Source organism: Oncorhynchus keta, chromosome 2 (genome assembly GCF_023373465.1).
Source record: "Oncorhynchus keta strain PuntledgeMale-10-30-2019 chromosome 2, Oket_V2, whole genome shotgun sequence".
Taxonomy (NCBI): domain Eukaryota; kingdom Metazoa; phylum Chordata; class Actinopteri; order Salmoniformes; family Salmonidae; genus Oncorhynchus; species Oncorhynchus keta.
In genome coordinates this window covers 77573752-77645840 of record NC_068422.1, presented here as the reverse complement: position 1 = coordinate 77645840, position 72089 = coordinate 77573752, and the positions used below count along the sequence as shown (strand labels likewise).

At 43.9% G+C, this 72089-nt stretch overlaps 2 protein-coding genes across 2 annotated transcripts; one reads left to right on the top strand and one right to left on the bottom strand.

Moving 5' to 3' along the window:
• Window positions 1-6744: 6744 nt before the first annotated feature.
• On the top strand, window positions 6745-20430 carry pepd (peptidase D). Its single transcript, XM_035739988.2, has 15 exons — window positions 6745-6909; window positions 9088-9271; window positions 10487-10614; window positions 10767-10830; window positions 10995-11042; window positions 11164-11225; window positions 11321-11365; window positions 12182-12257; window positions 13204-13250; window positions 14700-14768; window positions 14949-15026; window positions 18718-18866; window positions 19124-19308; window positions 19422-19613; window positions 19848-20430. Exons 1-15 carry the CDS (start codon window positions 6869-6871, stop codon window positions 19962-19964), a joined length of 1485 nt encoding a protein of 494 aa, XP_035595881.1. The 5' UTR covers window positions 6745-6868; the 3' UTR covers window positions 19965-20430.
• Window positions 20431-23885: 3455 nt separating this feature from the next.
• Window positions 23886-66996, bottom strand: LOC118360671 (thrombospondin type-1 domain-containing protein 4-like). The gene is made up of 15 exons (XM_035739965.2): window positions 66432-66996; window positions 65106-65856; window positions 64764-64866; window positions 62980-63116; window positions 30420-30627; window positions 28226-28401; window positions 28008-28098; window positions 27658-27855; window positions 27358-27487; window positions 26877-27081; window positions 26275-26448; window positions 25710-25883; window positions 25123-25302; window positions 24823-24967; window positions 23886-24563 (listed from the first exon to the last, which is right to left on the bottom strand). The coding sequence occupies exons 1-15, from the start codon at window positions 66803-66805 to the stop codon at window positions 24421-24423; spliced, it is 3189 nt and encodes a 1062-aa protein (XP_035595858.2). The 5' UTR covers window positions 66806-66996; the 3' UTR covers window positions 23886-24420.
• Between the last annotated feature and the right edge of the window lie 5093 nt (window positions 66997-72089).

Below are 72089 nucleotides of genomic sequence, written 5' to 3'. Positions count from 1 at the left end.
TGTAAGTGTTGGTCCAATATTTCATGAGCTGAAATAAAAGATCCCAGAAATGGCAGGTTTGGCATATGAAGAAGCTGATTAAACAGCATGATCATTACACAGACGCATTGGGAGAATAAAAGGCCACTCTACAATTTATAGTTCTGTCACACAACACGCAGGAATGCCCACCAGAGCTATTGCCAGATAATGTAATGTTAATTTCTTTGTCATAAGCTACCTCCAACATAGTTTTAGAGAATTTGGTAATACGTCCAACCGGCCTCAAAACCACAGACCACGTATAACCACACCAGCCCAGGACCTTCACATCTGGCTTCTTCACCTGCGGGATCATCTGTGACCAATCACCCGGACAGCTGATGAAACTGTGGGTTTGCACATCTGAAGGATTTCTGCACAAATTGTCAGAAACCGTCTCAGGGAAGCTCATCTGCATGCTCGCCGTCCTCACCAGGGTCTTGACCTGACTCCAGTTCGGCATCATAACCTACTGCAGTGGTTAAATGCTCACCTTCGATGGCCACTGGCACGATGGAGAAGTGTGCTCTTCATGGATGAATCTCAGTTTCAACTGTACCGGGCAGATGGCAGACAGCATGTATGGCATTGTGAGGGTGAGCGGTTTGCCGATGTCAGCATTGTGAACAGTATCCCATCGTGGCGGTGGGGTTATGGCATGGGTAGGCGTAAGCTACGGACATCGAACACAATTGCATTTTATCAATGGCAATTTGAGTGCACAGAAATACCGTGACGAGATCCCGAGGCCAATTGTCACGCCATCACCTCATGTTTCAGCATGATAATGTACAGCCCCATGTCGCAAGGATCTGTACACAATTCCTGGAAGATGAAAATGTCCCAGTTCTACCATGGCCTGCATACTCACCAGACATGTCACCCATTGAGCATGTTTGGGATGCTCTGGATCAATGTGTACGACAGCGGGTTTCAGTTCCTGCCCATATCCAGCAACTTCGCACAGCCACTGAAGAGTGGGACAACATTCCACAGGCCACAATCAACAGCCTGATCAACTCTATGCGAAGGAGATGTGCCTCGCAGCATGAGGGAAATGTTAGTCCCACCAGATACTGACTGGTTTCTGATCCACACTCCTACCTTTTTTAAGGTATCTGTGACCAACATATACATATCTGTATTTCCAGTCATGTGAAATCCATATATTAGAGCCTGATTAATTAATTTAAATGGACTTATTTCCTTATATGAACAGTAGCTCTGTAAAATCTTTGAAATTGTTGGATGTTGGATGTTGTGTTTATAACAATCAAAATATTTATTGGGTGAATACTAGATCCAGTCCAGGCTTTTTGCCATTATTTGTCAGTCGGAACTGGTCCAGAACCACTGAAAGACTAAACATCTAAGAGGGTATTAAAAAGACAATGGCGCTTGAAAGGGGAACTCTTGGAAAGCCTCTTTAACATACCCACTGGATTCTTCTTGGATTCTTCTTCGTTTGTCTTAGAGGTTGAAAGTTGAGCAGGTTTAAAATTTTGATACACAGAAGATGGATCCTTTAGAGTCTTATATCACTGAGTGGCTCTCCCATGAGTTTATTCATAAACATAGCACAGCTTGACTGTATTTGAACCTGAGGCAGGCTGCTGTGTGCATAGGGATACTGATGGAGATTTAAAGTGGCTGTTTGGAGCGCCCATGGTGACACAACATGAGCACCTTTGAAAGGCAAACTGCCTCCACTCAAAACTTTTATCCATTCTGATGTGCATGCTGGGAACAATTTATTGTCTGTTTGACATGGGTGGAGAAAGCACTCTATGAGGCTTTGCTGAAGTCATCATGGACCATCATGGCTCTCATTAAACCAGGTCATTAAATCAAATCAAATGTATTTATATAGCCCTTCGTACATCAGCTGATATCTCAAAGTGCTGTACAGAAACCCAGCCTAAAACCCCAAACAGCAAGCAATGCAGATGTTGAAGCACGTTGGCTAGGAAAAACTCCCTAGAAAAGGCCAAAACCTAGAAAGAAACCTAGAGAGGAACCAGGATATGAGGAGTGGCCAGTTCTCTTCTGGCTGTGCCGGGTGGAGATTATAACAGAACATGGCCAAGATGTTCAAATGTTCATAAATTACCAGCATGGTCAAATAATAGGTCTGAGACAGGTAGCACGTCCGGTGAACAGGTCAGGATTCCATAGCCGCAGGCAGAACAGTTGAAACTGGAGCAGCAGCATGGCCAGGTGGACTGGGGACAGCAAGGAGTCATCATGCCAGGTATTCCTGAGGCATGGTCCTAGGGCTTAGGTCCTCCGAGATAGAGAGAATTAGAGAGAGCACTTAAATTCACACAGGACACCGGATAAGACAGGATAAGTACTCCAGATATAACAAACTGACCCTAGCCCCCCGACACCTAAACCACTACAGCATAAATACTGGAGGCTGAGACAGGAGGGGTCAGGAGACACTGTGTCCCCATCCGATGATACCCCCGGACAGGGCCAAACAGGAAGGATATAACCCCACCCACTTTGCCAAAGCACAGCCCCCACACCACGAGAGGGATATCTTCAACCACCAACTTACCATCCTGAGACAAGGCCGAGTATAGCCCACAAAGATCTCCACCACGGCACAACCCAAGGCAGGGCGCCAGCCCAGACAGGAAGATCACATCAGTGACTCAACCCACTCAAAACACATGCATACTTACAAATATGTCTAAGTCAAGTGTCAACTCTCTTCATTCATATGTGCTAGTGAGAAAATCAAACGGGCTATGCCTTTAATAGTGAATACTATATCCAGTCCACAAAACGTGCCTGGATGAGTCTTGTGTTTCAGAGGTCAAGTAGACAGAGATGCACCTTCTGGCTGACCAGGTTTGTCAGGAGCTGGTGAAGATTGGGATCCTGCGTGGGAGTGTGGAGTTCATGCTGAAGGTCCACATGGGCTCTGTCTTCATGTCCCATGGCCTGGGACACCTGCTGGGCATTGATGTGCATGAAGTGGGCAGCTATCCAGATGTCAGTACTTCCCGAACCATCCAGGGTGAGACACTGACTGTGGTCCAAACACTTAAAAGACACACCCTTGTCCACTTACCCTCGCCTTATGCCCTTGGGGGAATCCCCGTTGCCATCTTGGAGGGCGGTCCAAATGATTAGCCAAGCAAGGGAAGTTTGCAACGTAAACCCCTCTGCCCTTGTTTTAAGTTGGCTTTGCGAGTGTACAATTATGTTCACTCTGGGGCCTGAAACTCCGCATACAGTGGCTTGCGAAAGTATTCATCCCCCTTGGCATTTTTCTTATTTTGTTGCCTTACAACCTGGAATTAAAATGGATTTTTGGGGGATTTGTATCATTTGATTTACACAACATATCACTTTGAAGGTGCAAAATATTTTTTATTATGCTAAATGGCATATATATATATTATGAAACAAACAAGAAATAAGACAAAAAAAACAGAAAACTTGAGCATGCATAACTATTCACCCTCCCAAAGTCAATACTTTGTAGAGACACATTTTGCAGCAATTACAGCTGCAAGTCTCTTGGTGTATGTCTCTATAAGCTTGGCACATCTAGCCACTGGGACTTTTGCCCATTCTTCAAGGCAAAACTGCTCCAGATCCTTCAAGTTGGATAGGTTCTGCTGGTGTACAGCAATATTTAAGTCTTACCACAGATTCTCAATTGGATTGAGGTCTGGGCTTTGACTAGGCCATTCCAAGAAATTTAAATGTTTCCCCTTAAACCACTGGAGTGTTGCTTTAGCAGTATGCTTAGGGTCATTGTCCTGCTGGAAGGTGAACCTCCGTCCCAGTCTCAAATCTCTGGAAGACTGAAACAGGTTTTCCTCAAGGATTTCCCTGTATTTAGCGGTATCCATCATTTCTTCAATTCTGACCAGTATCTCAGTCCCTGCCGATGAAAAACATCCCCAGAGAATGATGCTGCCACCAGCATGCTTCCCTGTGTGGATGGTGTTCTCGAGGTGATGAGAGGTTTTGGGTTTGCGCCAGACATAGCGTTTTCCTTGATGGCCAAAAAGCTACATCTGAGTCTCATCTGACCAGAGTACATTCTTCCATATGTTTGTGGAGTCTCCCACATGCCATTTGGCGAACACCAAACGTGTTAGCTTATTTTATTCTTTAAACAATGGCTTTTTTTCTGGCTACTCGTCCGTAAAGCCCAGCTCTGTGGAGTGTATGGCTTAGTGGTCCTATGGACTGATACTCCAATCTCCGCTGTGTAGCTTTGCAGCTCCTTCAGGGTTATCTTTGGTCTCTTTGTTGCCTCTCTAATTAATGCCCTCCTTGCCTGGTCCGTGTGTTTTGGTGGGCGGCCCTCTCTTGGCAGGTTTGTTGTGGTGCCATGTTCTTTCCATTTTTTTATAACAGATTTAATGGTGCTCCGTGGGATGTTCAAAGTTTCTGATATTTTTTTGTAACCCAACCCTGATCTGTACTTCTCCACAACTTTGTCCCTGACCTGTTTGGAGAGCTCCTTGGTCTTCATAGTGCCGCTTGCTTGGTGGTGCTGCTTGCTTGCTTAGTGGTGTTGTCACGCCCTGGTCGAAGTATTTTGTGTTTATCTTTATGTATTGGGTCAGGCCAGGGTGTGGCATGGGGTTTTGTATTGTGGTGTGTTTTGTCTTGGGGTTTTGGTGTGTATATATTGGGATTGTAGCTAGTGGGGTGATCTAGCAAAGTCTATGGCTGTCTGGAGTGGTTCTCAATCAGAGGCAGGTGTTTATCGTTGTCTCTGATTGGGAACCATATTTAGGCAGCCATGTTCCTTGAGTTTGTCGTGGGTGATTGTTCTTAGTGTCCTTGTAACTGTCTAGTGTTAGTTTGCACCAGTTTAGGCTGTTTCGGTTTTTGTTACGTGTTTTTTTTCCATTAAACATGAATGTAATCTACACGCTGCGTTTTGGTCCGACTCTCCTTCACCACACCTAGAAAACCGTTACAGGTGTTGCAGACTCTGGGACCTTTCAGAACAGGTGTATAGTATATATACTGAGATCCTATGACACCTACATTGCACACTGGTGGACTCTATTTAACTAATTATGTGACTTCTGAAGGTAATTGGTTGCAGCAGATCTTATATATGGGCTTTATAGCAAAGAGGGTGAATACATATGCACACCACTTTTCTGTTTATTTTTGTTCATTTTTAAAATATTACTTCACCAAGTTGGACTATTTTGTGTATGTCCATTACATGACATTCCAATAAAAATCCATTTAAATTACAGGTTGTAATGCAACAAAATAGGAAAAACGCCAAGAGGGATGAATACTTTTGCAAGGCACTGTAATTCAATTCGCAACTATTGTACATCTGCTAAGAAAAGTTAGAAATTGTGCTACTAATGTCCTTGATGGCACAACCACATCTCGTAAAAAGTAAATATGTTTTTGTTTGGTTATCTTTTGGAAATTGTAGAAATAAAACATTTTCCTTCTTCAGAAGTTAGTAAGCAAATTAATTTGTTAGCTATCATACAGTAGGTGTTTATTAATAATTATATATTTAATATAAGTAGACATGCACTCATATAAAGCTACCGGTGGCTGAAAACACAATCATCAGGGGATGAATGAGTGACAAATTTCCAGCCAAGGGTGGTTCATTTAAAAATCATTCCTTCCTCCCTCACCCCTTGCCCTGCAAGTGTATACTCGTCAGACGTCATGCTACGTTCACTTAATTTGAGGGCTGAGGGGATAGGGTGTGTCTTTTAAGTGTTTGGACTGCAGGCACAGGTTAATTAGAGTCTCAATTAAAGGCGCAGTCTGTCATTTATCTGTACTCTGTAGCATCCAGGCAGAGTACAAGCACCAGCAACTCATTGATATGTTAATTATATTTCTAAGTTATAGCAGTAGTTCTAATGGTGTATGTCTGGTGTTGGTCAGGATGTGGAGCGGGATCCTTGTCAGGAGAATAATCTATGCATTTACACTGGCTAGGAAGTACATGCTGTACGGAGTACAGTACTGAATTTAGCGGTTCAAAGTACAACTACTGCATGTACTTATCTACCTAGTACACATTAACATGGGTTATTGCATTATAATTACACTGTAATAAAGTCTCTGAAATGGGTTACATGAATCTGTGCAGTTGAAACAAATTCACCCCACTGCCCTCCTAATCCAAGTGGAGCATGTCCATAATAGTCAATACTGTTAGGGCTGGGATGCATTTTAAATGTATGACAGTCAGGCAGCCAAATTCAGATATTTTTGCCACTAATGGGTATTTTGACCAATCAGATCAGATCTTTTGGCAAAGATCAGAATTGGGCTGCCTGTGTAAATGCACACAGAGTCACACAGTATCTGCAAATGCTTTATTGAACCTTGAACTAAGTGTTTAAATAATTGCTGCTTCTGATAAAAAGAAAGGCCATAATAAGTTACATAACTTGTGTGCGATAACAGACTTCTGTAGAAGTTATCAGTGAGAAAATATGTCAAGGATATTCACTGAAGAGTGACAATGAAATTGAGAATGAAATAACACCTCAAAAGTTGGTTCATAATTAAAACTCAAATCTGAACACTAGGTATATATCCAACACAAACATTTAAATATTGTGTGACGTTTACTGATTTAAAAAAAAGTGGATTTGTAACTGAAACAACTCCCTGGGGGTTTTCTGAAAGACAGTTATAAAGACCTTGTCATGCAATACAACCCTAACATATATTTCAAGTTAGTGGATCAAATAAATGCCCATACTATTTCAAGCATCATTCGGTTCGCCGCTTGATATTTCATACTGCCGACATACATTTTGTTCAGCCATAATCAGCTGATCGGCTTCACAAGCGAAGCCACTGTCACATGACACCTCCAGTCTTGAGCAACATGGCTGCACGACAGGAGTGAGTATATTCTGTTTTGTATTATTTCTGTGATTTCTCTTTCTGTTAAGCGTACTTGGCCACTGATTCTGAATTAAACAAATTATAATGCACGAATTGTTAGCTTGCTAGCTATCTGCATAAACTTGATCAATTAAGGCAACTCTCGTTACCGGAGCTAGCTGTCAAGCACAAGAAAATAGCGGCGTAGTTTTTGCAGGCTGGCAGTCAGACATCAATGAGCAATGTTGCCATTAACTGACTATGCCTGTCTGACTTTACATTTATTCGCATAATAGGGAAAAACAGGTGTTTACAGCTCCAGTTTGTGGATAATATTAGCTAGTATCTCTACAGACGGGTTGTTTCCGGAATAATTGCCAGGGACCTCACGATACGATGTTATCACGATTGGTAGTAGCACTTTTGATCACTTTCGCAGTCAAAAAACAAGCTGAGATCTACCACTCAGATTATTAAAAAAAAAACATGTAAGCCTATTCAACATTAATAAAAACAGTTCTGTAGGAATGAAGTTTGCGCAGTAGGCCAGAAACGTTATCGCATCATATTGGCTACAGTATATGTGCTTGGCCTGGCAATATTGTTCTTATAAGACCATATTAAAATTAAAAACTCGAGCTTTGATAACAAAATAGATCAGTTGTACCACTTGCGAGGCATAGCTGAGCATAAATTGAAGAACTTTGCTTTTTTATTTTACTGGACTGATGTGGACCCTCTGCTGGTACCCTCTCCCTGTCCCTGTTCTCTCCTTTCCTCCGTTGAGACAGGCCAGAGAGAGGACACCATCCTACCACTGATGGCAAAACTTGAGTCGCACCGCATTGTTTTTGCCTCATGCACAAATTCATGTTCCTACTGTATGACTAGAGGAAGTGAAATATTCCTCAACATTAAAATAGACATGACGAGCTGCTAATAATAAAAACGCAGGCCTATCGATACACTTAGCTACTAATTAATTGCAGCTGTGGCACGAGAGGAAGTAGGGAGAAGCGCGTTGACAGTGCTGTGTTGACAGTGCTGCAATTTTTTTTTTAAACAAACTCACTCATAAAAACAGCAGTGCGTTTCTGTATTCTGACAGTTTATTCCTGGTCATGGTTTTAAAAGTTGTGAAATCTCACGTAGGTTAGTATCAAACTTTGCTGTGGGGTTGTGGAAGCGTTACTCGGCATGGTGATAACATTTTGAGCTATCTAATTGGCCAGCGCACTTGATTTAACGAAAGCTCTTCTGGTCTGCTGGGTAGGTTTGAAATGGTTCAGAACAGTTTGCCTGCCTGGCATGCAGGGCTTCTGAATCAAGTGCACCTTCCGCCAAAAGCGCAAAGTCAAATAAATAAAGGAGCGCAAGCCTTTATCTTTGGCTTTTCTACAGATATGTTATGTTTGGTGATCAACTAGGAATGCCTAGAAGATCGACTGGTTGGTGACCACTGCTCTACTTGATCGATTTCCCCCATCCCTACAATATGTCAATGCTCCAATTGTTATTAATTAATATAGAGGTGATATGATGCATTATACTCTATCCTCCTATCATAGCTCGTGTTTCTTGTTTAAATATACTACATCTCTAAAACAGGAAGTGCACATTGAAACCCACTCACATGATCACAGAAGTGTTTAGACATCTTATTGTTGAGTTGACAAAATCTGAGGCAGGTTGGTGATCAACAACTCTAAGTTTAGTGACCTTTGTCACTAAACTTCATGTAAATCATGTAAATCTGTCTTTGTTGTTAATAAATCACACAAGGAAGGGAGCACTCTCCAGAGATCAAGTGTTATCTTTACCACACACTGGGGATCATTGAAACCAGATCCATTTAGGGCAGTACTGTTCTACAGTTTGTGCAAAATCATATTTTTTGTTGAGTGTAAAACTCTGAGTCCTAAAAATGGTCAACGTCTATGTCCTCACCACTTCTGCTAAAGTTTCACTAAAAATGTAACTTTCATAACTGTGCAATATAATGATAAACAATGATTTGTTTTTTTACATAGTATATTTACTAAGGGGTTTATAAGTATTTTTATTGATTTATTGTTTTAGATTGTTTCAGTTCGGCTGATTCTAAGGCAGGCAATGGGTTAGCTAACTGAAAATAGAAAAGTACTAGACAGTAATGTACAACATATTAACCCATTTCCCAATGCTGTCTTTCTGTAGACCTGTGTATTGGCTGGGTAAAGACACGCTGAGAGTGTCAGCAGCCCTGTTTGCTGAGAACCGGCGGCGGCTGTGCCAAGGCATGAAGGCCAAGGATGGGGTGGCCCCCAAGTCTGTAGTCATGCTGCAGGGAGGGGAGCAGAAGCAGAGATACTGCACCGATACAGACATGCTCTTCAGACAGGTACATGTAAGGATCGGTGTCCCGCTAACGGGACAACTTCCGGTGAAAATGGAGGGCGTGCAAAATTCAAATAATCATAAATATTATGGATTTTAAACATTTATGTACATATAAGTGTCTTATATTGGCTGAAAGCTTAAATTCTTGTTAATCTAACTGCGTTGTCCGATTTACAGTAGCTATTAGAGCGAAAACATGCCGTGCGATTGTTTGAGGAAGGCGCCACACAAAATATTTTTCCACCGGCACAGGTTTCATAAATTCACATATAATGATTAAATATTAACTTACTTCTTGAAAATCTTCCTCTGATTTGCAATCCAAAGGGTCCCAGCTATAACATGTAGTGTTGTTTTGTTAGATAAAGTCCTTCTTTATATGCCAAAAAGTCTGTTGAGTTGGCGCCATCGATTTGAGTAATCCACTCGTTCAATTTGCAGAGAAATTAATCCGAACATCTACCACTAAACTTTGTTTCAACAAGTCAAAATACGTTTCTATTTACTCCTCAGATACCCTAAAATGTAATCAAACTATAATATTTATTTTGGAAAGAAGTATGTTCAATAGGAAAGCGATTTTAGCAGGTGCGTAATGGATTCATGACGCACGCAAACATGAATTTCCAAGACTGTGTCCCTGTACTAAAACTGATATTTCTTATTTGTTTTTAAAGTTACACCCCTGAAACCTTGAACATAGACTGCTGTCACTCTGTGGAAGCCATTGGAATTGCATCCAGGGAGCTAATTTTCAATATGACCTTTCTCTTGCATTTCTAATAGGATGGTCTCTCCAAAAAAACAACATTCTGTTTGGTTTTTCTTTGGATTTTCTCCTACCATATCTGTTATATTCTCCTACATTATTTTAACATTTTTACACAAACGTCAAAGTGTTTTCATTCCAATGGTACCAATTATATGCATATCCTGGCTTCAGGGCCTTAGCTACAGGCAGTTTTTCTTTGGGCACGTCATTCAGGCAGGAAGTCGAGAAAAAAGGGGGCCTAGCCTTAACAGTCAGTTACAGATATGCAATTGTTTTATCCTAAAGCGGCATACCTTTTCATATTGATGACCCCAGCGAGAATTGAATCCACAATCCTAGCGTTTCTCTACCAGCTGAGCCACATAGGATCACACATTGATGAGATGGATGGAGGTGTGACTGAGCAGACCCTGGCTGACTCTTTTGACTCGTGTGGTTCTGTAGGAGTCCTTCTTCCATTGGGCTTTTGGAGTGACTGAAGCCGACTGCTACGGAGCCATCGATGTGGACACAGGAAAATCCATCCTCTTTGTCCCCAAGCTGCCTGAGAGCTATGCAACCTGGATGGGAGAGTGAGTCAGTGACTGTAACTCAAACTATATGTGAATGTGATCGGCCTCAGGAGACAGCCTACCACTTTCAGCATCATGGACTCACAAAGACACTCTAAGAATACTCCTTAGGCCTTCTCATTAAAACCGATTGTGTCATTGTCTATTGACAGGATCCATCCGCGGGAATACTTCAAGGAGAAATACGCAGTCGATGAGGTGCAATACACCTGTGATGTAAGTTAGTGTGTCACGTTTGCATGCACATACTGTACACCTTATCATCTTTGTAGTGTTGTAGCTTAGCTTGTGATCTTGTAGCTTCACTCGTTTCCCTCTATTTGATAGTGTCAGTTCTCTGATCCCTCAACAATTCTGCCTTTCTGTCTGAACTCTTACAGATTGCTGATGTCTTCTCCAAGATGAAGCTTGGAGCTCTTCTCACTTTGGTATGTCCTTAATATATCATGTTGATGCTATGATAGTGGTTTACAGTAGCAATTCATTAGATAAAGTATTATTTTAAGAGACGTGAAAGTGGGCCTGGTAATTGTATTATGTTTCTTCCAGCGTGGACAGAACACAGATAGTGGGAGTACCTGCCGCGAAGCCTCCTTTGAAGGAATCAGCCAGTACGTTTAATTGGCATCAATTGATGTCCATTTGAAACTTTGTATTTCTAATTTATTTGCTTGAATGTTTTACCTTGATAAATATAATATTTCAGATTCCAAGTGAACAACACTCTTCTGCATCCAGTCATTGTGGAATGGTAAGTACTGTATGATACTATATCCAGCTCGTAACCATTGGTTCCTGCTGCTTTTCTGTTGTGTGGAACTCTTTTTGTTAAACCTTATTATTCTGTGCCTGTTTCACACTGAGTCATCTGAGGTGGTGACTGCATGTCTAATGGGAAGATAATCATTAAGACATAAATGGTGGTAGAAACCATAGCCAAGAATAGAATCAGAAAAACACCTCACTAACAATATGGTAAGAAGCTGATTTTCCTGAAAGATAAAGAGGAGAGTGTAAGGCTCCTCCAGCAGTGAGGAATGGATGAGTAATACAGGTATTATTTCTGCATTCATTATGAGCTACCAAATATAAAGCACACACATAAACACAGAGCTTTAGCTTTGATCATCAATCTTTTGTTTCTGGCTGGGTGCTATAACCCAAGCCTAGTACGTGTTTGTGCATGATGGAATTAAGCAAAAATGCCTGAGGGAGTGCGGTATATGACCAATATACCACGGCTAAGGGCTGTTCTTATGCACGCCACAATGTGGAGTGCCTGAATACACCCTTCAGCTATGGTATATTGGCGTGGACAGAACACAGATAGTGTATATTATATTACCACAAACCCTGAGGTGCCTTATTACTATTATAAGCTGGTTACCAACGTTATTGAACAGTAAAAAGTAATGTTTTGTCATACCCGTGGTATATGGTCTGACATACCACGGCTTTCAGCCAATCAGCATTCAGGGCTCAAACCACCCAATTTATAAAATAGAGATATACACCTGGCCTATTGATCTAAGAGGCCCTTGACTCCTTGTTCCTTCTCTTCCTGCAGCCGGCTGACTAAGACTGACATGGAGCTGGAGGTTCTGCGATACACTAACCGGATTTCCAGTGAAGCCCATAAAGAGGTAAAATCCTGCAGGACAGACAGACATACCTGCCACAGGGGGAGAAGGAGCTCCAGATTCTGGCTCATCTCATTTGATCTGTGCATTTTTGGATTTTAGGGGACCGACAGTATTGGGACAAATTCACTTATGTGTATTAAAGTAGTCCAAAGTTTAGTATTTGGTCCCATATTCCTAGCACGCAATAACTACATCAAGCATGTGACTCTTCAAACTTGTTGGATGCATTTGCTGTTTGTTTTGGTTGAGTTTCAGATGATTTTGTGCCCAATATAAAGTAATGGTAAATAATGTATTGTGTTATTTTTGGAGTCACTTTTATTGTAAATAAGAAAATGTTTCTACACACTTCTACATTCATGTGGATGCGACCATGATTATGAGTAGTCCTTCATCAATTGTGAATAAGTTGAGTGAGAGAGTTGGACGCACATCTATCATACCTCCCAAAAAAGGCTAACCTCTCCTGTTATTTTAATTTTGGGAGGTTAGCATGTCTTTGGGGTAGGATATTTGTGTGTAACTTTCTTTCACATCATTATTCACAATTCATTCAGGACTATCCGTAGTCATGGTAGCATCCACATGAATGTAGAAGTGTTTAATAACATATTCTCTTCTTATTTCCAATAAAAGTGACTCCAAAATGACACTACTTTATTTACCATTCATTTATATTGGGCACCACATAATTTGAAACGCAACCAAAACAAACAGCAAATGCATCCAACGAGTTTCTAGAGCCACAAGCTTCATGTAATCATTGCGTACTAGGAATATGAGACCAAATACTGCATTATTTGACTTCTTTAGAACACATGTACAGTATATATGAGTTCATTTGTCCCAATAAAATGGGGGGGGGAGACTATGTACAAAAAGTGCTGTAATTTCTTTGTATATCACAGGCACAGCCAACCTGAAGTGCTGTTGTCTTTCTCCTCAGATCATGAAGCATGTGAGACCTGGACAGAAAGAATATGAAATGGAGAGGTGAGTGGAGCTTTTTATCATGAAGGGTATGCCAGCTGTATTGAACTGTTTGTACCGTATAAAGGCATATTGTATGACGAGGTGGTGTACTATGTCCCGTCTGACCATAAAGGTGGCGGTAAAACAGTACGTTCCTTATCTATCAAGGTGTGTTCCTCTGGATAAACTACATTCACAGCACTTCTGATCTGATCACTACTGAAGTCATAAGTATATTTGGACAAATTCACATAGTGTTTTCAAGTAGTCAAAAGTGTAGTATTTGGTCCCATATTCCTTGCATGCAATGACGACATCAATCTTCTGACTAAAAACGTGTTGGATGCATTTATTATAAGTAAGAATAGGAGATGCTTCTGAACACTTCTATATTCATGTGAATGCTACCAGGATAATCGACCATCGTGAATGAATCGTGAAAAAGGAAAAGGTTAGAGGCAAAAATATCATCACCCCCCATTTTTATCCTCGTTACTGGTAATGGTGAGGGGTTAGCATGTTGTTTTGTAGCCTCTGAACAGCATCTCACTGATCATTAATCATGGCGTTATGAGGATTTTAGAAGTGTTATTTATAAGAAATATCTTTATCTACTCACTATGAATGATGAATGATGACTAATCATTTTCTTTCTGTTACTATTGGGCAAAACATAATCCAAAACAAATTACAAATGCATCCAATGAATTTGTAGAGTCACCAGTTTGATGTAGTCATTGCGTGCAAGGAATATGGGACCAAATACTCAACTTTTGACTACTTTGATACACTAAGCACATTTGTCCAAATACTTATGACTTCTTCACATGGGGGGGACAACACATGAACTGCTTTCATTTCTAAATGGTTAAACAGATACAGTATGCATGAAAATACCCTCAAATAAAAGGTGACATTCTGTCACCTCGTGTGAAACATTTGATCTCAAACCTAAAATGCTTGAGTATAGAGCCAAATGGAAAAAATGGCTTCACTGTCCAATTACATATGGAGGCGAGTGTATTTTACGATGAAGTAACAGCCACCCACTGAGCTGAATCAATTTCCTGTTTCTAGTTGGCAGCTTTTTGTGTTTTTAATTAAACCTTCATCTGGGTGGCTGAAGAATGTAAATAATCTGAGCTACTATAGCAGTGCCCCTCGCCAGCCCACTATCTGACTAATTGACTGCAGCAAGAACGTGCAGCAGAGAATATGTAATCACTGACTCAAGTCTCCAGTGAATAAACCAATAACCAAGTGAAGATGAGTCCAAATGCTTTTATTATACTATCCACCAGTTAAGTATCAGGCGATGGAGATCTTCAAGGTGGGAGGTTTAGATGACTGCCTTCTTGTATTCTAGGCTAATCAATATCAAAAAGGAGGTTAACCCTTGATTACACTTCATTGTTAGAACTGTGGAGCTTCTTGTGTACGGTCGCTCATGTCAGTGCTTTTTTGTTGCAGCCTGTTCCAGCACTACTGCTACTCTCATGGGGGAATGCGTCACACCTCCTACACCTGTATCTGTGGAACGTAAGGCACTTACTTCCCTTTGCTACACACAAATGGGTTAATTTTAATGGAGAACATATCTGAAATGCGTGACATCATCTGTGTTACATTTTGACGTACAGAAATGAGGTGCTATTGTTCTGTCTGACGTGTGTTCAGTGCCTCTATAATGACCTACTCGTATGCTTAAATCTTCATCAGTGGAAACAACGGCTCAGTCCTGCACTACGGCCATGCAGGAGCTCCCAATGACAAGACCATCGATGACGGAGACATGTGGTAAGTCGGCGATCATTTCACATGATGTGAAGTTATTCCACTCCTCAATTGTCCTTTTGGGGTTGTTTGCTTGGTTTTATTAGATTCTGTGTTAATTTTGTCTTGAATTTGTATATCAAAAACACTTGCAGTGATCTTTTTTTTTTTAATGGAATACTGTACATCTCAGAGAGCTACACCTCCCCTGCTGTCATTAGTATAGTAGGGTGTTGTTTTGTTTAATGGAATACTGTACATCTCAGAGAGCTACACCTCCCCTGCAGTCATTAGTATAGTAGGGTGTTGTTTTGTTTAATGGAATACTGTACATCTCAGAGAGCTACACCTCCCTGCTGTCATTAGTATAGTAGGGTGTTGTTTTGTTTAATGGAATACTGTACATCTCAGAGAGCTACACCTCCCTGCAGTCATTAGTATAGTAGGGTGTTGTTTTGTTTAATGGAATACTGTACATCTCAGAGAGCTACACCTCCCCTGCAGTCATTAGTATAGTAGGGTGTTGTTTTGTTTAATGGAAAACTGTACATCTCAGAGAGCTACACCTCCCTGCTGTCATTAGTATAGTAGGGTGTTGTTTTGTTTAATGGAAAACTGTACATCTCAGAGAGCTACACCTCCCCTGTAGTCATTAGTATAGTAGGGTGTTGTTTTGTTTAATGGAAAACTGTACATCTCAGAGAGCTACACCTCCCTGTAGTCATTAGTATAGTAGGGTGTTGTTTTGTTTAATGGAATACTGTACATCTCAGAGAGCTACACCTCCCCTGCAGTCATTAGTATAGTAGGGTGTTGTTTTGTTTAATGGAATACTGTACATCTCAGAGAGCTACACCTCCCCTGCTGTCATTAGTATAGTAGGGTGTTGTTTTGTTTAATGGAATACTGTACATCTCAGAGAGCTACACCTCCCCTGCAGTCATTAGTATAGTAGGGTGTTGTTTTGTTTAATGGAATACTGTACATCTCAGAGAGCTACACCTCCCCTGCTGTCATTAGTATAGTAGGGTGTTGTTTTGTTTAATGGAATACTGTACATCTCAGAGAGCTACACCTCCCCTGCAGTCATTAGTATAGTAGGGTGTTGTTTTGTTTAATGGAATACTGTACATCTCAGAGAGCTACACCTCCCCTGCTGTCATTAGTATAGTAGGGTGTTGTTTTGTTTAATGGAATACTGTACATCTCAGAGAGCTACACCTCCCCTGCTGTCATTAGTATAGTAGGGTGTTGTTTTGTTTAATGGAATACTGTACATCTCAGAGAGCTACACCTCCCCTGCTGTCATTAGTATAGTAGGGTGTTGTTTTGTTTAATGGAATACTGTACATCTCAGAGAGCTACACCTCCCCTGCTGTCATTAGTATAGTAGGGTGTTGTTTTGTTTAATGGAATACTGTACATCTCAGAGAGCTACACCTCCCCTGCAGTCATTAGTATAGTAGGGTGTTGTTTTGTTTAATGGAATACTGTACATCTCAGAGAGCTACACCTCCCTGCTGTCATTAGTATAGTAGGGTGTTGTTTTGTTTAATGGAATACTGTACATCTCAGAGAGCTACACCTCCCCTGCTGTCATTAGTATAGTAGGGTGTTGTTTTGTTTAATGGAATACTGTACATCTCAGAGAGCTACACCTCCCCTGCTGTCATTAGTATAGTAGGGTGTTGTTTTGTTTAATGGAAGTATAGTAGGGTGTTGTTTTGTTTAATGGTATACTGTACATCTCAGAGAGCTACACCTCCCTGCTGTCATTAGTATAGTAGGGTGTTGTTTTGTTTAATGGAATACTGTACATCTCAGAGAGCTACACCTCCCTGCTGTCATTAGTATAGTAGGGTGTTGTTTTGTTTAATGGAATACTGTACATCTCAGAGAGCTACACCTCCCCTGCTGTCATTAGTATAGTAGGGTGTTGTTTTGTTTAATGGAATACTGTACATCTCAGAGAGCTACACCTCCCCTGCTGTCATTAGTATAGTAGGGTGTTGTTTTGTTTAATGGAATACTGTACATCTCAGAGAGCTACACCTCCCCTGCTGTCATTAGTATAGTAGGGTGTTGTTTTGTTTAATGGAAAACTGTACATCTCAGAGAGCTACACCTCCCCTGCTGTCATTAGTATAGTAGGGTGTTGTTTTGTTTAATGGAATACTGTACATCTCAGAGAGCTACACCTCCCCTGCTGTCATTAGTATAGTAGGGTGTTGTTTTGTTTAATGGAATACTGTACATCTCAGAGAGCTACACCTCCCCTGCTGTCATTAGTATAGTAGGGTGTTGTTTTGTTTAATGGAATACTGTACATCTCAGAGAGCTACACCTCCCTGCTGTCATTAGTATAGTAGGGTGTTGTTTTGTTTAATGGAAAACTGTACATCTCAGAGAGCTACACCTCCCTGCTGTCATTAGTATAGTAGGGTGTTGTTTTGTTTAATGGAATACTGTACATCTCAGAGAGCTACACCTCCCTGCTGTCATTAGTATAGTAGGGTGTTGTTTTGTTTAATGGAATATTGTACATCTCAGAGAGCTACACCTCCCCTGCTGTCATTAGTATAGTAGGGTGTTGTTTTGTTTAATGGAATATTGTACATCTCAGAGAGCTACACCTCCCCTGCTGTCATTAGTATAGTAGGGTGTTGTTTTGTTTAATGGAATATTGTACATCTCAGAGAGCTACACCTCCCCTGCTGTCATTAGTATAGTAGGGTGTTGTTTTGTTTAATGGAATACTGTACATCTCAGAGAGCTACACCTCCCTGCAGTCATTAGTATAGTAGGGTGTTGTTTTGTTTAATGGAATACTGTACATCTCAGAGAGCTACACCTCCCCTGCTGTCATTAGTATAGTAGGGTGTTGTTTTGTTTAATGGAAAACTGTACATCTCAGAGAGCTACACCTCCCTGCTGTCATTAGTATAGTAGGGTGTTGTTTTGTTTAATGGAATACTGTACATCTCAGAGAGCTACACCTCCCCTGCTGTCATTAGTATAGTAGGGTGTTGTTTTGTTTAATGGAATACTGTACATCTCAGAGAGCTACACCTCCCCTGCTGTCATTAGTATAGTAGGGTGTTGTTTTGTTTAATGGAAAACTGTACATCTCAGAGAGCTACACCTCCCCTGCTGTCATTAGTATAGTAGGGTGTTGTTTTGTTTAATGGAAAACTGTACATCTCAGAGAGCTACACCTCCCCTGCTGTCATTAGTATAGTAGGGTGTTGTTTTGTTTAATGGAAAACTGTACATCTCAGAGAACTACACCTCCCCTGCTGTCATTAGTATAGTAGGGTGTTGTTTTGTTTAATGGAATACTGTACATCTCAGAGAGCTACACCTCCCCTGCAGTCATTAGTATAGTAGGGTGTTGTTTTGTTCTCGCTGTCAGCTGGATCCACTGAGTGGCTCTCCCATGGGTTTACTCATAGATGGAGCACAGCTTGGACTGGCTTTGAATATAAGTCAGGCTGCTGTGTGCATAGGGCTATTGATGGAGATGTGGCTGTGTGGAGCGCCCATGGTGACATAACATGAGCACCTTTGAAAGGCAAAAGTTGTATTCATTCTGATGTACATGCTGTGAACAATTTCTCTGATTTATGTTTGGAAATAATGTTGCCAGAATGGCTATAGAGCCCTTTGGGTGAGCAGTAACACTGATCTAACTGTGACGTGTGGTTTTTCCTTGCAGTCTGTTTGACATGGGTGGAGAATACTACTGCTACTCCTCTGACATCACCTGCTCCTTCCCAGCCAATGGAAAGTTCACTCCAGACCAGAAGGCCATCTATGAGGCTGTGCTCAAGTCATCACGGGCTGTCATGGCTGCCATTAAACCAGGTATGATCCTACTGTACACAGGCAGGAGAGCGGAAGCATTCACTAAACATACAGTACATACTTAGCTTGGGCACAAGGAAGGATTATACCTTTAATATATTAATTTGTTCCATGGTTTGACTAATAGGGAGTTGTTGAAGACTACCACAGAACATGCCATATCCTCACCACCGGTCATTATCACCTGCATACTAGGCTGCTTTGAAACTTTTAACCTCCGATTTAAAAACCTGACTGAAGGTGGTCTTGTGTTTCAGAGGTCAAGTGGACAGAGATGCACCGTCTGGCTGACCGGGTTCACCTAGAGGAGCTGGTGAAGATTGGGATCCTGCATGGGAGTGTGGAGGACATGCTGAAGGTCCACATGGGCTCTGTCTTCATGCCCCACGGCCTGGGACACCTGCTGGGCATCGACGTGCACGACGTGGGCGGATACCCAGAGGTCAGAACCAAAGAGATGGATACAGTATTCTATTCATCAATGATCAGTGCTACAGAAAGTTCTAACAACAAAGCTAACGTCCGTTGTCATGCCGCTTTTTCTTGGTTATACAGGGTATTGAGCGGGTCAACGAGCCCGGTCTGAAGAGCTTGAGGATGGGCCGTCTGGTGCAGGAACGCATGGTCCTGACTGTGGAGCCTGGTATCTACTTCATCAACCACCTGCTGGACCAGGCCTTGGCCAACCCAGCCCAGAGCTGCTTCATCAACAATGAAGTGCTGACCCGCTTCCGCAGCTTTGGAGGGGTACGTTTACCTATACACAGACAGTTTGTACTCATTAGTGTGCTGGTTTTACTGTCAATGTCAACCACCCAAAGCTTGCACATAGAAACCCATTTGTCTCAATATACTCCATGGCAGCAAATAATATACACATTATGCTGTTCTGTTAAGTCTTCTGCTATAACTGCCTCCCCTGATTATTAACCTTGGCTCTGACCCTCATGTGTCTTCCTGTATATTTCCTCCTCTCTCCAGGTGCGTATTGAGGACGACATTGCAGTGACTGCCAGCGGAATGGAGCTGCTCACCTGTGTCCCTCGTACAGTGGAGGAGATTGAGGCTTTCATGGCCGACCGTGGAAAATCCTTCTAAATAACGTCGCTCATATCCAAGCTGATCTAACCAAATGGTATTTTCACTCCTAATTGTGGAGAGAATATCTGTTTTCTGATGTAAGAGATGCAGTTTCTCTAATGATATCTTGCCAGTCTACATAATGCCATATATAATTAGATGCAGAAGTTTTCAATCTAGAAAGGTGTCTGTTTAATCTCAGTGAATGCAGTATCAGTAGCATAACACACTAATAAACAAATGCAGGTTAAACTACCTATACTATTTGAAGCTCTTAGTGATAAAGATGATTATTGTGAAAATGCAGTGAATTAAACTGCTGTGGCTATCTTGCCACGTAAAAACAGTGTTGACGGTTGACAATATTTCAGTGCCTAGTTAATTGCTTTATGACTGTGCGTAATAGAGACTTTATTTTCTTGGACGTTTATACAATTCTCATAAAATACAGTGCAATTGAAGTAAATAAACCCCTCAACTTGCAGTTTTGCGTTCTGTGACATTTGTAGAGTGTGCTTCCAGTTGTAAATGCCAGTGATCAGAGTGTCATGGAACAGTGGGTTGGTTTACTACAACTGTGTAGTAATACTGCCAGTCTTCACTAGATGGGGTCCTTAAGTCATTGTGAAGTTCGTGTAGCTCTGGTAAGAAGAGTTGCCTTGTATCGATGCCCTTATTTGTTACAGATTTGATTTACACCACCAGTGAACTGGTGTTCAAATTAATGGAATGACTACATATATGCACTAAATGAGTATAAACACTTATTTACCTATTCTCTCCAAAACAGTGTCAATCAAACCTTTCCCATTTCAATTATGAAGTAGTGTATATTGCAGATGTTTGCATTAGAATTCCAAATACTAAAGTATAGCATTTCAGTCATACACCATGTGTCTGATTTAAACATTTAAAATAAAGAGAGAGAAAGATGGTGTTAAATCATTAAACTTAAATACTTGGTAGTTGGCAAATTCAGTTAATTCACTTTAACTCAGTTGCATTGAATACACTGTATTTTCATGTTTATAGCTATTGACTTGCTAACTTAACTGACTTAACTGACTTGCCTGGTTAAATAAAGGTAAAAAAAATAAAAATTGAGTCCATCCCAGACGTAGCATCTGATTACACATGCAATACATACAGGATGAGAATCCTCAACCTTTTCTTACAGTGAATGTTACTACGATGGATGCAATCAAAAGGGAACTCCTTGCTCTTGAGGTACAATACAGGATAAAGGACAAAATAATGGGGCATAATACTCTTACTGGCATGGTCAATTTATCACCTTTGTTTAGATGTTTACCAGGCCTACATGAGTTACAGTTTCAATTTAATCAAATGTACTTTTAAAAAAAATATTTGTGAAAATGGTGGTACATTACTGCAGTTATAAAGTGTCATGAATAATCCAGTAACCTTTTAGTGAATTAATGTTTCAATTTTCCCATGAGCATAGAAATGTGCAATGGTGTTATCTTTTTATCTCACGCAAATGTAGTTCTTTTACCTTCTCTTTAAGAAGTATAGTGTTCTAGAATTTCTAACCATCTGCTTTAACCATCCAGTGGGCTCTGGAATGCCTACATCCCTTTCCTAGGCAGCGATTGGTGGAGAGGTAACAGACGTTTTAACCCTGCAGCCAAAAGGGGCCACTGGTGCCCTCCCTGGGGACCCCAATAAATAAATAGAGGGCTTTCTGCTCTGTTCAGTCACTGGGAGGACCTGCTGAATTTCCTTCAGTTCAGCAACTTCTTCACTCACTCACTCAATCACATATATATCGTATCAGTCAAATGTTTGTACACACCTACTCATTCCAGGGTTTTTCTTTATTTTTACTATTTTCTACATTGTTGAATAATAGTGAAGACATCAAAACAACACATATCAAATCATGCAGTAACCAAAAAAGTGTTAAACAAATCAAAATATATTTTTTATTTGAGATTCAACAAAGTAGCCACCCTTTGCCTTGACAGATTTGCACACATTTGGCATTCTCTCAACCAGATTCATGAGGTAGTCACCTTGAATGCATTTCAATAAACAGGTGTGCCTTGTTAACTTGTGGAATGTCTTTCCTTCTTAATGCGTTTGAGCCAATCAGTTGTTGTGACAAGGTATATGTACAGTAGGGGTGGTATACAGAAGATAGCCCTATTTGGTAAAAGACCAAGTCCATATTATGGCAAGAATAGCTCAAATAAGGAAAGAGAAATGACAGTCTATTATTACTTTAAAACACGAAGGTCTGTCAAGAACTTTGAAAGATTCTTCAAGTGCATTCGCAAAAACCAGCAAGCGCTTTGATGAGACTTGACTCTCATGAGGACTGCCACAGGAAAGGAAGACCCAGTGTTACCTCTGTTGCAGAGGATAAGTTCATTAGAGTTACCAGCCTCAGAAATTGCAGCCCAAATGTTTCACAGAGTTCAAGTAACAGACACATCTCAACATCAGAGGAGACTGCGTGAATCAAGCCTTCATGGTGTAATTGCTGCAAAGAAACCACTACTAAAAGACACCAATAGAAGAAATTTGCTTGGGCCAAGAGACACGAGCAATGGGCATTAGACTGGTGGAAATCTGTGCTTTGATCTGATGAGTAATTTTGAAATGCGGAGTAGGTGAACGAATGATTACCGCATGTGTGGTTCCCACCGTGAAGCATGGAGGAGGACGTGTGGGGGTGCTTTGCTGGTGACACTGATTTATTTAGAATTCAAGGCACATTTAACCAGCATGGTTACCACAGCATTCTGCAGCGATACACTATCCCATCTGGTTAGCGCTTAGTGGAACTATCTTTTTTACAACAGGACAATGACCAAACACACCTCCAGGCTGTGTAAGGGCTATTTTACCAAGAAGGAGAGTGATGGAGTGCTGCATCAGATGACCTGGCCTCCACAAGCAACCCAATTTAGATAGTTTGGGATGAGTTGGACAGCAGAGTGAAGGAAAAGCAACCAACAAGTGCTCAGCATATGTGGGAACTCCTTCAAGAGTGTTGGAAAAGCATTCCAGGTGAAGCTGGTTGAGAGAATACCAAGAATGCAAAGCTGTCATCAAGGCAAAGTGTGGCTGTTTGAAGAATCTAAAATGTCATTTGATTTGTTTAACCTTTTTTTGGTTACTACATGATTCCTTGTGTTATTTAATAGTTTTGATGTCTTCCCTATTATTCTACAGTGTCGAAAATAGTACAAATAAAAAAAACCTTGAATGAGTAGGTGTGACAACTTTTGACTGGTTCTGTATATACACAGTATATACACGCAGCAGTGATGCAAAATATATGATACACTACAACAACACATGAACATTTTAGAGCATAATTTGTTAGAGGGTTGCTGTGTAAAACTGGTGAGCTGTCACTTAAAAACACTTTACAACTTAAGTTGTCTTAGCACCATAACTTGGGGCTCTATTCAATCCGTATCGCAGAAGTTCAGCGTTACAGCGTGTTTGAAATCTAAAGGCAATGTTCCATATTAGCTGAGACTGCATCACGGTAAACACTGCATATGTTGGCTCAATCAGAAATGACTTTAACATTTATATTGCGCCATCTGTAACGCTTCACCGGTACAGATTAAATAGAGCCATAGATCTGGACTGAGCAATTACTGTTTGACACGTCCTCCTGTGAAGTAGTGAAATCTTTGGTCAACTAAACTGCTGTGTAGGAGAGTATTGAATAGAGCCCTCATGATACGTAATTGTGGATGATTTAAGAGCAAGCTTGGGCAACTTAATACTACATGTAGTTAATTACATCATAAATATGGTGGATTTTAGAGCGTAAAGAAGCTTATTAAAATGTGTACAGTCTATACATTATGCAGAACAAACAATCTTGCTTTCCTTTCATACTAGCTTCCTCTCTTTTAATGTAATCCAAGAGAGCCATGGTAGTCAAGAGTCTCATCACAGATGCGGTAGCAGTTTATTCTGTCAACGTTTCGGCCAAAGACCTTTTTCAAGACCTTAGTCCATTCAGGTGAATGGCAGCGGCAAACTGCTTCCCATGAAACACAATATAAACCCAGACGGGAACTTTTACTGGAGGGGATTCTGGTTACAGTCCATAAAGTGGTTCCAGATTCTTCGGTTTGGTGTCCTGTCTATCATCTCGCCTCACCAGAGCTCCTCCACTCATAGCCCTGTTAAACGTGTCCTTCACAACCATCCTCCACGAACCATTCAGTTTCACGTATTGCCCATTGGCAATCTCCTCACATGCCAAAAACAAGTTGGGCTTTCACTTCCTTTCTTTGCAGTCTTTCAGTTTTTCAGTCTGTATCTTCAGCACTCATATTATAGTGTCCAGTCAATGTCCACCCAGAGTCAGGTTCTAGGCTGTCCTCTCCACTGTGGGTCAGTGTGTTTGGCCCAGGGACTGATGGCCTGCTCTGGGCGCTGTGTCAGGCCCCATAGAGGTCTGAGGCCTGGGGAGAGGGGGCTAGCTGAGTGCCCTGTGTTGTGACTGTCTGTGGGCCACTCGTGTGCAGGAGGCACAACAGGTTGTCTTGTAGTAGTCGTACACACAGAGACGTGCCTGGACCACCACATTGCAGTTGAAATACTTGTCTCGACAGTTCTCGTCTGAAAAACAATCGAAAGTCAGTGATGATCAGTGATTTTAAGTTTTAGAAAACTTTAAGTATTTTCACAAGTTTTCTGTATGGAATAAGATCTTCATAAATGTTGAACCATTTCAGACTAAAATCCCCTCTAATCCTCATTAAAACTGTCTGGCAGTTGTTAGGACCAAACCAGCCATCATTAACCAATCCAACTGTATGACATTCCAGCGGAGGTGCCTTGGCCCCAGATCCATGTTTACTACACAGTAGTAACTGACCTATGTGTGGCACGCAGGGCTCTGGGTTGCACTCCTCTCTCTCCACTGGTTTCAGCTCCTCCTCACAGCCCTCACCGGAAAGCATGTCATCAGACAGACAGCGCACCTCCCTCACACGGAAGCCCCCCTCACACGTCTTAGAACACTGCAGGGACAGAGAATACAGTGCAAACCTCACTCTCCCTTTCTTCAATTACACTTTCAAGAGAGTGTATTTCACAACTCCACATAAAAGCGTGTGTCTGTTTTTTCATGTGTGAGTGCACGCATGTGTGGGCATGTGCGTGTACAGTTACTCACAGCGCTCCAGTCTGTGTGGTACCACATGGCCCCACAGGGCTTGAGGTGGCAGCTCTGCTGATTAAGAGGCTTGTCTAGAGAAGAACATTCGTAGGGCGGCATTACATTGAACCCCTCGTCAGTCTTCATCAGACACACCACTGCCCTCTGCTGGCTGCCCGAGCCACACTCCGTTGAGCACTGGGGGAAGGAGAAAATACCATAGGTAATACTACACATGGGCATGACATGAGACATGAACTGTTTCAACATGTTTTGTTTTTTTATTTAAAAAAAGAAAAAGGCATCATTGGCTCAGTTGATTGGCCGACCTGAGTTATAGAAGGTACACCTTACTTACAGGGCTGGTTTCCCGGACAGAGATTAAGCCTAGTCTTGAACTAAAAAGCTATTTCAAATGGAAATAATGGACAATGGATTTGTAACATCTGAGTGTTCCTCTTTACAACACTGACATGAGACATCAGCAAAAATGTAAGAAATGGATAGGAGACATCTGTAAAATCAGCAGCAAATCCTCATCCTAATCTTTTCCCAGATGATGTGTCCCTACAAGCCCAGTTTGACCCCGTATTGTCCTGTCTTACCTGACTCCAGGGGGCTGTAAACCACTCGATGCGACTCTCACAGGGGCCGTGATTACAGACCTGAGAGTCAGTGGGGCGCTCATGGCCACACCCCTCCAGAGGCAAGCTGCTGATGTGATTGGTCAGGCACAGTACGCCTCGGGTCCGCACACCCATCCCACACTCAGCAGAACACTGCAGAGAGCAAAGACATGGTAAGTGACAATACAAACAGTTGACCTATGCCTTGATTCAATCCGATCAGAGGTAGATCTGTGTATAGCGCACTTGACATTCAAAGGTAATTTCCAATTGAGCCGGCATATGCAGTGTTTACTGTGAATCGGGAACATTGCCTTTAAAAGGTGCAAAGCTGACAAAGCTCTATCTGATTGGATCCCGGCCCTAGTATCACCCCCATTTTTAACACTTGTATCAAGTCAATTTGTATTCAATTATAATCTTGCATCTATAATACTGTAGTAGATGCAATCCAATCAAGTTCAACAATTACTACAGTATTAGGTTAGAAAAGTGTTAGACGGTGATCTTGAGAGTCCATGTCCTCAGTCCTACACATACATGCCTTATTCCCCCACTCAGTGAAGAACCAACTTTTAGCACAGGGCCCCATGTCACAGTTCTCATTGTCACTGGGTCGCAGCTTCATGTTGCACTCCTCGTCCGACACAAAGTCTCCCACGTTGCTGACACAGTGCACCTCCCTGGTCCTCTGGCCCACGCCACAGGGAACATAGCACTGGGGAAACACAGGAGGGACAGTAAAAATACTATAGGGGTAGTTTTCAGGTCATCTCACAGTGTAAATAATGGTCAGTTCTCTCTGATGAATGTAACCTGTTGTCTGTGAAAACAACTGGGAAAATGCTCCATAGAATACTTGCTTGGGTTTCATTTATGATAAGGAATGCAAGCAACTTTAGAGGAATGATAACATTTATCTAATTGGGGTTCATGTATTTTCTGATACATTCTTCTAATACAGTATGTTAAATCTTGTCTGAGTACTTAGAACGTTTGATTGAGCCTGCCTCAGATGGGTGGGGTAGGTTTACACTTTTAACACTATTCTAATAGTTCCATGTGCCGAGCAAGCTCAAACAAGTGCAGCTAAAGTATTTGAAACAAATATTATTTGAAGCATATTGATTGACAGCTGTCACTCACTGCGCTCCACTCGGTTTGTATCTGCCACTCGCTGCAGATTTTCAGCTGGCAGGTGCTGGTGGTCTCGGGCTGCTCCAGGTGGCGGCAGCGGCTGGTGTGGACGTTAAGGGTCCGGTTGGCATACACCTGCCTGCACAAGACCTGGCGGTGCTGCATACCCAGGCCACATGTCTTACTGCACTCCGACCACTCACCAATGTCCCAGCTGCACAGTAGGACACACAAGGCTCCACATTCAGAGGGACACAATAGCTATTTGGTACCAACATAGCTAATAAAACATGTGGTCAATTGTCCATGTTTTTTGTCCATCTAATTATTAGACTATAAAGAGGACGGGTCAGGAACTTTTCATGAAGAATATAGAAATCTGGGTCCTATGAGTTCTGCTAAAGCTCTGTGTATGTATTGAACCAGTGTGTGTAATGTCTAAGAGCTCTGTATGTAATGTACATGTGGTTGAGACAGAGGGGTCTCTCACAAGGCAGGGCAGGACTGAAGGTTGCAGGGCTCTTCCTGTGAACTGGGCCTGGTGCTGCTGTCACACTGGTTCTCTGGTACCTGCTCATGGCTCAGTCTGTGGACACAGCGGAAAATGGTGTACCTGCTACCTGAAAACCAATACACAGGAGAGCATTAGATGTTCATGCCTCAATACTGCATCGTCACTACTCACTGTGGGAATCTGTTAAACCTAGTTGATCAACTAGTATCAATCATAGCATCAGAGGTTGAGACCTTTTGGGCTTCAGTTCAGACAAAGATACATGCCATGTCTTACCTCTGCCACAGGAGGCGCTACATTCTGTTGCCCCAGACAGTTTCCAGTTGTATTCTCTCTGACGTCTGGGTGACAGGACTGCTGGCACCTGGTTGTTGGGTACCTGGGGAGGGTACTTGCCCCCTCCTGCTGGATCGTACCCCTCCTGGTTGGGGTTGCCCCGGTGATCATTCCCACTTTGCCCATACAGAGTGTTCCCTGGGAGATCGAACATGGTATTTCAGCCAACAAAACCAGGGGAAAACTCACAGTCATTGAGATGCTTGTCGACCCCCTTCCTTTGTGGACTAAGAGTTCATTTAGGCCATACAGTCCCAGTCAGATGCATCAGTAACTATGGGGAGCCTCACCTCCAGGTCTGTAGTCGGGGTGCTGTGGAGGGTTGTCAGAGGGAAGGATGAATTCATAGCTCACTCCTGGGTTGGGCTGCTGGTAGATCACCTAAGGACAAAAAAATTATTCAGTGAACAAGTTAATTACAACTTAATGTGCCAGTGTAAACTGTCAGAGAAATATGTGCCAATATGAGATACATTTTACTGTACGTACAAGTTGACTGGTTACATACATAAACATCCAGGATCTCATTGGTTGGCCCCTCAGCCAGGAAGGACTCCCCGGCGGTGCTGGTGACCTCATTTGGTCGTCGGTAGGTGAACATGGTGCCCACCCCCTCATACTCCCCTGGCCGGTCAATGGCCCAGTTCCCATTGATGATGGAGCGACCTGAGCGGCTTTTCAGAGCTGCAGACAGACCATGAGTTGACGGTTGACCATTAATAAAACTGCCCCCAAAAACAATATTTTGGTATTTGTTTCATTAGTCCATTGTTGACATAGTCCCAAAATGTTCTGCTTGCCAGCACTCAAGTTTTCAGGTATGTAACTTTTCTGTAATGTTTTTCAGAAGGCCTGTTGCCCTAACCATGGAATTCTCCAAACTGGCTGTAGAGTTGAGAGATTCAGCTACACAATTAACATAAAGTTTTGCCAGCTCTTTACTAACAGGTTTGCTCATTTACAAAAGACACAGCTTTTACTTCTGAGGATTTCTGTATTTTGAAAGGATTGAGCTATTTTTCTTTAAATGCTGAACATTAGACAAGTAACATTAAGACTACTGAATTTAAGAGTGTTTGGACAACTTAAAGCACATATTAGGCATGCAGAAATAAACTAGAACAGAAGTCTGTTGAGGAGAGTGGGGCAAACATCAGGGGATAATGGGAATGATAAGTAGTTCCATGGAAGAATCCTCAGTCCTGTTTATCCCCAGAATGTTGCATCACAGCACACTTTTACCCAATGATATATGAACTCTTCCAACAACAACACCAAACGACACAGGAACAGCAGTCACAGCAGTCACAGAAAGGAGCCATTGTTCACGCATACTCTACATTTCCTGCTTAGGTGCTTACTCACTGAGTAAGTATTGTGTAGGGGTTGAGTGGGTGTAACGGATGTGAAACGGCTAGCTTAGTTAGCGGTGTGTGCTAAATAGCGTTTCAATCGGTTACGTCACTTGCTCTGAGACCTTGAAGTAGTAGTTCCCCTTGCTCTGCAAGGGCCGCGGCTCTTGTGGAGCGATGGGTAACGATGCTTCGTGGATGACTGTTGTTGATGTGTGCAGAGGGTCCCTGGTTCGCGCCCAGGTATGGGCGAGGGGACGGTACATGGGGACTCATATAAAAAAGCAAGGCATAACTTGGCAACCCCAGTTAGTAGTTTTGACTTAGAAAGGTAGTTTCAAAGTAGGTTTCATCACTGTGTTCAGTCAGTAGTGGTGGTTTTCTAGGCAGCAGTGAAATTCCTCACCTTAATATAAAAGGATGGGAAGGCTGGAGGAAAAGGTCCTCTAATGAAAGCTTGTTTATATACTTACCCCTGAGGGGAGCAGCCAGGCCAGGGGAGGGAAGTGAGTCTCTCTCTCTCTCTCTCTCTCTCTCTCTCTCTCTCTCTCTCTCTCTCTCTCTCTCTCTCTCTCTCTCTCTCTCTCCAACAATAAAACATAGACCCACTTCTGTGTCAAACTGTTATGCTCTCATATAAAGACAAGGTCTTGTTTATTCAATTAATTAAATAAAAGATTGTAACCAGAAGTGCACTGTGTGGTTACTTACTACTGACAACATAGAAATGCTCACATCCAAAATTCCAGAAAAATCCCTCCTGCTCTGTATTTGAGCTGCCTTTTAATTAAATGAATCAAATCAATTTAACAAGCAGCTGTTCCCTGCTGCCTGATACCAGGCTCACAGCACGGATGTAGCAAGACATGGCCTAAGTTATATTTCAAAAATAGCTACTGCTGTCAGATGTTTTATAACCTGAAGCTTATCTTTAAATTGTGACTTTTTATTAGTACTGTAAATGTAATATGAAACATAATCTAACGTGGTCAAAGGGAAAACCTCAAATTGTTATTGCATGTGTTATAGCTCATGGGTCTGATTCAGACAGAGATGTATGGAGCCTTAAGGGGCCGTGGATAAAGAGCTGGTAACTCTGTAGTTAAACAGAGGTGGTTTGGAACCATGCTTGTGTGTTGAGTAACCTTGCCTCAGACATGAAGACTCCCAAGCTACCCACTGGGCATATCAATGTTGTTTCCTCATAATTTCAATGAAATTACATTGAACCAACGTGGAATAGACGTTGAATTGACATCTGTACCCAGTGGGTAATGTCTAGGCTTTAGCTCAGCAGGCTAACACATTCTGACCCGGTTTAAAACACTGGTCAGTCACAGTCCTACTCACCCAGGTAATTCCTGCTCTTCACCGTCTCGGTGACGTTGATCTTGGTGGCTCCCTCTGGGATCTCCACTATCTTGTGGTAGCCCACCTTGTTCAGGCTGTGCTGCTGGAAGAGCCCTGACACCAGCTTACAGGCCGTGTTGTCCCCGCCACACACCCCACATTTGTCCATCACCTTGCCTGAGCCCAGGTATTCATCGCAGCCCAGACTCTGTCAGAGAGAGAGAAGGAGGTTAAAGGAGGGGACAGAAGACATGTATTGCACCTCACTAATCAATACCAGTACATTACAAACAGTACTGTACACTTTTTGTTGTAAGCAGACTGTAGGATTTTTGAGGTGAAGCAATGTTCAACTGTTGAGCTACTGAGACATCTGTTTTAACAGGCAACTGTTTTACCACTGAAGTGCATGGAAAAGTAAATAACATGAGCAACCTCATTAATCAAGTAAAGAGGGGAGAATGAGAGATAATAAACCAAAGCCTATCCAGCATATTCATAAACAAACCCATGTTATTTCACCTCTCTAATTCGATGACCTGCTGCACATAATTAACTACCATAACACAACAACCAATTAGCCTGAGCCGGCTTCATTCCAACAACAGGCATATTCTTGGCATGATGCTAGAGTGGTAATGGCTCCCAAAGCAAATCCTCGAGGGTGTTAGCTTTCTCTGTCACATTGGCACTCATAAATTACAGGAAGCCTGGATAAGGTTAGTATAGAACACTCAAATCAGCAGTCGATAAATCCAGCCAATCCAGACATAAAAGTAGCTCGCTGTGTGAACATGTGCTGCAGGCAGGGGCCTGGTTGGGACTGATCCCCGCAGGCCACCGTATTTCTATAATTGCAGACCCCTGGGCAGTGGAGAGTCACCACTCGAACCTCGAACCGAACGACCAAGGGAGGGGTCAGCAGGGGACAAAAAAACTGTTTAGTTTTAATGATACAAATCTCCTCTGTGATTGGACGGTTGCCAACGTTAGTCTCTAGTCAGTCAGTATCTCTCAGGGAACGTTACGTTCAGCAGTCCAGTCAATAATCCCCCCCATTCCTAGACAAAACCCTGTCACAAACAATTTCATCCCAATCCCAAACCAGGACTAATGGGGATCTTGCCTTGCTAAACCGGCATATTTTCTCAGACCAACTGTATATATTATGTCCCAACATTCATAAAAAATATTACACAACATTTTGTGTGTGGTCCTTAAGCACGGGACATAACTAGACTTACATAGAATAATCACACAAATGAAGAGCAGTCTACAGTGGTAATTAAAAAGGGTTTTGCTGAAGATTCATGCTCTCTCAGCGGACTTAGTTCTTCCTGGAGCTGCAGTAAGACAGTCAGCTGCAGGCTGGATGCAGGCTGGGACATGTGGCTGGAACAGGGGAGATGGTAGCCAGGCCAGGGCTAGGGGTGGACTGAGGAGATTGGGGTAGGCTCAGGAGACAGAAGCCTGGCACTCGCCCACCCATTGCAGCGAGGTCTGCATTGGGCCAACACTCCACCCAGGCCAAAACAAATACACACCACCTCCTTCTACACAGGAAATAAGCGATGAGAGAGGGAATAGCAAACTAAGAGCCCTGAGAAATGACCAAACAGGGTAAATGTTATATTAGCCTATGTGGAATTATGGATACATACTGTAGCCTATAGGCACTCAAATGTAAGAATGGTATATGATGAAAACCAGATTGTTCCATATGAGTTTACACATTTTATTTTCATACATCACATATACAGTATGCAAGGCTATCACAAAAAAATTGGGATACTAAGTGAGTGGTATCGGTCTTCTCAATTTTCACCATAAAACACCCTGACTTTAAGCAACAACATTATCACAGATATCATTTCAATGTTTAGCCTTAATCCCAGGAGAAAGAAACCTGTTCCTTCCTTCCCCTCATAAAATACAGCTTGACAAGCTTGGCGAGTAATGGCTGTCTGTGGCCATTTTCCAGAGAAAAGCTCTGAATCACTGTGTGTTAACGTGTGAATATAGAGTCACATCATTTATTACCCGAATCGGAGTCATCCGTCAATGTATGAAATATCATGTGACTGAGAGGCGTCAGTAGTGTTTTTAGAAAAATTGTGCAATAAGGTTTTCCAAGCCTTTTAATATGGTAAAATGGCTTAGGGCATGGGACATATACAGGAAGCAGTGTGTGAAGTGTGTGGGTATTATTTGATATCAAATAGTTTCACTGTTAATGTACAGTATATCTTTCAAATCATAAACTCTCAAAACAGACTTTGGAGAACAGATGATACCCCATGCAAAACAGTGAAGCCAGCAATCATTTGTCTCCCAAACCTGAAAACAGTCATCCAGGCTGTCCTTGATATATCAAATATAAAAGGTCCTGCATCACGAATCCATCCAAACGAGGTGTCTCACTGAACCAACTTTGGAGGGATCCTAGTTTTTCCCTTTCAAGGAGATTCACAGTGTTTTAAGTACCCAATTTATTAAGAGACCACATCATTGCATTTTTCTAATCTGCTCTCTGTGGGTGGTTTATAATTATGCTTGGCACTGGACGACATCCCCTTTCAGTAGGACTATAATGGGCCTTTAAATGTCACTAAAATCCACCTCATCTGGAAATGGTTAGACGTGTCAGGACGGTAGTCAACTACCAGTCAAAGTGAGGAACGTCGATGAAAACAACATTAGCCTTCCAATAAACCCCAGCAGTACTTTTCCAGATAAAACAGATGTCCAAAAGGTCTTATGCTTTTAGGAATTGGCTTGTCATGATGGGGATAATAATCCCTTGTTGAGTTGAATTGAATTGAATTTATGAAATTCTACACAACTGAACCAGCAGACTATCGGTCTCTTTCCATCATACCAGTAACCACTTTATAACAAATGTTTGAGTTTGCATTTATAAGGTTATTAGATACCCTTAAACTACTGTCTCACTATGATGGTAAAGCTATCCCAATTTCAAGCATGTCCTCAGCTGTGCACAGAGGCGCCTCTTCTCAGAAATCAAGGTTTGGGAGCTTTAAAATAAGTGCCTAATGCAGTTTAATTGAGTGGGTAAAGAAGGAATGAAAACCAACATTTATTTCATTACAAACATGCACAAACTGTCAATAAACAGTTGCAAAGACACTCCATGTCACTTGATCCTTTTCCCACAGGCTTGGCGCAGGTTACACTTGCCTTGCAATAATGTTTCTTTTAACTGTGTGGGGGGCCTTGGTTTGTGGTTTCCCACAAGGAATGAATATGAATATAAAAATGAGTGGTCACAGTGACTTTATGCTGGAGTCAACAGGAATGTTGGAAACATCTTACAGTCCTTAAGTCGACCAGCCCCCATCTTCTTTGACTGTAAAGACTTCGGGCTAGATTCTATTAGATCTGCGCTAGTCAACACCCGCATAGCGATTGTTTTGGCGGTGTTGTTGATAGAAACATGTTAGAGCTGTCAGATCCACAAGCGGCTCCTTGCGTTGTCTTATCGTGGCAACAAAATCATCCAATTTTATAATCCGACAAATCACATGCAGCCACATTACAAGTTCTAACACTCAAATGTGTGATGTTGTTTTGTCTACACCTCGATTAGACGGATAGACTATAACCCCCCCCCCCCATTCAAATTCAAACGAAAACATGCATTAGAAGCCTACAGTTTCTATCGCCGTTTTGAACTTCTAATGCAGTGGGGATAATAAGGAAGGGAGTGGTTTGTGACACAAGAGCAGCCACTCACCTATTTGTCAGCTCACACCACAGTTACACCTTCAACACCACCAAAACATCTGCTATGCGTATGTCTGCCAACGCCGGTTAACACTAGTTCTGACTTAATCGAGGCCTTCATCCACCCCATCTTCTGTAAAGGAAGTTATAGATGTGGTGGGAAAAGTCATCAGTGGACTGACTGCTAGGGTTTCTAACAGGCGTGGGACTGTGACCCTGGGTTTAAATGGAGAGTGTTTGTGAGTGGATGTTTAGACAGAGAAATACACTAATGACAACGAGATTTAAGCTAACGATTGATTGACATTCACATGTGCAGACGGCTGTACTGTATAGGCCTATCAGGGAGCACTATGGTGCACAAATACATCCAGATTCATGCAGCTGTTTCAGGAGCCCCATCTACACAAATGATCCATTATCAACCACACACTCTGCATATCAGGGACTCCAGACACTTTTATTCAGTCATTGCTGTAACTGATCCTAGACCATAACTCTTCTGATCTCTGCCATGTCCTTGGCTTGAGGTCAGAATGTACTTGGGTCTTGTCAGAGCTTAGACTAGGGGTTCCCATGATATTATACTCTGGGTGCCATGCCAGACCCACCAGCCTAGAAACCACCAGGGAGTCAGGAAGGTAGATCGCTCAATGAGTCCCTGAGAGAGCACCAAGACTGCTCACTGTATACATGATCCTAAACTCAGCAAAAAAATAAACGTCCCTTTTTCAGGACCCTGTCTTTCAAAGATAATTCGTAAAAATCCAAATAACTTCACAGATATTCATTGTAAAGGGTTTAAACACTGTTTCTCATGCTTGTTCAATGAACCATAAACAATTAATGAACCTGCACCCTTGGAATGGTCATTAAGACACTAACAGCTTACAGATGGTCACAGTTATGAAAGCTTAGGACACTAAATTGGCCTTTCTACTGACTCTGAAAAACACCAAAAGAAAGATGCCCAGGGTCCCTGCTCATCTGAGTGAACGTGCCGTAGGCCTGCTGCAAGGAGGCATGAGGACAGCAGATGTGGCCAGGGCAAGGAATTGCTATGTCCATTCGGTGAGATGCCTAAGACAGAGCTACAGGGAGACAAGTTGGACAGCTGATCGTCTTCGCAGTTGCAGACCACGTGTAACAACACCTGCACAGAATAGGTACATCCGAACGTGACACCTGGGGGACAGGTACAGGATGGCAACAACAACTGCCCGAGTTACACCAGGAACGCACAAACTTTCCATCAGTGCTCAGACAGTCCGCAATAGACTGAGAGAGGCTGGACTGGGGGCTTGTAGACCTGTTGTAAGGCAGGTCCACAACAGACATCACCGGCAACAACGTCTCCTATGGGCACAAACCCACCATCGCTAGACCAGACAGGACTGGCAAAAAGTGTTCTTCACTGAGGAGTCACGGTTCTCTCTCACCAGCGGTGATGGTCGGATTTGTGTTTATCGTCGAAGGAATGAGTGTTACACCGAGGCCTGTACTTTGGAGCGGGATCGATTTGGATGTGGAGGGTCCGTCATGGTCTGGGGTGGTGTGTCACAGCATCATCGGACTGAGCTTGTTGTCATTGCAGGCAATCTCAATGCTGTGCGTTACAGGGAAGGCATCCTCCTCCCTGATGTGGTACCCTTCCTGCAGGCTCATCCTGATACGACCCTCCAGCATGACAATGCCACCAGCGATACTGCTCGTTCTGTACGTGATTTCCTGCAAGACACTGATGTCAGTGTTCTGCCATGGCCAGCGAAGAGCCCGGATCTCAATCCCATTGAGCACGTCTGGGACCTGTTGGATTAGAGAGTGAGGGCTATGGCCATTCCCCCCAGAAATGTCTGGGAAGTTGCAGGTGCCTTGGTGGACGAGTGGGGTAACATCTCACAGCAAGAACTGGCAAATCTGGTGCAGTCCATGAGGAGGAGATGCAGTGCAGTACTTACTGGTAGCCACACCAGATACTGACTGTTACTTTTGATTTTGACCCCCTCCCTCCCCTTTGTTCAGGGACACATTATTACATTTCTGTTTGTCATATGTCTGTGGAACTTGTTCAGTTTATGTTTCAGTTGTTGCAGGTCCTCTTGTGTTGTTCATACAAATATTTGCACATGTTAAGTTTGCTGAAAATAAATGCAGTTAACAATGAGAGGACGTTTCTTTTTTTGCTGCGTTTATAAAGTTTGAATTTGAATATATTAACACACTTAACACGATTACAGGGTACATAAACTTTGAGTGCACAAACTTAGATATGCATCCAGCTGTATCTGGTCACCGATACTAAAAGTTTTTGTTTAATGTTCCAAGGTTGAAATCTTGCATATTATTTAACATGACATCTAATATTTTAACACCTAACATGTTGTCACAACATGTTTATCAAATGACAACAAACTAAATGAATGCTGCATTAATGGAATACATATTAATAACAATAACAGGCTCTAGAATTAAGTATCAGCTCAATGGTTTGGCCTCGCTTCACCAATGACATTTGATTCAACTTAAATTCTAATGAGAATATCTTCAGATAAAAGGAATTCTTCCTTTATTTTCAAATGATAACACTCCACTTTGACATTTAAAAAAAAACACACACCCTGTCGACCAAATTTACGACCAAAGAGTAACAAACGTTGTTTTGTGAACATTATGAGAACATTTTTAACTCTTCACTTGCTGTACAGCCAGCAGAGAGTTCTGCTGGAGCGTTGCCATTGCTGTTATCAAGACTTGGCTTGCAATGATATGCCAGCTCATCTGGAAATGTAATATTTACATTACTGGGCTTCCAAGCTGAGAATTCTGAGGCACTGTCGTACCAGATAATAATTCATAGCGGAGGTGACCTTACAGCAAGATGGCCACCGAATGGAAATGACATTATGCTGAAATCTATAGAAAACTCAAGGACTGACCACAATCTCAACATTAAAAAAAGATGAGTGGGGATCATTGTCTGTTTTATCAAAAATGTGACTCATTGCTCTGGAAGAAATGGTAGTAGTAAATAGTATACTGGGTCATACTGTATACGTATTAGAAGTGCAGGCAATGAGAAATATGTGGGTTCTAGGCGTTTAAAATCAAACCGAATGCAAGAAATTATGTTTACATAATCCTACATCAGTTGGGCCAACTTAAACTCTTTCAGTTTGACTCCCCAAAGCACAAAATAATACTTACATTCAATAAACATAGTCTCCCTGTCAGTCTCCCAAGCTAGACTTGTGATAGTGGTACAGTATCATAAGGGTTTGGTGTAGACTTGAAGTTAGACATGCCATAGTGGTATCATCTGGGGTTGGTGTATGTATGGTACGCCAGCCAGCTACCGCTGAGTCTCCCAGGCAGGCAGCCTGGGAGTTGGTGTCAGGATGTCAGGAAGCGGTGTGGCTTGGCTTTGGAGCGGGCAGCAAACCTCAGCTATGCGTCAGTCAGTCCATTCATTTAATCTCCGTCCATGTACGCTTTCCTTCCTGTCTGTTTTAACACTACAGCACAACGAGGTGGAGGTGCTCTCTGCCACAGCAGGCAGGCAGGCCGGCAGGCCGGCAGGCAGGCAGGCAAGCAGGCAGGCAGGCAGGCAGGGATTCAGGACAGAGGCTCACTCTACTATGTTCATTACTGTCTGATGAGCTCAACTTCTGACTGAAGGCTAAAGGTGCTCTAATGGGATAGGGGGATACCTAGTCAGTTGTACAATGCCTTCAACTTAAATGTGTCTTCCGCATTTAACCAAACCCATCTATGCTGCTGCTGTTGTTGAATGGTATTCACAATACAGGTATAAAGTAAATGTGATTATTTAGAAAATAACAAAATGCTAAATTCCATCAGCTTTTAAATTGTTACCAAGGCTAGGACTAATGCAAACCCTGTGAACACTGAATATTGGACCTGCTGATTTGAAACACTGGGCAGCTTTTAGAATAGGACCATACTGGCATCCTGTATATCATCAGCAAATACAGAGCCACATGTCCCATATAATAGTGTCTGTTTGTGTTTCACCACTGATTCCTATTTCATTTCTCACACAGAATCCAGTATAACGTCATAGTAAGGCATGACAACCCACCCCCTCCGTTCGGTTGGTCGGTCCATGTGAAGTGCATGTGGCCGACCGTTGGCAGGGGCGTAGGCCACAAGCATCTGTCTCCCACATGGTGAGATGCTGTGTTCCTTTCTACCTTCCCTTTAGAGGCTCCTTTATCAGAACAGTGTTTAATGAGGGCGAGGTCACTAACAACACACACTGCTTTCAACACCGTCAGCACTGGAAACACATCTGCAGCTGTGGTGGAGGTAGGCTACTGTAGTGCTGGGGACCGCTCAGTGATCACAAGGTGAAAGGTGATTTTCACTTGTGTACAGTATAATGAAGTCACTTTGTAAACTACACCCATCAGACATTGAAGGGCAGCTCCCATAGTAGTGCTAGACCTGCTGTGGTACTGTACAACTTCCAATACCAATTGACATTTCCATATCAGATTGCAGCATTAAAAGGAGATTAGGAAATATGGCCGTTCTGGCTGCTATGACAGAAGAGAGGGAAAATTGGCAGCCTTCAACAAAGAACTAGAAAATCTATTTATGTCCTATAACCTTTCCATGCATGTGCACTTTAAAAAAAATGTTGCTTCACAAAATGAAATAGACAAATGGACCATCACAATCTGTCAATCTGTCTGTAAATGGAAGACATACTTTCAAGAATCACAGACTTTTCCTCCGATTTCATCCCTGGAACTTGTATCAATCAAATGTATTTATAAATCCTTTATACATCAGCCGATGTCCCAAAGTGCCCTACAGAAACCCAGCCTAAAACCCCAAACAGCAAGCAATGCAGATTTTTTATTTTAACCTTTATTTTAACCTTTATTTTAACCTTTATTTAACTAGGCAAGTCAGTTAAGAACAAATGTTTATTTACAATGACGGCTTACCGGGGAACAGTGGGTTAACTGCCTTGTTCAGGGGCAGAACAACAGATTTTTATCTTGTCAGCTCAGGGATTCGATCCAACAACATTTCGGTTACTGGCCCAACGCTCTAACCACTAGGCTACCTGCCGCCCCAGATATAGAAGCAGGGTGGCTAGGAAAAACTCCCTAGATAGACTGGAACCTAGGAAGAAACCTAGAGAGGAACCAGGCTCTGAGGGATGTGTTGGGAATATCATGGATGTGTTGGGAAGTCAACCAAGCCAAGGCAATAATCTGAGCTTGTAACCACTAAAAAAAGTGGTTACGTTTCCCATCAATCATTACATGTGTCAAACCCCAAGTGGGTATCCAAAACAACCAGGAATAATGACTGAACTGTGGGGATAACTCTTCCCACTGAGAGGAGTAGGGCTATTGGGCTCCTCAATCCATTTTAAAGACACCCTCTACTGTAGCACGTCACATCAGCACAGGATACAATACAGGATAAAGTGGGAATAACATGATAATAGTATGGCAACAAGCTATAGTAACTCAAATACTTGTTGAGGACCCCTCCTGGATAAGAGAGGGGTCCTCAACAGTGAAGAGTAGAGTGATATATACTGGTCATGACTGGGGGATGTTTTCTCACATACCCCACAAAATTATCAAACCTCTCTCCCAGCCTCAGGCCTCAGGTCAAGGGCACAGCAGCCTCATAAATGCCCACTGCTTGTAAACGTCTCTGAAATAGCACAAACCGTGTTGATTCTACAGTCTTTAAAACACTGAGGGTTTCCTCTGTCATCAGTATCTGTTTGTAGAGGTTCTGTGTTGGGAACATAATGAATGGATATTTAAAAAAGTGCCTAAATACAGGGTGAGGGACAACTTAAGGACACACCTACCTACATGTTTACATGTGGAAATGAAAGGTGCCCTATAGTGAGAGTATTATAGAGGGAACACGTAATCCTATACAATCATTCTCTAAGACACCAATCTCAACTCCTGCCAAATGACCAACTGCAGCTTCGCCTGACGTCACACATTTTAGATGTTTAGCAGAGGACAAAGCAAACCGGTTGCATGGACTCCATTCATTCACATGTAATATTTTGGTCACAATTACCTTCATTAAGGCATATGACCTTGATGAACAGATCAAACCAGGATTCTGTACACACTAGAATGAGATATTCTATTTTATGACTGTACAGTCATCCCTAAAGCCAACACCTCATTCGGCCGCCTTTCGTTCCAGTACTCTGCTGCCTGTGACTGGAACGAATTGCAAAAATCGCTGAAGTTGGAGACTTTTATCTCCCTCACCAACTTCAAACATCAGCTATCTGAGCAGCTAACCGATCGCTGCAGCTGTACATAATCTATTGGTAAATAGCCCACCCATTTTCACCTACCTCATCCCCATACTGTTTTTATTTATTTACTTTTCTGCTCTTTTGCACACCAATATCTCTACCTGTACATGATCATCTGATCATTTATCACTCCAGTGTTAATCTGCAATATTGTAATTATTCGCCTACCTCCTCATGCCTTTTGCACACATTGTATATAGACTCCCCTTTTTTTTCTACTGTGTTATTGACTTGTTAATTGTTTACTCCATGTGTAACTCTGTGTTGTCTGTTCACACTGCTATGCTTTATCTTGGCCAGGTCGCAGTTGCAAATGAGAACTTGTTCTCAACTAGCCTACCTGGTTAAATAAAGGTGAAATAAAAAAATAAATAAATAAATAAAATATGACTGTACATCACCTGTCTGCAGCAGTATCACAGTGATGTCACAGCCATGTAGTCAATTATCTACACACACACATGGAGCTGTGCCAATCTATGCCCTATTACAAGCCAGACATCCCCCTTTAGAGTTTCCACAGTTATACTAAGTGCAACTTTGAAGGACACTGTCCTTTATAACTATATAACAGCCTGCCTTATATGTGCTACAGAGTCAACAGCACAGACTGCCAAAGCTGCTTAACAGTGAAAACAGTCACACAGTAAATACCTAATCTGATCCCTACTTCCTCCTCATGATCTATAGTCTGCAGTCATAGCCAAGGCATGAACTAACTTAGAATTAAACCTATATATTAGAATCAGACTATCAACTTACAGTTCAGCAGCTCGAGAATGACTTAAGAAGAGCACCGGGCTAAACAGGATAATTCCATTCATAATACAGATTTATACAGGACATAGTTTTAGAGGGAGTCCCTCTTATGTCTGTTTAGGACGTGTAAAGGTGCTGGGACTGGGAGCGATAAGTAGCCAGTCCCAGACGGTCAGTCTCAGCCCAACCTGTGGAAAAGCAGAGAGAGGGTCCATAGTAAGACCATGGTATGGTTTAAGTCTTACCTGTGACCACGGGTTCCCCTTGGCAGTCACCAACATGTGGAGGAGGCAGACAAGCAGCAGAAGAGCCAGACCTGATAGCATTCTCTCATGTGGCCAAGAACTATTGACCAGCAGCTCTCAGTCATGCATTCAGACAGGTCCAGTAGAAAACGGTAGCTGCTCCTGGCTGTTTCGCCTTGCCCCTGTAGTGCAGTGAACGCCAAAACCACTACTCTGCTGATCTTTATGCACAGCCTTGTAAACTGAGCTGGAGGAGGCACAGCTGGGGAGGCTGGGGCATTTAAGAGGAAAAGTTAGGGCCGGGAGGGGGGAGGGAGAGAGACAGAGAGAGAGAGAGAAAGGTATATCTGGGAAGAAAGAAGATTAGTGGAGAGATGTTTAAAAGAAAAAGGAAATATTTGGGAAGGGAAGAGGAAGAGTATTTATTGTTTATGAATGGTGGAACATGAAGCCTCCTACTGTCTACTCTCTCTTATACAAGCATACATACTCAAGCACTTAATTGCGAGCCACGTCGCAAGGAAGGCTGGAAGTAAAGAAGCCGGAGCCAAAAAGACTGAACTCATCATATGGTTTTCCTATTTCTGCACCATTGTTTCCACAACATTAAACCCTAATTCATCAGGACACACTGTAGTTATGAGTGCGCTTTTCATCAGACTATGACAGTTGGTTTTCACATAAAATTATATGACCATAGTGGGTGCATCAGGGCATTGTGGCTGTATTTGATTTGTAGACAAAGAGCATTTTTGCAGCCATCCTCACTTAACGCAATATTTTCAGATTTTAAAGCAGTACAGGGAGACCTAAACAGGCACATGCAACAAACTACTGTATCCACTACAATTCTGTATTTCATCTGGGCTATGAGGAGTGAGTGAGTGAGTGAGTGAGTGAGTGAGTGAGTGAGTGAGTGAGTGAGTGAGTGAGTGAGTGGTGGTGAGTGAGTGAGTGAGTGAGTGAGTGAGTGAGAGAGAGAGAGAGAGAGAGAGAGAGAGAGAGAGAGAGAGAGAGAGAGAGAGAGAGAGAGAGAGAGAGAGAGAGAGAGAGAGAGAGAGAGAGAGAGAGAGAGAGAGAGAGAGAGAGAGAGAGAGAGAGAGAGAGAGAGAGAGAGAGAGAGAGAGAGAGAGAGAGAGACAGAGAGAGAGAGAGAGAGAGAGGGAGAGACAGAGAGAGACAGAGAGAGAGAGAGGGTTCCAGCAGGCTGTTACACACCATTAAGGGAAAATAAGCTTTTTTAGCACAAAAAAATGGCCTGCCCCTGTTAAGCAAAGCCAGCAGTGAGTCACTGCATAATATGAATGAGAGTACTGAGAACACTGAACAGGATAACAAGTCATATCAGCACCTATTGAATGCATCTAATTCCATTACATCTCCAATTGTATTTAAATATTTCACAGCAACAAGCAAAGGCATCATGGACAGACAGAACGTTTAGATAGTGGCGTCTCAACACCTGGACTTGGCTTGGCTTCTGCTGGCACTCTCTTGTATTTCCCCACTCGCTGGCACTCTCTTGTCTTTCCCCACTCGCTGGCACTCTCTTGTCTTTCCCCACACGCTGGCACTCTCTTGTCTTTCCCCACTCGCTGGCACTCTCTTGTCTTTCCCCACACGCTGGCACTCTCTTGTCTTTCCCCACACGCTGGCACTCTCTTGTCTTTCCCCAGTCACTGGCACTCTCTTGTCTTTCCCCACACGCTGGCACTCTCTTGTATTTCCCCAGTCACTGGCACTCTCTTGTCTTTCCCCAGTCACTGGCACTCTCTTGTCTTTCCCCACACGCAGGCACTCTCTTGTATTTCCCCAGTCACTGGCACTCTCTTGTCTTTCCCCAGTCACTGGCACTCTCTTGTCTTTCCCCACACGCAGGCACTCTCTTGTCTTTCCCCAGTCACTGGCACTCTCTTGTCTTTCCCCAGTCACTGGCACTCTCTTGTCTTTCCCCACACGCAGGCACTCTCTTGTATTTCCCCAGTCACTGGCACTCTCTTGTATTTCCCCAGTCACTGGCACGCTCTTGTCTTTCCCCACACGCAGGCACTCTCTTGTATTTCCCCAGTCACTGGCACTCTCTTGTCTTTCCCCACACGCAGGCACTCTCTTGTATTTCCCCAGTCACTGGCACTCTCTTGTATTTCCCCAGTCACTGGCACTCTCACTGCATAATATGAATGAGAGTACTGAGAACACTGAACAGGATAACAAGTCATATCAGCACCTATTGAATGCATCTAATTCCATTACATCTCCAATTGTATTTAAATATTTCACAGCAACAAGCAAAGGCATCATGGACAGACAGAAGGTTTAGATAGTGGCGTCTCAACACCTGGACTTGGCTTGGCTTCTGCTGGCACTCTCTTGTATTTCCCCACTCGCTGGCACTCTCTTGTCTTTCCCCACTCGCTGGCACTCTCTTGTCTTTCCCCACACGCTGGCACTCTCTTGTCTTTCCCCACTCGCTGGCACTCTCTTGTCTTTCCCCACACGCTGGCACTCTCTTGTCTTTCCCCACACGCTGGCACTCTCTTGTCTTTCCCCAGTCACTGGCACTCTCTTGTCTTTCCCCACACGCAGGCACTCTCTTGTATTTCCCCACTCGCTGGCACTCTCTTGTCTTTCCCCAGTCACTGGCACTCTCTTGTCTTTCCCCACACGCAGGCACTCTCTTGTATTTCCCCAGTCACTGGCACTCTCTTGTCTTTCCCCAGTCACTGGCACTCTCTTGTCTTTCCCCACACGCAGGCACTCTCTTGTCTTTCCCCAGTCACTGGCACTCTCTTGTCTTTCCCCAGTCACTGGCACTCTCTTGTCTTTCCCCACACGAAGGCACTCTCTTGTATTTCCCCAGTCACTGGCACTCTCTTGTATTTCCCCAGTCACTGGCACTCTCTTGTATTTCCCCAGTCACTGGCACTCTCTTGTCTTTCCCCAGTCACTGGCACTCTCTTGTCTTTCCCCACACGCAGGCACTCTCTTGTATTTCCCCAGTCACTGGCACTCTCTTGTCTTTCCCCAGTCACTGGCACTCTCTTGTCTTTCCCCACACGCAGGCACTCTCTTGTCTTTCCCCAGTCACTGGCACTCTCTTGTCTTTCCCCAGTCACTGGCACTCTCTTGTCTTTCCCCACACGCAGGCACTCTCTTGTATTTCCCCAGTCACTGGCACTCTCTTGTATTTCCCCAGTCACTGGCACTCTCTTGTATTTCCCCAGTCACTGGCACTCTCTTGTATTTCCCCAGTCACTGGCACTCTCTTGTCTTTCCCCACACGCAGGCACTCTCTTGTATTTCCCCAGTCACTGGCACTCTCTTGTCTTTCCCCAGTCACTGGCACTCTCTTGTCTTTCCCCACACGCAGGCACTCTCTTGTATTTCCCCAGTCACTGGCACTCTCTTGTCTTTCCCCAGTCACTGGCACTCTCTTGTCTTTCCCCACACGCAGGCACTCTCTTGTCTTTCCCCAGTCACTGGCACTCTCTTGTCTTTCCCCAGTCACTGGCACTCTCTTGTCTTTCCCCACACGCAGGCACTCTCTTGTATTTCCCCAGTCACTGGCACTCTCTTGTATTTCCCCAGTCACTGGCACTCTCTTGTATTTCCCCAGTCACTGGCACTCTCTTGTATTTCCCCAGTCACTGGCACTCTCTTGTATTTCCCCAGTCACTGGCACTCTCTTGTATTTCCCCAGTCACTGGCACTCTCTTGTATTTCCCCAGTCACTGGCACTCTCTTGTATTTCCCCAGTCACTGGCACTCTCTTGTATTTCCCCACTCGCTGGCACTCTCTTGTATTTCCCCACTCGCTGGCACTCTCTTGTATTTCCCCGCTCGCTCGCACTCTCTCTCTCTCCCAGAGGCAGACTGACTGACAGCCAGTGAGTGAGCAGTGAGCAGCCTCTGCAGCAACACAGCTGCACACATGTTTACAGGGAACGTAGTGTATGGGGAAGAGAGCTTTCAACAGCGTATATATCTCTATTATCTCAGACACATCAGCTACTAATGCTCTCCTGATATACTGTATACTAATCTGGACTGATATTGAACAGTACCGCTTAACGCCCCGAGACCGGCTGCTGGATCAGACAGACTGAAAAGTAAAGCATGGCCTGGTTCTGGTTGGAGTTGTGTTTCCTTCAACATATGGGTCAGGTCAGCAGCCTTGGCTCACAATGTCTGATTCCTGAAGTCTCCTACCCACACACATCCACACACACCAGAGACATGCACTAGCCTACAGCATCAGGCGGTCTTACCATTACTGTATGGTATTATGATGCATTACAAAAGGATACATACAATGGGTGTATTCATGTTTGCTTTTTTCACATCCTGTCAATTTGAGTAGACATATTCAAAAACCATTTTCTAACCAAACACTACTCTGGATTTCAATTCAATATGTCGTATATTTAAAAAAGATTTCTCCATATTACTATACATTTCAAACCCGAAACCCAAACATGAACTGCTTGTACGTTAGAAAGACCTATTGGAGTGGACTGTGTCAGGAAGAGCACAGTTTGAAGATCGAGTAGTAGAGCAGAAAGAGAGAAAAAAAAACAGATTTTTGTGCATCTGGGATACATATTAGCTGCAGCAAGGCCAGGCATGTAGGTCCCTTGATTGTTTCCTTCAAGCAATGTCTTTGACTAAGGAAGGCAGAGAGAGTGGGTTGTTAATGAATAAAACAGGTGAGAGTGTTAGGATAATGAGGGGTGTGGTGGAGGTGAGGTTAGGGATCGGGGAACATAGCTGCAATCACTATTTATTCTTTGGCCTGTTTGGCTCATAAAGCCAGCTAGCTGTCTGTGCATAACAGGGTCATCCTGTGGGGAGGACAGTGGTATGGAGATCCACGGTATGCTACATTAGGTTTATTGTGGGGCATGGGACTGTGACTGACTGACTGACTGATAGAGCGATGTGCCCCAAATGGCACCCTATTCCCTTTATAGTGCACTACCTTTCACCAGAGACCATAGGGATATACAGTTGTGGCCAAAAGCTTTGAGAATGACACAAATATGAATTTTCACAAAGTCTGCATCCTCAGTTTGTATGATGCCAATTTGCATATACTCCAGAATGTTATGAAGAGTGATGATGAATTGATGAATTGCAATTCATCAGATGAATTGCAATTAATTGCAAAGTCCCTCTTTGCCATGCAAATGAACTGAATCCCCCAAAAACATTTCCACTGCATTTCAGCCCTGCCATAAAAGGAACAGTCGACATCATGTCAGTGATTCTCTCGTTAACACAGGTGTAAGTGTTTACGAGGACAAGGCTGGAGATCACTCTGTCATGCTGATTGAGTTCGAATAACAGACTGGAAGCTTCAAAAGGAGGGTGGTGCTTGGAATCATTGTTCTTCCTCTGTCAACCATGGTTACCTGCAAGGAAACACGTGCGGTCATCATTGCTTTGCACAAAAAGGGCTTCACAGGCAAGGATATTGCTGCCAGTAACATTGCACCTAAATCAACCATTTATCAGATCATCAAGAACTTCAAGGAGAGCGGTTCAATTGTTGTGAAGAAGGCTTCAGGGTGCCCAAGAAAGTCCAGCAAGCGCCAGGACTGTCTCCTAAAGTTGATTCGGCTGCGGGATCGGGGCACCACCAGTACAGAGCTTGCTCAGGAATGGCAGCAGGCAGGTGTGAGTGCATCTGCATGCACAGTGAGGCTGTGCAGACTTTTGGAGGATGGCCTGGAGTCAAGAAGGGCAGCAAAGAAGCCTCTTCTCTCCAGGAAAAAAATCAGGGACAGACTGATATTCTGTAAAAGGTACAGGATTTGGACTGCTGAGGACTGGGGTAAAGTCATTTTCTCTGATGAATCCCCTTTCCAATTGTTTGGGGAATCCGGAAAAAAGCTTGTCCGGAGAAGACAAGGTGAGCGCTACCATCAGTCCTGTGTCATGCCAACAGTAAAGCATCCTGAGACCATTCATGTGTGGGGTTGCTTCTCAGCCAAGGGAGTGGGCTCACTCACAATTTTACCTAAGAACACAGCCATGAATAAAGAATGGTGCCAACACATCCTCCGAGAGCAACTTCTCCCAACCATCCAGTTTGGTGATGAACAATGCCTTTTCCAGCATGATGGAGCACCTTGCCATAAGGCAAAAGTGGCTCGGGGAACAAAACATAGATATTTTGGGTCCATGGCCAGGAAACTCCCCAGACCTTAATCCCATTGAGAACTTGTGGTCAATCCTCAAGAGAAGGGTGGACAAACAAAGACCCGGGCCTCCCGGGTGGCGCAGTGGTTAAGGGCGCTGTACTGCAGCGCCAGCTGTGCCATCAGAGTTCGCACCCAGGCTCTGTCGTAACCGGCCGCGACCGGGAGGTCCGTGGGGCGACGCACAATTGGCCTAGCGTCGTCCAGGTGAGGGAGGGCTTGGTCGGTAGGGATGTCGTTTTCTCATCGCGCACCAGAGACTCCTGTAGTAGGCCGGGCACTAACCAAGGTTGCCAGGTGCGGCTTGCTTCCGGGTTGGATGCGCGCTGTGTTAAGAAGCAGTACAGCTGGTTGGGTTGTGTATCGGAGGATGCATGACCTTCAACCTTCGTCTCTCCCGAGCCCGTACGGGAGTTGTAGCTATGAGACAAGATAGTAGCTACTACAACAATTGGATACCACGAAATTGGGGAGAAAAAAGGGGTAAAATTCACCAAAAAAAAAAAACACAAACAAAAACCCACAAATTCTGACAAACTCCAAGCATTGATTATGCAAGAATGGCCATCAGTCAGGATGTTGTCCAGAAGTTAATTGACAGCATGCCAGGGCGGATTGCAGAGGTCTTTAAAAAGAAGTGTCAACACTGCAAACATTGACTCTTTGCATCAACTTCATGTAATTGTCAATAAAAGCCTTTGACACTTGTGAAATGCTTGAAATTATACTTCAGTGTTCCATAGTAACATCTGACAAAAATATCTAAAGACACTGAAGCAGCAAACTTTGTGGAAATTAATATTTGTGTCATTTTCAAAACTTTTTGCCACGACTGTACAATGCATTCTGAAAGTTTTCAGACCCCTTGCCTTTTTCCACATTTTGTTACGTTACAGCCTTATTAAAACATTTCCTCATCCATCTACATACAATACTACATAATGACAAAGCGAAAACAGTTTTTTTTTACATTATAGAAAATGTATTAAAAAATAAAAACAAATAGCTTATTTACATATTTATTCATATTATTTATTATATTTATTGCTAGGAGACTCGAAATTGAGCTCAGGTGCATCCTGTTTCCATTGATCATCCTTGAGATGTTTCTACAACTTGATTGGAGTCCACCTGTGGTAAATTCAATTGATTGGACATGATTTGGAAAGGCACACACCTGTCTATATAAGGTCCCACAGTTGACAGTGCATGTCAGAGCAAATACTAACCCATGAGGTCGAAGGAATTGTACGTAGAGCTCCAAGACAGGATTGTGTCGAGGCACAGATCTGGGGAAAGTTACCAAAAAGGTATGCAGCATTGAAGGTCCCCAAGAACACAGTGGCCTCCATCATTCTTAAATGGAAGAATGGCCTGAATGCCAAGCGTCAAGTCTGGAGGAAACCTGGCACCATCCCTATGGTGAAGAATGGTGGTGGCAGCATCATGCTGTGGGGATGTTGTTCAGCGGCAGGGACTGGGAGACTAGTCAGGATCGAGAGAAAGATGAACGGAGCAATGTACAGAGAGATCCTTGATGAAAACCTGCTCCAGAGCACTCAGGACAAGTCTCTGAATGTCCTTGAGTGGCCCAGCCAGAACCCAATCGAACATCTCCGGAGAGAGCTAAAAATAGCTGTGCAGCGACGCGCCCCATCCAAGCTGACAGAGCTTGAGAGGATCTGCAGAGAAGAATGGGAGAAACTTCCCAAATACATGGGTGTCAAGCTTGTAGCATCATACCCAAGAAGAGTCGAGGCTGTAATCACTGCCAAAGGTGCTTCAACAAAGTACTGAGTAAAGGGCCTGAATACTTGTGTAAATGTGATATTTAAGTTTTAAAACGTGTATACATTTGCAAAACAATCTAAAAAGCAGGTTTTGCTTTGTTATTATGGGGTGTAGATTATTATTGTGTGTAGATTGATGAAAATATGAAACTATTTAATCAATTTTAGAATACGGCTGTAACGTAACAACATGTGGAAAAAGGGAAGGGGTCTGAATACTTTCTGAAGGTACTGTATAGGGATAAGGTGCCATGTGGGATGTAGCTGAGAGACAGACAGGATATAAGCTCTGTGGGAAAACTGATCCTGTTTTTATGCTGGTGTTTTTTTCCTGCGTGACACACCTGCCAATAGCCTGATGGTAAAGAAGTCGTTAGGGGACACAGATAAGGTGATTATTCATGACCAGGTTGACCTCTGGGGGCAGCCCACTTGCAGCACTGATGACACATTCACTTAGACACGACAAGTATGTACCTTTTTCACACACACATGCAGCACACAAACACATGCATGCTCAAACATGCACTTTCACACTTGTGTGCGCTCACACACACACAAACACACAATGTCTCCCTCTCAATTGACCATAAATTCCTGCCATTCAGCGAACCTTGACCACTCATTGAATGGCCTTTAGATGAAACAAACAAACTATTGAAGCATCAAATCCATTCAACTAGCTCCTCAATTGACATTGACAACCACCCAGACAACAGCCAATCCAATCACTGTCAACAGCAGTCAGTCAGTGTGTGTGGCTGCTGACTGAATGTAAAGAATAACACTGTATGACCCTATAGGGTCCCCTCATAAATCTGTTCACCTCTCAGGTACAACTTCACTATGGCCCATAACCACATACTACCAAAACTATAATATTACTTAGGCTATGGTATAGTGAACAACAATCACCACAGGATACCAAAAACCAATCACTAGAGGAGTTCACCAACCTTGGTCAGTCTCCCAGAAAACTAAAAAAAGAGTGTTCGATTTTTTTCTAGACTCATAACAAAGACTGATGAGAGAGTATTAGTATATAACCTGCCGAGTACTGTACTGTAAAGATACTGTTCCAGTCGAAAGAGACAGTTTAGCACTCATTTCAACCTGGCAGAGGAAGCAACAGCAGTCAGAGAGTCTTTAACACTCTAACACTCTGGCAGTATTCTGTTCTGCTCCACTACCTGTCCCCAGAGGTGTGTACTATAGTTCAGGTCTATCTTGCACTCATGTATGGCTTGTTCAAGCTCAGTGGAGCTGACAGCTCCCATAGTACAAAGGAGACATATATTTCAGCTGAATACCAGGGGCAGGAAATGAGCATGGAGGTCCGGGGGCAGTGAAGGCCGTAGAGACCAGGGGATGTTTCACACAGTGGAGAAGCCTGGACAGACAGCCTGCGTCTCTTTTAGAAAGTCAAGCCAGGACATCAGCAGCTGTCACAGACAGTAAGCAGTCAGCAAATGGATGAGTCCAAATGGTTCAGCCCTTTGGCTGTACATGTAAATTACCGTATTATTTATTTCAAAATTGAATCATGATGGAAATATTAAATGCACATTGTTTTGTACAGTGTACTTACTGTATTTAGAGTAAATAGTCTCACTTTATCTACCAGACAAAGAATCAAACAGGGAAAACATCTGAGACTTCAGAGACACAGAGCTAAAAATGTATTTATTGTATTCAGAGGAAATGAGTCTTCCTAAATGTAAAAGCCAGGAGGTGGAGACCGGAACAAACAGAGTGTTGGAAATGCATCAAGTTTGAGTCCTATTGAAAGCAGACACTTTCTGTTCACAGCGTGAAGGATTTAACGTGCCCCTACTCAGAGGGTCAAAGAGTCCCCTGTCTCCAGACACATCCTTTATGAGCTCTGTGCTCAACCCCTGAGAATTGGTCAGCAGAAGTCTGACCCACAGATCCAGCCGGCACATTACAGGCCAATCACCCAGTACGAAACAGGTGGACCAGGGAGGCTGAGATGACACACTTAGGGGAGAATCCTAACTTCTGCTTAAATCAAATGTTCACTTAGTGTCCCATTGACATTAATGCATGACTAAAATGTGATTTAAGTGTCTATCATCTCCTTCTCATCCGGCTGGCCTAAACCATATACTGTATAGTAACACCCCTACTTTAACATACAGTGAAAGAACAAGCTACCTGCTGTATTTCACTGATGCACACATGTTGCCTGTCCTACTGGAAATTATTACAGCACATACACTAACTCACCCAATCACTGACTGTTGTTGTTTTGGTAATCAGTGACTGTATTGGAAGGGGGAGTGATTTCACCTCTTTTCTGAGTATATAACCAGCTTCTCAGGCTACCTCTCAATGCGCTTCATTCTATAACTAGAGGACTCCTGATTTTTGTCTTTATCTGCTGTTGTCTAGTACTGTCTTTTTCCTAGCTAGGGCCATCTACTTTAAGTGTGGTCTGTCTTCCCAGTAGCCTACTTGGTGTGTGAACTGCTGACTGCTCATAACTTTCAGATGATTGTTGACGCATCAACCAGGATTAAGGGGCAGGGCAATTTGTGGCTGTTGTTGTTTGGATAATCAATGGCTATATTGAAGGGGGAGTAGTTTCTCCTTTCCTAGGCAATCAGCAATTAGTACAGAGAGATGTGCTCTTCACCTTTGCAAGGAAATTAGCAATTAGTACTTCCGTCTCCCCTGTTTTCTCAGCAGCAGCTGTAAGCGACGTGTCAGAGGCGGACTCGTTGCCACACTAAGGCTGTCACCGTAACAAAAACGGTTCTGCAGAGTTGTTCTTACCTAGTTATTTTCAGATGATCTCCTTTTGCTCTTGCTTTGGCAACTATGTGTGTGTTTTCTATACCTGTTAGCTCCTCTCCCTGTAGGCTTTACAGATGCTCCACACCCCTTGACAGCAACCCTTCTAATTTAGTGTATCCTGCACGCACAACCCATGTGGAATTCCTGGTCTTTGGCACCGGCTGTCACCCACCAGATACCCTTGGAGAGTTCCTCAATGTGCCTGACACCTTGATAAGCTAATTTCCTGAGGATGGTTCACCGCTCTTCATATCTGGTGACTTCAACCTCCCGATGTCTGCCTTTCAATTAATTTATTTCCAACTCTCTTTTCCTCTACTTGCCTCTTTTGAACTTCCCTTTGTCCAGTCTCCCACTCACAAGGCAGGGAATATGCTTGACCTCATCTTTACTAGAGGCTGTTCACCTACTAATCTCACTGCAACCCCCCTCCAGGTCTCTGATCACTACTTTGTTTCCTTTTCGGTCTTCCACTCCTCCATCCCTAACCACTCAGCCCCTATCCAAATGGTAATATGCCCTCGCAATCTTCACTCTCTCTCTCCCACTATTCTCTCCTCTTCTATTCTATCATCTCTCCCTTCAGCTAATTCCTTCTCCCTCCTGTCTCCTGATTCTGCATATTTGACCGTACTCTCCTCCCTTTCCACATCCTATGACTCGCACTGTCCCCTTTGCGCCCGGCCGGCTCTGACCATCTCTCTCGCTCTCTCAGAACGATCTTCTTGACCCTAACCTGTTGAGGCTTCAAGACGGGTCACTCAACTGAGACTGCTCTTCTCTGTGCCACGGAGGCTCTCCACACTGCCAAAGCTGGCTCTCTCTCCTCTGTTCTCATCCTCCTAGATCTATCTGATGCCTTTGACACAGTGAACAATCAGATCCTCCTCTCCACCCTCTCAGGGCTGGGCGTCTCCGGCTCTGCACACTCTTGGATTGCATCCTACCTAACAGGTCGTTCCTACCAGGTGACGTGGAGAGAATCTGAGTCTGCACCATGTATTCTCACTACTGGTGTCCCCCAGAGCTCGGTTCTAGACCCCTTCCTCTTCTCTCTGTACATCAAGTCACTTGACTCTGTCATATCCTGACATGGTCTCTCCTATCATTGCTATGTGGATGACACTCAATTACTTTTCTCCTTCCCCACTTCTGACACCCAGGTGGAGACACGCAACTCTGCGTGCCTGGCAGATATCTTAGCTTGGATGTCAGCACACCACCTCAAGCTCAACGAGACAGAGCTGCTCTTCCTCCCGGGGAAGGCCTGCCCACTCAAAGTCCTCTCCAATACAGTTGACAACGCCACGGTGTCCCCCTCCCAGAGCGCAAAGAACCTTGGCGTGACCCTGGATGACACTGTGTCGTTCTCTGCAAACATCAAAGCAGTGACTAGTACTTGCAGGTTCATGCTCTAAAACATCCGTAGAGTACGACCCTACCTCATACAGGAAGCAGCGCGGGTCTTAATCCAGGCCATCTGGACTACTGCAACTCGCTGTTGGTTGGTCTCCCCACTTGTGCCATCAAACGCCTGCTACTCATCCAAAACGCTGCAGCCCGCCTTCCTAAATACTCCCATATTACCCCACTTCTGGATTCCAGTCAAAGCTCGCATCCACTAGAAGACAATGGTACTTGCCTACGGAGCAGCAAGAGGATCTGCCTCTTCCTACCTTCAGGCTATGCTCAAACTCTACAACCCAAGCAATCTGTTCTGCCACCTCTGGTCCCTTACGAGAGGGCAGTGCAGCTCCCCCTCAGCCCAGCCCAAGTTCTTCTCTGTCCTGGCACCCCAATGGTGGAACCAGCTTCCCCCTGAAGCTAGGACAGCAGAGTCCCTACCCATCTTCCGAAAACATCTGAAACCCTACCTCTTCAAAGAGTATCTTAAAGAATTCCACAGTACCCCCACTCGCACCCATCCTCAATTTTTGTAAATAATATATATATATATATATATATATTTACAAATTTAAAAAGCCTTTTGTGAACTAACACTCGCACTTGACATTTTTCCCCCCTTACTAGCTCTGACTTTGCTGATAGCTACTTTATTGAGGAAATATGTAGTTACTATGACTGAAATGTGGTTGTCCCACCTAGCTATCTTAAGATGAATGCACAAAGTGGATTAAAGCATCTGCTAAATGACTCAAATGTAAATGTAAGACCAGGCTCTTTTGACTAAAGTGCCTCTTCATACCCAAAAAATGGTGGATAACATGCTGGGGCCTGGAGCTGGGGCCTGTCGTGAGAGAGACAGGGTTGTGATCTCCTCACCAGTCTGTGCCAGCCGTATTTCAAAACCTCTCATCCCCATTTTAACAAGTCCGTCGCTCTCCGCGCGGGGAATGCCTAAAACAGATGCAGCTGTCTCTTGGTCGGTGGAGGAGTTTTGCAGGGAGCGATTAGAGACTTGGCTGTGTTAGGGTGAGCCTGGCAGAGAGGGATGCAGTGGGATGCAGGCCAGCCACAGCAGCACTGGGGTGGAGAGGAGAGGGAGCCACTGCAACGTCCAGGCAGCCAGGCAGTCAAGCTCCTGACCCAGGACCCAGGGCAGGGCGGACCCATAGACTCACACAGACACACAATCTGACCTAATGAAAGTGAGATATGGAACAGAGACAGAGCACTGGCAAAGACACCAGTGGAGGAGCTGACTTCGACCGCCAAGACAAGGCTCTGGGGAAGAGACCGCTGAATTACAGTAGTAGGAGTCTATGGTTTTACCCTGTCAGAACTGGGACCTGTGTTAGCCTACATGTTGAAACCACACTATTTTCAGCCTTTAAGAGGTCATTTTACCCTTATACTCTTGTTGTTTGAAACCATACGAAACCATATGGTACTATTGAATACATTCACAGGGAAATGTTTCTTTAACTGGTGTGAAGAAAGTTTAAAGGAAGGAACAGGACGGCCATCTGTTATGTAAAGGGTATAGGGCCTAGACTTGACCAACAGTGGATGTTGAAGATTTTTTTTTTGGGGGGGGTTCATTAAGTTACTGTTATGGTAGATGTGGTAAAATACAGTAGATGTGGTAAAAGCTTTATCTCCTAACTATCCACAGAGCACTCAGAACACACCCTCCAGCTTTTGAGGTGGATCTTCAGCCCCACCATCACCCGCCAGCAGAAAAGTGTGTGGTCAGAGATTGCCCTTCAAAAATACACACACCCTTCTCAAGTGCCTATCCTTGTCATGTAAAGAGAAAGAGCAGGTCAATGGAATTCCAGCCATAAAAGCAGCTTTATTTTAGCATCCATCTGAAATGTGTAACCACATTCTATGGCTGAAATCTGGGTTTTCCTTCTTTCAGCGTAAAACCTGGATCGTGTATGAGGCGCACCATATTCAGTGACAAGGTCCAAGCCTTTCACATTAATCTCATGATTCATAGGTAGGGCTCAGTCTTTCCACTGTTAAGAGACAAAGGGGTATCCTAAAGAGACCTCGTTTAGCCTCTATGCATCGGTCAAACACAGTTTACAGTGCACACTACACTAATACTGTTGTACTCACTCTCATGATGAAGGCTCTTTATGAAGACAAACATCTGTTAACAAGTAGAGATATCCCTGACTATAATATATGTAGGAATATGTAACAGTCCTCTACAGAGGACAGGCTTTTCCTCTTTGTGTTATACAGAGGGGAGAAATGGCACCTGAAACAACACATTTCTTGGTAGGTAGAGTCAGTAGCACATTGCACTGAGGATCAGGACAAGTTCAAACAGTTCCCACCAAATTGTTCTGTTTCAGGGAAAATGCAGGAAGCCGTAGAAGAAGCCGTAGAAGAAGCAGTAGAAGAAGCCGTAGAAGAAGCCGTAGAAGAAGCCGTAGAAGAAGCCGTAGAAGAAGCCGTAGAAGAAACCGTAGAAGAAGCCGTAGAAGAAGCCGTAGAAGAAGCCGTAGAAGAAGCCGTAGAAGAAGCCGTAGAAGAAGCCGTAGAAGAAGCCGTAGAAGAAGCCGTAGAAGAAGCCGTAGAAGAAGCCGTAGAAGAAGCCGTAGAAGAAGCCGTAGAAGAAGCCGTAGAAGAAGCCGTAGAAGAAGCCGTAGAAGAAGCCGTAGAAGAAGCCGTAGAAGAAGCCGTAGAAGAAGCCGTAGAAGAAACCGTAGAAGAAGCCGTAGAAGAAGCCGTAGAAGAAGCCGTAGAAGAAGCCGTAGAAGAAGCCGTAGAAGAAGCCGTAGAAGAAGCCATAGAAGAAGCCGTAGAAGAAACCGTAGAAGAAGCCGTAGAAGAAGCCGTAGAAGAAGCCATAGAAGAAGCCATAGAAGAAGCCGTAGAAGAAACCATAGAAGAAGCCGTAGAAAAAGCCGTAGAAGAAGCCGTAGAAGAAGCCGTAGAAGAAGCCACACAGTTTTCCAGCTGCCATCTTTAGTAGTAATGCTGATCAAAAGAGCTGCTTCCAACTCATTCTCTCTGTTCTTTTCTTACTCTTTGCTTCCTCATATCAAAGACCCCAAATAACACATTTGTCACTTTACAATACCTATAGAGATATCCTACACCCTCTGTAAGATTTTTCCTCTAGTGTACTGTAGAAATATCATATCAACTCAACCAGAGTAGATAGTAGCGTATGGGTACCGTGTCCAGTAACAAAAAGCCATTAGACAAGAATGGTGGATTTGAGGATGTGTCCCATGGATCTGAGTGAGATGTGTGTGAGCCCTGTGGAATTTAAGGCATCCCATGGAAAGCATCAACTAAAGCACCCGTGTAGAGAGAAGAACTTAGCAGTGTTCTCAGTCTAAAGTAATGTACTGTGGACTCCAAAATTACTGGCACCCCTGACTGGCAATACACAAACAATACTTACAAAAATATAAACATTATAATTATAGAGATAAACTCAAAATACCAACATGTGAGAAATACTGTACTTTATTAATGTTTCAATGGAACCAAACAAAATCATACAACTATTTAATACAAAATACATTTCACCAAAATCAAACTTTAAAAATTATTGGCACTCCTCATTTAGTACTCTGGCAAGGATAACAGCCTGGTCTTTTCCTGTAATGTTTGACAAGGTTAAGGAACACATTTGGAGGGATTTTGGACCATTCCTCTATGCAGATCCTTTCAAGATCCTTCACATTCTCGGCTTTGCGCTTATCAACTGTCTTCTTCAACTCAGCCCACAGGTTTTCACTTATCAACTGTCTTCTTCAACTCAGCCCACAGGTTTTCACTTATCAACTGTCTTCTTCAACTCAGCCCACAGGTTTTCACTTATCAACTGTCTTCTTCAACTCAGCCCACAGGTTTTCACTTATCAACTGTCTTCTTCAACTCAGCCCACAGGTTTTCACTTATCAACTGTCTTCTTCAACTCAGCCCACAGGTTTTCACTTATCAACTGTCTTCTTCAACTCAGCCCACAGGTTTTCACTTATCAACTGTCTTCTTCAACTCAGCCCACAGGTTTTCACTTATCAACTGTCTTCTTCAACTCAGCCCACAGGTTTTCACTTATCAACTGTCTTCTTCCATTCAGCCCACAGGTTTTCACTTATCAACTGTCTTCTTCAACTCAGCCCACAGGTTTTCACTTATCAACTGTCTTCTTCCATTCAGCCCACAGGTTTTCACTTATCAACTGTCTTCTTCAACTTCAGCCCACAGGTTTTCACTTATCAACTGTCTTCTTCCATTCAGCCCACAGGTTTTCACTTATCAACTGTCTTCTTCCAACCCACAGGTCAGCCCCATTCAGGTTTTCACTTATCAACTGTCTTCTTCAACTCAGCCCACAGGTTTTCACTTATCAACTGTCTTCTTCCATTCAGCCCACAGGTTTTCCATTGGATTGAGGTCCAGTGACTGAGATGGTCATGGCAGAACATTGATGTTGTTGTCACAGAACCATTTCTGTGTGGATCTTGAGGTATGTTTTGTTGGAAAGTCCACCTACGGCCAAGTCCCAGCCTTCTGGCAGAGGCAACCAGATTGTCAGCCAAAATTGCCTGATACTTGGTGGAATTCATTATGCCATCAGTCTTAACCAGTGCTCCTGGACCTCTGTAATTAAAACAGCCGCAAAACATCACTGACCCCCCTCCATATTTCACCGTGGGTATGAGGTGCCTCTCCTTGTATGCATCCCTGTTTCGACGCCAAACATGCCGATGCTGTATCTCACCAAAATGTTACATTTTGGTCTCATCTGACCAGAGCACCTTCTTCCAGTCATAATTTAAATGATGTTTGGCAAACTCCAAGCGCTTGCGTCTGTGTCTTGGGATCAGAAAGGGCTTTCTTCTGTCAACCCATCCAAAGAGCCTGTGGTTGTGGAGGTGTCGTCTGGTGGTGCTTTTTGAAACCTGGTGACCCAAAGACTCCACCAAGGCCTGCAATTCTTTCACAGTGATTCTTGGGGATTTTGTTGCTTCTCTCACCATCCTCCTCCCTATCCTGGGGGGCAAAATGCATTTGCGTCCTCTACCCGTGAGGTTTTCAACTGTTCCGTATCTTTTGAATGTTATAATAATTGCCCTGACAGTGCTCAATTGTATATTCAATCGTTTGTGGATGTTCTTGTAGCCATTACCAGATTTATGAAGGTCTACAACTGTCACGCCCTGGCCATAGAGTGACTTTTAATCTCTATTTTGGTTAGGCCAGGGTGTGACTAGGGTGGGCATTCTAGTTTCTTTATTTCTATGTTTTCTGTTTCTATGTTATGGCCGGGTGTGGTTCTCAATCAGGGACAGCTGTCTATCGTTGTCTCTGATTGGGAATCATATTTAGGCAGCCTGTTTTTCCACCTTAGTTGTGGGTAGTTGACTTTGTTAGTGGCCTGTATTGCCTGAGTAAGTGGCGGTTTTGGTATTACTTGTTTTTGTTGGTGACATTTATAACATTAAAAAGAAATGTACGCTCACCATGCTGCACCTTGGTCCGGTCATTTCCCTGACAACGTTCGGGATAACAACCATCTGTCTCTTTTGAACTGCCAGTTATTTTGTTTCCTTCATGTTGTTGGATGACAAAGGGATATTGCATTATGTTAAGTAGCATTGTTTAATATAATGTTTACATACATATTAGTCATCTCTACTCATCTTCCCTAGTGAAACAGGAAGTGAAGTAATGGCTCAATATAGTTCCTTGACTTAAATAAGAGGAATTTAATTCCTGGTTAAATTTTGGTAGATGTGATTTATTTTGTGAAACCTTGATTTGGAGGACATAGATTTTTTTTTAAATCAATAAATGATTTTGGTGGGTTCCATTGAAACATTAATAAAGTACAGTATATCTCATTTGTATTTTAAGTTTATCGCTATAATGATATTGTTTATATATATTTTTTAAGTATTGTTTGTGCATTGCCAGTCAGGGGTGCCAGTAATTTTGGAGCTCACTGTATGTAATACATCTATTGCATTTAGCAAAGCCTTTTATCCAAAGAGACATACAATGTTATTTATGGGTGGCCCCGGGAATTAAACCCACCATCCTGGCGCCATGCTCTACCAACTGAGCTAACAGGACTGTAACAGGACTGTGGTAGTAGAATATGGTTTACTACTCTCTCACTGACAGAGATAGACACATCTCTAGCTCTGAGAATACCTCCATGCTGGATGGTTCTAGTGCTGCTATGAAATCTGGCACCATTCTGTTAAATTTCTTACGAGCCTTAGGAGATCACAGTGGGCCACACGCCAAGAGTCATTCAATGTCATTCATTTCACCGTTTATGTTGAGCTATCTAATGAAGTGTGTAGTGCAATTCCACAGTTATGTTGAGCTTTTCAAATAAGAGTGCATTGCATATAACCCAGTTCCACAGGCCTGAGGCGGCTCATTGGAGCCAAGGCATCACAGCTGTAGGAAGACCAATCTTAATACAAAGCAAGACTCTGAGCACAAAGAGACTACAGAACAGACCAAGTGTTTAGCCAGCTAAGCTCTCTTACATTCAGCATGCAGCCTGCCTGTCTCACAGTAAGCACAGGGACTTAATAGGAACCAATACAAGCAGGCTTTACTGACATTTTTAACCGATGACTACTGGATATCTGCCAAATCCTTTTTTTATACTATCTAGGGCCATTTTGAAGAAAGAAGATGTTCCGTTTCTGACATTCTCTAATAGTCTGATACTCAACTCACTGCCTGACTAACAGTATGAGCTCTGAGACATGGACCTAAAGGAAATGTCACCGTGTTTACTGAGCTATAAAGTCTGACTGATATATCATCAAAGTGGGTCAGGAACATGAGCAAGAGGCATGCAGGGACACCTTAGGTCAGAGGTCAGATTGAGAGCTAGGTTGTTTATCATATTGATCCGGGATGGACCACACAAAATGCATGTGTTTTGCCAGACTAATAGAAAGAGTAGAGGATCAATATTTATTTATTCAACCTGTATTTAGCCAGGTAAATTATTGAGAACAAATGATCTACTGCAGTAATACAGGGATTGTCACTGAGCCTAATTTAGGTCAAACCTGTCTGTGTCTGCAGTGTGTATTTAGGACTGTAGAGCTATAGGGGTATGAGTGGGCAGGATGCCAAGCTCTCCAGGATCTGCAGTGGGAAACTCTACTTATCTATTGTGTGTGTGGTACACATAAATAAACACACATACTCCTGCATTACTCGCTCCAGCACAACCTCTCATCACATTTGAAAATCACCCCCATCCGCACACACACACATACACACTCACACACACCCTGAGCTTATAAAACACAGCAACACAGAGTTCAGACGAGGCAGAAACAGATCTGGGCTCTACTCTATGCAACATGTCTATAGGATAAATCTGATTGAGCTCAAAGAGAATGCAGCCATAAGCCTCTGCAGACACATTGTGAAATAACAGAGTCAAAGTTTAACCATACAAAGTAAAGAGATGCCTGCTGCAAACTGACTCCAGCTCCACACAGAGGACAGAATAAACAGAGCCTTTGGTTACAGCTACAGTAGGAGATGTGATTTTATTGTACGCAAGCAAAAAGGGCCAAGGCAGGAAAAGCAGATGTTTCAGTGTCTATGTCATCAGTCTACTTTGGTCTCCTCAATATAATTTATGACAGCATCTCACTGCTACTATGGGATGTGCTCTGACCTGCTGAATATATTCCCTAGGTGAGTATACACAGAAATCAGGCCTCAATACGTTCCCTAGTAGGGAGAGAGAGAGAGTACAGAATGGTTCCTGGTTGGTTTAGCTCACAATGTGTAGCAGATGGTGAAGTTACTGTCGGAAATACTAAAGCACTGTCGGAAATGCCTAGGCTTTCTGGGTAAGTGGTGTTGACGTTGGCGTCGGTTCAAATCCAGGGTCCGCCTTGGACAGAGATGGACCGTGTTATACACAAGTAAACCTACTGGGAAACTCACTGCAGGGTATCAGAGACAGAGAGCCAAAAAGGACCCAGACACATAGAGTACAGTACACACTGCAGTTCATACCACACCCACAGACCACAGCAGTATAAGCTAGAGTACAGTCCAATACAGTAGAGTACAGTACACACTGCAGTTCATACCACACCCACAGACCACAGCAGTATAATCTACAGTAGAGTACAGTCCAATACAGTAGAGTACAGTAGAGCAGTCCAGTCCAGAAAGTCTAGTCCAGACTACTGTCCATACCACAACAGTGTAAGTTTCAGTACAGTCCAGTTCAGTGCACTACAGTATAGTAGAGTACAGTACAGTGCACACTGCAGTCCATACCACACCCACAGACCAGCTGCATGAATACTGAGTGAGATCCCACCCCGGCCACATAAAAGCAGACCACTCCCTCCATGGGGTCAGCTAGTCACCACACAGCCCAGAGATCTATCGGCTGGAGGGCGAGAGGTCTGGTGAGAACACTGGCCCCTGTGATAAATCACAATTTCACTGGTATTAAAAGTGGAAATTACTTAAAGCTAATATGAGATGAGAGGGACTCTTTATCTTGATTAAATCTTAACATAGTAAAGATCTCCATGGGGGAAAAAATGTGGTTGAGAGCGCAGCAAATTGGGTTGAAGGGAGACTCAGAGGCAAGCACGAGTTCCTAGAGCGCAACTTGGAAAGGGTTCACTCAGAATTATGGCTTAAAATCATATTGGAAAAACATCTCTAAGAGTTCAATCCTGATGAAATAAGAAGTAAAACGTATCCAGCTGCACACTGGACACAGCCAGTCAATATAACAGGTTTACACAGGGACTGTTGTCTTTCCAAGTGCTGGCCACAGGTGTGTTTTAGAGATGTATATAAAAAAATCAAGTCAAAGGAACAAATATGTCCATCATGATCCTTCATTGAGATCCCAGATCCTGGACTCAGAACCCAATCACCCCAAGCTGACCTCTGTTTCACTCCTTATGGACGGATAACAGTGTTATACTCTGCTGCCCTCTGCTGGTTATATATAGTTGATTAAATGTCTTTAATAAAATGTGCTGTCATCTTGCATTTGGATGCAGTTGATCTTGAGAACTCTATTGGGGCCGTGTTTTCTCGTGTATGAAGGTTTGTGTGGAATGATGTCAACATTTCATCTCAATGAATTAAGCTTTTCTTTCCTCTGATTCCATCCATCCTGTCACTGTTCTGTTCTATTCTGAGTGGTTTGGCAGGAGTCCACAGGTCTGACCAGGCCACTGGTAAATGAGTTAAGTGTCCTACCTGACACCTCCCTGCCACACAGATGGAAGTCTCGTTCTGGCCGCACGGCGTCCCATCGATGACCCTATCCGACTGACGCACATAGAAGCGGAAACCGATCGCACGACAGTTGAGCTCACAACGCTGGTCCCCTGAAACTGTGAAAGAGGAGACACAGAAATGAATGATTTGATATGATTTATGAGTACAAAACATTATCTCTCTCTGGTAGGGTGCCTGGCAGGGCTGTAAATGTACATTGTTCAATGTAGGTGGACAAGCTGGGTAGACTGCAGCATTAGAATTGTGATCTAGTGCAGTAATTGGTGAAGAGATGCAGAGTTGTTGTTTTCTTCCATTGAGCCATGCTGCCATCTAGCAACTGATGGAGTGGACTAAATACTGGCACGTCCTCACAATTATCCTGTGATTACAAGTGATGAGTAAATCAATGTCTGCAGTGTGCCTTCTACAGTGAAAGGTAATGCCAAGCAACGAGGGATTCAAGGAAAGCTAACCAAATTCTGAATAAATCCAAGGGATCAAGGGAAGTTAACAGGTTGTTTGCTCCTCTCTGGTGATCCATTAGTAGTAATTAGAACCACAGATCTCTGGGTGGTGTCTCTTGTGTGGGAGGGAGGCAGATGCCCTCCAGGCCTGGAAACCACTGGGAGTTGGCAGGCAGTGGGGTGTATGTAACGTCAGGTATGTAATCCACCTGCACTTGGACTTCACTCAGATGTTTTGTCCATTAGCTCATGAGGTTACAAGGACAGCTATTGCTAAAAGTGTTGTAATTGCATGTTCATGTGTTTGAGATTTTATGTTATTATTTTTATTTCACCTTTATTTAACCAGGTAGGCTAGTTGAGAACAAGTTCTCATTTGCAACTGCGACCTGGCCAAGATAAAGCATAGCAGTGTGAACAGACAACACAGAGTTAGTTACACATGGAGTAAACAATTAACAAGTCAATAACACAGTAGAAAAAAAAGGGGGAGTCTATATACAATGTGTGCAAAAGGCATGAGGAGGTAGGCGAATAATTACAATTTTGCAGATTAACACTGGAGTGATAAATGATCAGATGGTCATGTACAGGTAGAGATATTGGTGTGCAAAAGAGCAGAAAAGTAAATAAATAAAAACAGTATGGGGATGAGGTAGGTAAAAATGGGTGGGCTGTTTACCGATAGACTATGTACAGCTGCAGCGATCGGTTAGCTGCTCAGATAGCAGATGTTTGAAGTTGGTGAGGGAGATAAAAGTCTCCAACTCACAGGCAGCAGAGAACTGGAACGAAAGGCGGCCAAATTAGGTGTTGGCTTTAGGGATGATCAGTGAGATACACCTGCTGGAGCGCGTGCTACGGATGGGTGTTGCTATCGTGACCAGTGAACTGAGATAAGGCGGAGCTTTACCTAGCATGGACTTGTAGATGACCTGGAGCCAGATAGGTATCAAGCAAACTTGACCTGTCCTCATCAACTAAAGTGAAGTTGTTTGAGCTTTATTCTAGTCATACGTCTGCAGTAAATACCATTCACTCCAACAGAGAGAAGAAAAACATCAAATGTTAATCAGTATCCTAAAAGTAATTGTCTATCCTTGAGGTGTTTTGACTGTTGCTTGGATACTTAAGACACCTCGATCTCTAAACAGCTAAACAACATCTGGCAGCTCAGGACATTCATCAAAATGGCCGAGACAGGTGACATACTTTGGTGCTTACATCACCTCACACCTTGGATAATATTGTCCAACACCAAGGCAATATGAAAAACATGACAAGACCCTCCCATACCTTCATTGAAAGGCTCCCACTCGTACAGTCGACCCATGAAGGGATAGCTGTTGTAGGAAGAACACTGCACCGCTCTGATGTGTCTGCTGGCTGGAGGACAGGCCTGGACAGACATATAGACAGATAGAGAGTGAATATGTGTCCCCCGGCCTACTAAGTCCAGAAATGGCCACATTCTCCCCCAAGGTAAATTCCAGTGTTTACAATCGCAGCCCAGCATTGTCAACCATCGCAACATCTCCACTATATCTGTCTTATCAGACCTCATCTTCCTTAATAACCTCCATGCTTTACCCTTCATGATTGATTTAGCTGTTTAGCTGATGGCTGAACCGTTCTTACATCGGTGTTGCAAATCTTGTACTGGTTGTGCTCTCCCACACAGGAGGAGGTGGGCAGTGGGTTGTAGGGCCGTCCAAAGGGTTGCTGAGCCGCTGAGGCCACGCTGGATGAGTGCTGCTGCTCCTGCCTAGGTTGGTGCCTCTGGCTGGGCTGGTAGAGTGAGGAGGACCAGGGTGGGTTAGAATTGGGCTGGAGGGCTGGGTTGGGGTTAGAGTCAGGGTTAGACCTGGGCTGGGGGGCTGGGTTGGGGTTAGAGTTAGGGTTAGCCCTGGGCTGGGGGGCTGGTTTGGGGTTAGAGTTGGGGTTAGCCCTGGGCTGGGAGGCTGGATTAAGGTTAGACCTATGCTGGGAGGCTGGATTAGGGTTAGACTTGGGCTGGGAGGCTGGGTTAGGGTTAGAGTTAGAGTTATGGTCAGCCCTGGGAGGGGTGGCTGGGTTATGGTTAGACCTGGGAAGGGAGGCTGGGTTAGGGTTAGACCTGGGTTGGGGGGCTGGGGGCTGGTGATGGACTGGGCTGTAGCTGTGGAGATGGGGGTTGTTGTAGGGTGGCCGATAGGGGTTAGGCCTGTGGCCTCCGTGCCTGGTGGCTGACGGGCTGGGGTCAGAGAGTGGGGAGCGTCTCTGTCTGTGGGAGAGACCAGTCCCTGTCTCTATCCCAGACCTCTGGCCTGTGTCAGTCTGGAGAGACACAACGTAAGGCATCCTCCCATAGCCATACTTCCCTGGAATGATGGGACTGTCACTGCCCCTCCTGAAAACACACACACACACACACACACACACACACACACACACACACACACACACACACACACACACACACACACACACACACACACACACACACGGGTAAAGACAATTGTCTGTGCTAAATAACCTCCACTTACGGCACTTGTTTACATTCAAAATGTGTTGACTGGACTATCAAAGACTGTCAAACAAAATGTCAAAGATACACAGCGGATGGAAGCAGATGGATATTACTATCAGCAAACAAGCGACGAGCAGAGAGTGCTTTGTCTGGAGACTTGGATTCCTACGTCAACAACCCCCCATTACTCAACTGTCAGCTCTATTTATTTAAAAGCTTTTTAACTCGAGCTCACAGGAAGGAGGCCACAAACCCGCCAAGCACAAGCCGAGCCATTTACTCCATCCATAAAAGAATAGCTTTACACTGGAGGGGAGTCCAATGGACCATGGGGTGAGCTGGAGCTCCACAGGAACACTTTTAGACTGGGCTGCTCAACATGCAGGGCATTAAACACAGGTCAGACTGAAAGACAGAGACAGGCCCCTGTCTGTATGGTGTGATAGATACTGTACCTGTGTCCAGCATTGGCCTCTCTGTCTCTCTGCTGGTCCCTCAGCTCTCCTCGGCGGGCCAAGCTGGTGTTGCTGATGGACGGTGGGGGTCTCCCAGGGTTGGTGCGGTGCAGTGGGACAGTGGGTCTTAGGGCAGACACTACATGGCCTGGGTTCTGGTTGGGGTGGTGGCCATCCGGCCTGGAGGGGTAAGCAACAGCACCCATGGAGGGGGTGTGGGAGGGTAGGCAGGGTCGGTTCTGTTCCTGAACCCCTCCCCCACAGGAGCGGGAGCAGGAGGACCAAGGCCCCCAGGAGCCCCAGGAGCCTGGGGCCCCACCCTGCACTCCTCCAGCCTCCTGCTGCTCTGCCCTTTGAGGAACCTGCAGGAACATCCTGAGTTAAAGCTCTACACCACCCACAGCATGGATAGCATGAAACAGATACCACTTAAGAGCAGAGTAGAGAAGAAAAAGAATAACATCATTATTCATATTCTTGAAGCCAATGAGATAATGACCTCATGTCATCAACAACGGTTTTCTTTCTCCCTCGCTGTGTATGCGATGAGCTTCTGTTCATGTCGGATAAAACCCAGATTTGTCTGATTAGAGGTTGTCTGTTACTCTCCCATCCCCTACTGACTACCTGCTTATCCCTCTGTTGACTCTAGCCCTCTGTGTAAAGCTGCCATAGACGTATTAGCGCCTTAGTGGCTATCACTGCACTCTCTGCCTCAGGACCCTGCGCCAGCCAACCCTGCCCTGCACCAGCCAGCTTTGCCTGAGGAGCCGCTCAGAAGGAAATCCAGCTCTTTAAGAGCCACTTTGTCTACATTCATCCTGTCCTCTGTGAGCTTACACATGCACATGGTAAAGGCTCAGCCTCCCTTTGGCGTTGAGAAGACTGTAAGAGAATACCCAAACGGATAGTAGGGAGAGTTGGCAGATAGCTCTCCTTCTGTCAGTCACCGACATGGGGCTATTCAGAGATCACTCAGACCATGGCCTCCTCCTCGCTGCAGCCTTTGTAACTATACTCCACTGTCATCTCCAGGGTCAGCCATGGGTCAAACAGCTGGACTCCTGGAAACGCAAAGGGCCAACAGAGACAAACTCTCTCCCAGAGAGGAATGCCCCATCCGACAGTTAGCCTGTCCATCAACACTCTCCACAAAGTACCGTTATAAATATTGGTCCATCATTCATTTGCTCTCTCTCTCTCTCTCTCTCTCTCTCTCTCTCTCTCTCTCTCCCTCTCCCTCTCCCTCTCCCTCTCCCTCTCCCTCTCCTCCCCCCCTTCCCAAGCCACTCTTCATTTCTCATATGACTGAGGTTGAAGGGGATGTATTGCTGACTGCTGGTATGATCCTCTACCTGTTCCCCAGTGTTGGACAACGTATTTTCACCACTGCTCTCCTGTGAGTGAGTAGATTTACACCTGGATCGGATTCCCCTGGGGGGGGGGCATCCTTCCTCAATGACTGATTGCATGTTTAAATGGCCCGAGATAGACTAGTGTTGTATTTAATGGCTCTGTGGTTGAACAATATCATCACGGCAGCAGACACTATAAACTTCCCCTGTACAGTTGAAAGGATATGCATCCTCTGTGAACTGGAGGGTGTTAATTGGCTACAGTTACGATCGGAAGACAAGATCATGCCTTCTTTGGCAGTTCAGATTCCGTGAGTCTGTGCCAACTGGTGTGAGATGATGATAAAGGCGAGTGAAAAATGGATTCTCAGGCTGCAAACACATGAGGGAGGTCTATCGTCCTGTGCTTGGGGATGTCAAACAGACCACACACATGTTAAAACTCCACCCAGCACAACCCCCTCCCTGCTCCCCTTCTCCCGTCTGCTGACCCCCAGCCACTCTACTGACCTTCCTGTGGTCTATAGTGAGTTGGCAATCCAGGGGATTTGGCCTGAGCAGCAGCAGAAGCATGGAAACTCTGTGTGTGACAGATAGCATACTGAGCTATAACACATTTAACAGCTTTTTTACAGAGAAAACGTATTATAATCTAAAATGGAGACAATTAAAACAAAACGATTATATTGAGTCATGCATAGTGCATGATCAGCAGCTGCAGTGTGATACAACATGTTTATGATGAGTCTGTTCAGTGTACAGTACACCAACATGTTTAAGATGAGTCTGTTCAGTGTACACCAAGTGATATCTCACCTCAGAATCCAGATACAAAGTCCCCTCATATCTCCTAGATTTTGAGGGCTACAGTACCTAAAAAAAGGACATGTTGTATTTGCAGACATAATGACATTAATAACACAGCAATAAAGCAGTAATATCATATTTAATACAACACTTTCTCCTCAAGACCACATGCAGTGTCTGGTCTGCTCTTTAGTGTCTCCGTTTGTCTGAAGGTCCTGACCATAGACTCAGGGGAACATGGCTTCTGCCCACTTGACCATGTGTGTTGACCCTTGACACTTACCCTGGTCCTAATGAAGGGCCTCCCACTGAAACAGGACTCCATTTTCAGATGGCTGGACTGCAGGGACACTTTTATCACTGTGCATGTAGTAAAAACTCATCTGTGATGTATCTCTCAAAATAAACCACACTTGGTATGATGAATGTGGGGGTTTAAAGATCCCAACTTAAACATAGTTGTTTTGTTTGTCTCACACTGGTGCAATTCCACTCCATGTGAGGTTTGGAAAGTTCCATTGTCATTAAATAAATAATATTCACAATATCTATTTACTTTATTTTCACAAAAGCCTAGAATTTAATTTAACCAAAAACATGTAGGCTATGCCTATTACTTCAAACGTCTTTAAAACGTATTATGAGGCTGGGCTATTACAAATATGATTTAGTTATGGTAAACACCATCACAATTGCAGGCATGTATATATCTGTGCTATCAACAAATAGAAAGCTGGCTGCACCCTGCGCAAAAAGATCGACATTCTGTCAAACACGACTACAGGGACGGGACAGGAGGCTCTCGTCCAGGCTGAGAGGTTTTGATATAAAGTGTGAGCGCGCAGTAGCGAGCCATTAAATTACACTTTCAAAATCTGAAATCCTTAGCGATTTAATAGAAACATAGCATGTAGGCTACCATTTGAATGTTCTTTGAAAGAAATTAGTCGACAAAACAAAAACACTATAAGGATAATTATGGATAAATTACTAAAATGTCAATAATTTAATCAATTGCATTATAATGTTTCCTTATGTATTATATGATTACGATTAGGCTATTATGATTATTATTAGGCCTATATTATTACACTTTCATAAAACGTAAATGGTCTGTTCCTACCTTGGATGACTGTGTTTGTGTTTGCTACCCTGTTGCTTTCTCCAGTGCAGTATTGCTGCTTCTCAATGGTAAATTGGGGCGCCAGTTATCCTCATAATCCAAGCTATCGACAGAGTTCAATCCAGGTGTAAAAAAGTTACTACAACCGAATCAGTTAATCCATTTTAAAACCGCTCCAAATATCCAAACGTTCTGTAAACGTGCTGGTCACTGGTCAACATGACATTATTCCGTTCATTTTCACTCTCTCTCTCTCTCTCTCTCTCTCTCTCTCTCTCTCTCTCTCTCTCTCTCTCTCACGCACGCACGCTCTCTGTATCCCTGGCGTCCTGAAACACAATTCTACTTAGAGGGAGAATGAAAGTCATGGGAACGACAGAGAAGAAAACAACTTGTTGCGCCCCCTGCTGCCTCTCTTACTCTCTCTACTATATAAACGGAGTGTACAAAACACCCTGCATGGTGTGGGCATGGACTCTACAAGGTACCACATTGCCCATTCACCCTCTGAATGGCACACATACATAACCCATGTCTCAATTGTCTCAAGGCTTAAAAATCCTTCTTTAACCTGTCTTCTCCCCTTCGTCTACACTGATTTAAGTGGATTTAACAAGTGACCACCTGGATTCACCTGGTCAGTCTATGTCATGGAAATAGTAGGTGTCCTTAATGTTTTGTACACTAAGTGTGTCACGACTTCTACCGAAGTCGTTGCCTCTCCTTGTTTGGGCGGTGCTCGGCATGCGACGTCACCGGTCTTCTAGCCATCATTGATCCTTTTTTCATTTTCCATTGGTTTTGTCTTGTCTTCCCACACACCTGTTTTCTATCCCATTCATTACCTGTTTTGTATTTAACCCTCTGTTTCCCCTCATGTCTTTGTCAGAGATTGTTTTATTGTCAGTGTAGTGTGATTGTTGTATAGGTGCGCGTCGGGTCCTCGTACCCATGTTTGTTTGTTTGTTTGTTTGTTTGTTTGTTTGTTTATGTACGTTTAGTGTTATGGAGCACACTCCGTGGACTTTATTAAAAGACTCAATTTTACACTCCATTTTTTTTCACTCCATGTTTTTTACGCGTTTTGTTTTCACCCTATCCTACAGACCAGGTTCCCAGAACGCGAAGGCAGATACACTGTCCCGAATGTATGACACAGAGGAGCAACCCATGGATCCCACTCCCATACTCCCGGCCTCTTGCCTGGTGGCACCGGTAGTGTGGGAGCTGGACATTGAGCAGGCATTGCGTACAGAGCCCGCTCCCATTCAGTGTCCGGCTGGGCGTCTGTACGTTCCGTCTGCTGTCCACGACCGGCTGATCTATTGGACCCATACGTCACCCTCCTCTGGTCATCCTGGTATTGGTCGGACGGTGCGCTGTCTTAGTGGAAAGTACTGGTGGCCCACTTTAGCTAAGGATGTGAGGGTTTATGTTTCCTCCTGTTCGCTGTGCGCCCAGTGCAAGGCTCCTAGACACCTGCGCAGAGGTAAGTTTTACAACCCTTACCGTTTCCACAATGGCCGTGGTCGTACCTGTAGGTGGATTTCCTGACTGATCTTCCTCCTAGACTGCGGAGGCTCTGTTTACACACGTCTTCTGGCACTACGGTGTGCCTGAGGATTTAGTGTCTGATCGGGTTCCCCAGTTCATGTCGAGGGTCTGGAGGGCATTCATAGAACGTCTGGGGGTCTCGGTCAGCCTTACCACAGGTTTTCACCCCGAGAGTAACGGGCAGGTGGAGAGAGAACCAGGATGTGGGTAGGTTTCTGAGGTCTTACTGCCAGGCCCGGCCCGGGGGAGTGGGCAGCGTTCGTGCCCTGGGCAGAGATGGCCCAGAACTCGCTCCGCCACTCCTCCACTAACCTTTCTCCCTTCCAGTGTGTATTGGGGTATTAGCCAGTTCTGGCTCCTTGCATCAGAGTCAGACCGAGGCTCCTGCGGTGGACGACTGGTTCCGGCGCGCTGAGAAAACATGGGACGCCGCCCAGAAAGTTGCTGCAGACTGTCACTGCAGTGAGGCCCCGTGTTCGCACCTGGCTCTCGACCCGAAACCTGCCCCTCCGCCTGCCCTGTCGGAAGCTGGGTCTGCGGTTTGTGGGGCCATTTAAAGTCCTGAGGAGAGTGAACGAGGTATGTTACAGATTACAGCTTCCCCCCAATTACCGCATTAACCCCTCATTCCATGTGTCTCTCCTCAGGCCGATAGGGGCTGGCCCACTCCAGGAGTCTGTGTGGGAGGTTCCTCCACCCCCTCTGGAAATTGAGGGAGCCCCGGCGTACTCCGTTCATTCCATACTGGATTCGAGACGTCGGGCGAGGGGCCTTCAGTACCTCGTGGACTGGGAGGGGTATGGTCCGGAGGAGAGATGC

Excerpts from the sequence above, each read along its gene's own strand:
- pepd (XM_035739988.2), top strand. The coding sequence starts at position 6,869 with ATGACACCTCCAGTCTTGAGCAACATGGCTGCACGACAGGA. Across the intron at positions 11,226-11,320 it reads TCCTTTGAAGGAATCAGCCA|ATTCCAAGTGAACAACACTC; the intron begins GTACGTTTAATT and ends ATAATATTTCAG. Across the intron at positions 18,867-19,123 it reads CATGGCTGCCATTAAACCAG|AGGTCAAGTGGACAGAGATG; the intron begins GTATGATCCTAC and ends CTTGTGTTTCAG.
- LOC118360671 (XM_035739965.2), bottom strand. The coding sequence starts at position 66,805 with ATGTTCCTGCAGGTTCCTCAAAGGGCAGAGCAGCAGGAGGCTGGAGGA. Across the intron at positions 27,082-27,357 it reads CTTCAGTCCTGCCCTGCCTT|CTGGGACATTGGTGAGTGGT; the intron begins GTGAGAGACCCC and ends CCTACTGTGCAG. Across the intron at positions 26,449-26,876 it reads TACAAACCGAGTGGAGCGCA|TGCTATGTTCCCTGTGGCGT; the intron begins GTGAGTGACAGC and ends GTGTTTCCCCAG.